The sequence below is a fragment of the Cryptomeria japonica genome, chromosome 4 (genome assembly GCF_030272615.1).
Source record: "Cryptomeria japonica chromosome 4, Sugi_1.0, whole genome shotgun sequence".
Classification (NCBI taxonomy): domain Eukaryota; kingdom Viridiplantae; phylum Streptophyta; class Pinopsida; order Cupressales; family Cupressaceae; genus Cryptomeria; species Cryptomeria japonica.
Window position 1 is genome coordinate 307,475,485 of NC_081408.1, and position 72,089 is coordinate 307,547,573.

Genomic DNA, 72,089 nt, shown 5'->3' on the forward strand with positions numbered 1-72,089 from the left:
ATTGTCATCGAGCCAATTTACACCTCATGTTTGTGCCCCTACTTTAGCGTGTCCCTTTCTCTTATCCTATTGATAGGGAGATTGAGTGAGAAGTTGCTCAATAGTTCTAAATTGGTTTAATCTATCAAGTGGACCCAAAGGATATGCTTTTTCTTTGTTTTCAATTAGTGGTTTCAATAACAAACTTCAACACCCACACCTCTTCTCAAACAACCACCCCATTGTGTGTTATACAACTTTGTTCAAATTTGCTTCCTCAATGTTACTCAAATCCTCCACCATAGGTCCACACCCCAAAATTATGTCTTAACTCTCAAAATTGATTGAAATAGGTCCATCGTGTGTATTTCAACTATTTTTCACAAGTTTGGAAGGTTCTAACATCATTTGGGCAATCAGGTTCACTTTTAGTGAAAACGGGGCTAAAAGGCTACTAGCCCGTAGAGGCCTAATTTGAGTGAAATTTTCTTATATGGTGCAACGATGGCCAAGAAAACATAGGAACCTAACTTGGATGGTGTCAACAAGGTCCAAGCTCTAGGATTTTTATGGTTTTGGCTCCTGAGAGGGTGGTTTAATGACTGTCCACATTTTTAGGCAAGAAAAGAGGGTTTTAAGAGGGTTTTGCACATGAAACAAACGAAGTCTCTTCTAAACCAAAAACCAAGATTCTAAATTCTTGGATAACCTCTAACCCATCATCTAGAACAAGTCTCCAAATCTGCCCTGCATGACATTACATCAAACACTTGCCATACAACAACAAAATGACTGTTAAAATGCATTGTCATTGCTAATTCACCATTTTTTGCTACACTTTGAAGGGTTAGAACTTAATAAATAACTTCACCAAAGCATGTAACAATCTCCAAACACTTTTTCAACACTTGTCACAATATTCCAAGCATGAATATGTTCATTTTTCAACCTTGGATGGAAAAGGCATTAAATTTCCCAAAACTGAGTACTTGCTGCCAGGCACAACTTCACACATTTGCAAGATAAAATACTCACTATTTGGAGTTCTAAATACATTTATAACTCCAAGAAGACTAAGGCAGACCTCTTCCTTAAGTTTTTTCACTCAATTGACCTCTGAGCACAAACTTATTTGAGTCTTTTTCAAATTTACTAGCCAAGTCCATCTCCAACTTGCCTAGCATGAACTCAAAAACACTTCCTTTGCACAACCCTGGCCGAAAGATGAATTATTTACACTATAAATGGGCAATAAAACATGTCTAATCCCATCCATGGGAGCCCGAACCTGGAATTAGACAAGTTGATGCATTTTGGAGGCCAAAACCCTTGACATGGCAGCCAAAGAGCAAAAATGAAATAATTTTACAAAACCAACTTCCCAATGCACAACCTGCAAAGAAATTACATAAAGTGCATTGAATATACACCAAGATCAGTGTCCAAAAGGTACAGTACGGAAATGATAAGCTACAAATGAAGCTCAAAACATGAGAAAATTGTTGCCCTTTTGATTAATTATGATAGAAAGTACAAAAGCCAACCCTATACCAAGAAGAGGGAGGAATATATATAGAATTTGAAAGTGGTTATCAATTCTTGTATGGACATAAGGCATTTTTTTGTCTTTGTTTTACAAAAAGTGTCCAAAATGACAACTTTTACAAGCAAAAATGACAATTTTTGTTGCTCCAAGTGACAATTTGAGCAACCTAACTCAACCAACCTTCCAAAATCACCTAGGAATGACTAAAAATACTTTCTAAATATGTTTCAATGCTTTCCAAAGCATGGCTAAGCCTATAAGGTGATTTTTGACTTTTTAGCCTTATTTGGCCTAGAAGCACAAAATTGACAATTCAAGCCCTAAGAAGCAAAACTTGATCTCTCAAGCACAAAATGAGATCAAACACTTATGAAATGACTAAAAAAAACCTATGAAAATGTTTCAAAACTAACAAGACACTTAAGCATGAAAAATAACAAAAAATGGAGAGTGAAGCATGACTAGGTGCTCCTACACCATACTCCCCTAAAGACAAAGAAGTCATGTGACTCCTTGAGGTAGAAAAGAAGAAGGAATTCCAGACTTAGAGAAATCAGATTCATGTACCCAAGTGGCTTCTGAAAGTGGTTTATCTTTCCACTTGATGAGATGCTCCATGTACACTTGATGGCAAGTCCTCTTGTAAACTCTTGAGTCCAACACCTTTTCAACTTGAGGAATGGATGGAGGAGGCAAAGATAGGTCTGAAAAAGACTTGTGAACATCTGAAACTCTATCATCCTCCTTAGGAAGCTGACCTTTGAATGCCACCAAATCTGAAACATTGAAAATAGGAGACAAAGAAAGATCAGTAGGCAAATCAATTTTATATGCATTAGAACCATACTTAGCCAATATCTTGCAAGGACCTATCCACCTCATTTGGAGCTTACTAGGAACTCCCTTTTGCAATCTAGACTTGTTCAAATTCACCATCACAAAGTCCCCAACTGAAAATTGAACATCCCTCTTTGATGCATCCACTCTAGCTTTCACTTTTTGCGAGGTATCTTGAAGAGTCTTTCTCACTTGCTCATGAACTTCCTTCATTGATTGAGCCATGTCATCTATTGTACCACTCTTTTGTTGCATGTTACCAAGATCCCTTAACTCCATGACACCTCTTGGGTGCATCCCATAAACAATCTCAAAGGGACTCTTACTAGTTGACTTGTTAACACTATCATTGTATGCAAATTCTGCCTGATGGATGAGTTGATCCCAACTTTGGCCATATTCCTTTGTCAAACACCTTAAGAGGTTGCCAAGAGTCCTATTGACCACCTCAGTTTGGCCATTAGTATATGGGTGATAAGCTGAACCAAAAGAAAGATTAGTACCCAATTTTTTCCACAATGTCTTCCAAAAATGGCCAATAAACTTAACATCTCTATCAGAAACAATGCTAGAAGGTAATCCATGGATTCTAATCACTTCCTTGAAAAACAAATAGGCTATATGACTAGCATCATGTGTAGTCTTGCAAGGAATAAAGTGTGCCATTTTACTAAATCTATCCACAATCAGAAAGATGCTATCAAAACCAACTTGAGTCTTAGGTAAGCCTACCACAAAATCCATGCTAACACATTCCCAAGGCCTTGTAGGAATTGGAAGATGTTGATAAAGACCAACATTAGAAGTATTACCTTTTACTTTCTGACAAACCATACATTGCTCCACATACCTTTTGACATCGTGCTGCATTTTAGGCCAATAATGGAAACATTGCACCAACTCCAATGTTTTGTTGAAACCAAAATGTCCACTCAAACACCCATTATGCTTTTCTTGAATCAGATTCTCCCTCATTGAGCTTTTAGGAACACATAGCTATCCACCTTTAAATAACAAACCATTTTGGGAAGTATAATCAACATATTCACTATGAAAAGAATTATCAAATGCTTGGCAAACCTTATAGATGGCTGCAAAATCTTCATCATTGGGATACATTTCTTTGAAGCACTCTATGTCAATACTTTGAACCTGTACTTCCTGCACTGTTAGAAGCCTTCTACTCAAAGCATCTGCTACTTTATTGCATTGTCCTTTCTTGTGCTTAAGAGTAAAAGTGTATGATTATAAGTACTCAACCCATTTAACATGCCTATGATTTAACTTCTTGTGAATTCAAGAAACTCAAAACCTGATTATCTGTGTAAACAACAAACTCCTTTGGAAGCAAATAATGTCTCCACTTTCTAAGTGCTTGAAGTAAAGCATAGAGTTCCAAATCATAGGAAGAGTACTTATTTTTAGCATCATTAAACTTTTCACTAAAGAAAGCTATAGGTCTATTATCCCGACTTAACACTGTACCTACTACAATATTACTAGCATCACATTCAATAGTAAATAACTTGTCTAAACTAGGAAGTATAAGCATTGGTTGAGAAGCAACCTTGGTTTTAAAAATTTCAAACCCCTTATTTTCTACATATGTCCACTGAAACTTTACCTTAGCTCCGCCTTTTATAGTATCAAGCATTGGTGCACAAATTTCACTAAACCCTCTGATGAACTTCCTGTAGAACTATGCTAAACCATGAAAACTTCGAACATCACTTGCTGATTTGGGTGTAGGCCAATTTGTGATGGCTTCCACCTTGGTTTTATCCATTTTCAAATCTCCACCTGAGATCACAAAGCCAAGATAAACCAGTTCCCATTTCATAAAATCACACTTTTCCAAATTGATTGTCAGTTGTTCATCATATAACTTGTTCAAAACAATTTCAAGATGCTTCAAATGCTCTTCTTTAGCTTTACTAAATATTAGTATGTCATCTAAGTACACCACTACAAATTTAATAATGGAATCATGCAACACTTCATTCATGAGTCTCATGAATGTACTTGGGGAATTAGAAAGACCAAATGGCATAACTAACCACTCATAAAGACCCTCATTTATTTTGAAAGTTGTTTTCCATTCATCACCTTCTTTTATCTTGATTTGGTGATAACCACTCTTGAAGTCAATTTTTGTGAAATACTTTGCACCTCCCAAACAATCCATCAAATCCTCAATCCTTGGAATAGGAAATATATACCTGATAATGATTCTATTAATGGCTCTTGAATTTGTGCATAATCTCCATGTACCTCCTTTCTTAGGTGCTAAAACGATAGGTATTGCACAAGGACTTATACTTGTTCTTATCAGATTTTGATCTAGGAGTTCTTGCACTTGTCTTGCCACTTCTTTGTTCTATTCAGGAGTCATCTTATAGGCTGCTTTGTTTGGTAAAGAGGCTCCTAGTATGAAGTCTATCTGATGGCTAATGGCTCTAGGAGGTGGTAAGGTTGCAGGTGTTCCATCCCTTATGATTTCCTTAAAGTTATCGAGTATTTGTTGCACTTCTTGTGGTATTTCAACCTTCTTCTCCTTCTTTTCTTCCTTGGGTGTCACTATGAGTGCAAATCCCACTCCTTTACCCTCTTCAAGTGTGTTAATAAACTCTTTCTCATTCACTATTAAAGCATTTGATTCTTTAACCTTTTGTCCTCTTTCTCTCCATTTAAAGACTGAATTTTGTATGTAACACCATCCTTCTGAAATGAGTAGGATTTCTTTTCACCATTGTGTATGGCTTTCTTGTCAAATTGCCAAGGTCTACCAAGAAGTAGATGGCAAGCATCCATTGGAAGAATATCACATAAGATCTTATCTTGATACCCTCCTATAGTGAATTCTACCCATGTTTGTTCATTGACAAGAACATGATGCTCCCTATTAAACCATGTGACTTTATAGGGATGTGTGTGAGGGATTGTTTCTAGTTTGAGTTTCCTCACTGCTTCTTCTAAAAGTATGTTATCTATCGATCCTAAATCAATGACCACCTTGCATACCTTTCCCATGATCTTGCACTTAATTATAAAAAATGACCTTCTTTGAATAGGTTCCTCATTGATTGGCTCCTTTATCAAGACTCTTCTCATCATCAAACTCTCACCATCTTCTGATGTTAAGCTCACTTCATGAGACTTGCTGCTTGCTACATTTTCTTGCACATAATTCACTTTTCTTTCCCCTCCTTGTGATGAAGTGGGTTTCTTTGGACATCTGTAGGCAGGGTGCCCCAACTTCTGACAATTGTAGCATCTCATGGTGGAGAAGTAGGACCCTCTTCCTGGTCCACTAGATCTACCTCTACCTAGGTTGCTAGATCCCCTTCCTCTATATCTACTCTTGCTATATGAATCCCCACTTTGCTCAATAAGTTTGGATTCTCCTTGGGACCTTTGATCTCCTCTTCCACCAAAACTTCCTCTATGGCCTCTACCATCTCTACCCCTACCTCTACCTATATTTCTTTGTTCTTTCTTTTTCTTATTCTTCACTTCCACTTTTAGTGCTAGTTGATAGCACTTGTGAACTGTTTGTGGACATAACAAACTCATCTCTTCATGTATGTTCCATCTCAATCCATTCAAATACCTTGCTACTTTTATAATCTCATCCTCTACTACCTTGGATCTCATGCATAGTTTTTGAAACTCCTCAGTGTAGCTACAAACATCTAAGTCTTTTTGTCTCAAGTTTTGTCTTTTCCTATGTAGTTGGATCTCATAGTCTTCAGGAAGATAAGTTTCTCTAATTTTGGTTACCATTGCTTTCCAGGTGGCTATTGGTTGCTTACCTTCTTTCACCCTTTCCTCTTGGATTAACTTCCACCAAGTTAAGGTTGCCCCTCTCAACCTTGATTTTGATACTTTAACCTTTTGTGCTTCAGTTATTCCATCACATTCAATATGGTTTTCTAGGCCTTCAATCCATTCTATAAGAGCATTTGGATCCATCTTTCCACTAAAAAGAGCCACTCCCTCTAAGGTTTTACCACTCATGTCTCTCAAAGCTTTCAAGAATGGTTCTTTCTCAAGAACTGGGTCAGGTATGGGGACCTCATCTTCTATTGCCATCATTTTTCCCTTATCTCCAACCTTATCATGGACTTCTTCAGTCTTAACTTCAACTTCAACTAGTTTTGTTGCTAGTCGCTCCAACCTCACTCCGAGTGCTCTATTTTCTTCTTCTTGGTCTTTGACCTTCTTGGCTAACTCAACATTAGCCGCCATGTTTTCTTCTAAGGATTCTATTGATCCTAAGTCAATTTGTTTTGTCTTTTCACTTGAATCTTACTCAAGCTCTGATACCACTATGATAGGGAGATTGAGTGAGAAGTTGCTCAATAGTTCTAAATTGGTTTAATCTATCAAGTGGACCTAAAGGATATGATTTTTCTTTGTTTTCAATTAGTGTTTGCAATAAAGAAACTTCAACACCCACGCCTCTTCTCAAACAACCACCCCATTGTGTGTTATACAACTTTGTTCAAGCTTGCTTCCTCAATGTTACTCAAATCCTCCACCACAGGTCCACACCCAAAAATTATGTCTTAATTATCAAAATTGATTTAAATAGGTCCATCATGTGTCTTTAAACTATTTTTCACAAGTTTGGAAGGTTCTAACATCATTTGGGCAATCAGGTTCACTTTTAGTGAAAACGGGGCTAAAAGGCTACTAGCCTGTGGATGCCTAGCTTAAGTGAAATTTTCTTATATGGTGCAACGATGGCCAAGAAAACCTAGGAACCTAACTTGGATGGTGTAAAAAAGGTCCAAGCTCAAGTATTTTTATGGTTTTGGCTCCTGAGAGGGTGGTTTAATGACTGTCCAAATTTTCAGGCAAGAAAAGAGGGTTTTAAGAGGGTTTTGCACATGAAACAAACGAAGTCTCTTCTAAACCACAAACCAAGCTTCTAAATTATTGTAGAACCTCTTCCCCATAATTTATAACAATTATCCAACTCTTCCCTGCATGACATTACATCAAACACTTGTCATACAACAACAAAATGACTGTTAAAATGCATTGTCACTGCTAATTCATTATTTTTTGCTGCACTTTGAAGGGTTAGAACTTAATAAATAACTTCACCAAAGAATGTAACAATCTCCAAACACTTTTTCAACACTTTTCACAAGATTCCAAGTATGAATATGTTCATTTATCAACCTTGGATGCAAAAGACATTAAATTTCCCAAAACTGAGTACTTGCTACCAGCCACAACTCCACACATTTGCAAGATGAAATACTCACTGTTTGGAGCTCTAAATACATCTAAAACTCCAAGAATACTATGGAAGACCTCTTCCTTAAGTTTTTTCACTCAATTGACCTTTGAGCACAAACTTATTTGAGTCTTTTTCAAATTTACTAGCCAAGTCCATCTCCAACTTGCCTAGTATGAACTCAAAAACACTTCCTTTGCACAACCCTGGCCAAAAGATGAATTATTTACATTGTACATGGAAAATAAAATTTTTCTAATTCCATCCATGGGTTCCCAAACCTGGAATTAGACAAGTTGATGCATTTTGGAGGCCAAAACCTTTGACAGGGCAGCCAAAGAGAAAAAATGAAACAATTTTACAAAACCAACTTCCCAATGCACAACCTACAAAGAAATTACATAAAGTGAATTGAATGTATACCAAGATCACTATCCAAAAGGTACAGTACAAAAATGATAAGCTACAGTACGGATTGCTATACAAATGAAGCTCAAAACATGAGAAAAATCAGAAAATTGCTGCCCTTTTGATTAATTATGATAGAAAGTACAAAATCCAACCCTATACCAAGAAGAGGGAGGCATATATAACATTTTAAAGTGGTTATCAATTCTTGTACAGACATAAGGCATTTTTTTGTCTTCTTTTTATAAAAAGTGTCCAAAATGACAACTTTTACAAGCAAAAATGACAACTTTTGTTGCTCCAAGTGACAATTTGAGAAACCTAACTCAACCAACCTTCCAAAATCACCTAGGAATGACTAAAAAAACTTTCTAAATATGTTTCAACTCTTTCCAAAGCATGGCTAATCTTATAAGGCGATTTTCCACTTTTTAGCCTTATTTGGCCTAGAAGCACAAAATTGACAATTCAAGCCCTAAGAAGAAAAACTTGATCTCTCAAGCACAAAATGAGATCAAAAACTTATTAAATGACTAAAAAAAACCTATGAAAACATTTCAAAACTTACAAGACACTTAAGAATGAAAAATACCAAAAAATGGAGATTAAAGCATGACTAAGTGCTCCTGCACCACCTATCTAGGTTTGTTCAATGCCTTAACTCCAATTTTTATGTAATGTACACTTGCCAACTCATTTCCTAGAGGTAAATACTTCTCCTAGGGCTAAACCATGGTCCATAACATTGTTGTCCCCCTTAGTTAGGCCCTATCTCTCTAATAGAAAATGAAATGTGTGGTTGTATATGATTGTTGGAAGTCATCCTAATCAGTAAATGACCTAGATACCCCTATATAAAGACATTTGATCAACCTAGTTTCAGAAATCCATAATAATTATTCAACTAAGGCATCCATGAAGTGTTCATCAATCATTTTCAAAGATCTTTAGGGTGATATATTTTTTATTCAACCATTGTGGAGCAACATTACATCATTCTTATGCAAGCATGTGTGTGTGATTAGGGTTTTATCACGTTCATGCCATTTCATAAAACATATGTGATTACATTCAAGAAGAAAAACATCATTATCAATAACTGCAAATATGAGGCATCCCTTTTCATTATTTATTTTATTATTTGCAATATTTCATTCAACATCAATTCCTCAACCACGGTTTGACTTAGGCAAACCCCTAATCCCAATAATTTCTCCCTTCTTTCTGTGTATAGGAAATAGGTACCAATCTATGATTTTTGGGATTGACATTATTCATAGAGACAAACAATTCCCCTTTTGACAACGAAAAGTGTAGAGGACAAAAGCGATGGGTATACATTACTCATATATTACTCAGATCCAGGTTTGTGGCTCCGTTTGAGGATCGTAGCTCACTGTTCATGCATATTTACTCCAATTTAGGGATAACTTTAAGAAAGAAACCCCCGAGAAAAATTGTAAAACCCTAGCAAATCAAGCATTATTTTGGGGGGGGAATTTTTATATTGGCGGTGAAATTTTTTTCAAAGTAGGAAAAAAAAAAAATTTGTATTGGTGATTTTTTTCTAGGGTACAAAAATTTCATAAAATTTTGGCAAATAATACCTTGTTCTGTGGGGAAAATATATATTGTAGGAGGAAAATATTTTTCGTTTAAAGGAACAAATATATAAGTGTATGGGCAAAAAAAATTTACTCTGAAGGAAAAATTATTTAGGTGTATTGGCAATTTCATGAATTCATTGTCATTAATAGACAAGGCACATCACATTAGATTAGTACATCACATTGAGTCCAGACTCTACATGATGTATCGATAAGCGCGGCCTCTTTGACACGTGAAATGTACATAAAATCCATCAGTGATTTTAAATCATTTGATGATCGTAGATCGATGGCTGGAGTTTTATTTTGGCCCAAATTTTTGAAGAGAATGTAGTTCTCCAAAAAGTGCCCGGAATGGAATTGGATTCAATAGACACGTATCAAATGCCACAGTCGATAATGTTGGTCATTTAATATATATCTAGTCACTAACTATAGTCCACTCTATCCACACGACTTCCAATATGGTATTTGGTACTGGTTTATAGCTATTTCCAATTTCATAGACTGGTGCAATTATGGGAAAGATTTGCAGAGATATACGAAATATTTAAAAAAATATAAAGGAATTAATATGGTTAGAGAAGGAATTATTACAATCAAGAGCTTCAGCTATTTATAGACGATCTCTGCTTCTTTCATCTTCAATTAGCCTTTGGTATATTAATCATCAGAGCTCACGGTATTTAAATTTTTCCTCTGGTTTAGGTCTATAGGCTTAGGCTGTATAATTTGGTATTCTGATTTCTCAAGATGGACACTCTTATCCACTTGAGAAGCATTTTTGTGGAGGACCAGAGGGCCTTTTTGGGCTCCGTTAGAGACCCAACCCTCTTATCAGTCTGTAAGGAGGTTGGGATGTTCACTAATGAGGTTGTGAGGATGGTGTTGGGTAGAGAGTTTCTGCATAATGAAAATAGATACTGTGTTAACATGGACATTGCATCCTAGTTCTTGGCATCTCTTCTGGACCTCAAAGGAGACAAGGTAGATATGTTGATGCTGTTAAGGAAGGTGTTGAAACAATACTTCCTTGGAGACGACATTATTGTTGTCATCTTTGCAAAAGTAGGGGTGGGGATCCATTGGGCGAATGAATTAACCAAGCTTATCCTCCCTGACCAAATAGTGGCCAGGCAACCGTTTCTTTTGAACTTGAATGCAGAGTAGTTGACGCATCATAGGAAACGGGCACGGATTGGTAGGGAATTTCTCTGAAAATGGTTCCTCCTGGATGACTTTCCAAACTACAGTTGGCTTGAAGAATTCTCACAACTTATAATATCCAAAGAATTCTACATAGAGGGAGGGCAAGATTCTTAGGGTAAACCATGAATGTGTCCACTGCATGTGCCCTAGCCCCGACCCCCTAGTATTTTTATTTTTCTAGCTATTTCCTCGTAACCTCACTCATTTTGGCTTTAAAGTTTTTGAGGGACTCCGACATGTAAAAATTGTAAATTTGTGAAACATATATATTAATGATAATTTTGCAAATTATAGTTCGTTTAAGTTTGCCTCTTATGGATATAAAAATGCTTTCTATTTATTTTATAATTTGATACTGCCATCATGCCATAGCAGGATACTTAGCATAATTATTATGTTTTGAAATAACTTAAATAGTTATTAATTTGTATGGATATAAGATTTAATTTTCACCATAAAAAAATAGCATGTCTATTCTAATTTCTTCTCTAAAGTTAAAGAACAAACTTAGTGTCACTTCTGAGATGACCTTTTCTAAAAGATATTTGAAGTGCTTGACAAAGAAGTATTTGAAAAAACATAATGTCTGGGATTGGTTGCAAGTGATAGCATCCATTAAGGATCACAATGTCTATGAGCTACGTTATTTCAATATTTTGTTAAACAATAGAAATAAATTTAATACTATGATCTTTTTTATGTAATGTTTCTTCCTCTATATTCAATATAAAAAAAAAATCTAGTTCGTTCCATCAATTATTTGTACATGATTATCATTGATTATAAATATTAAAAAAAAGATGTTTATCTCACAAAAAACAATTGAATTAAAAGTCCAACTTACTTCTTGTAATTATTTTTGCATAATTTCAATATAAAAAAAGTCCAATTAACTAGATACATGTACATTGAACATCGAAAATATGTGTCATTGAACACCGAAATGAAATAAATGCTATGGCTCATGGGATGATGAAGTGTCAGGTGATGTGGCATTTGGGTGGCATAAATACCATGTATAATGGGACTCACAGGAACTAACAACGGATATGTAGTGATATTGCCTTATAGACCTATGGTACGCACATCACTGAAAGTGAATGTTTGACATTTAGCCTTTATGTGGCTTTAATGTCAGCTTGTGCAGACAAATTATGCAATTGAACTAGTGCATGCAGAGGAATGATGGTAGAGTTTGTAATTAATGTCGATGACCACTGCCATTGGATGTCAAAAATTAGAATTGAGTAAGAGGTGTTTAAATCTTGGGTAGATTGGAAGTCCTGATATCATACTATCTGCACTTGCAATATTGTCTTGGATTTCTTAAGCAGCATGGAAGCCAATTTCTCCTTTCATACTAATAGATAATTAGTACAATTTCTCAAAATGATTTACAGACAAGAGGCTAAAAGGTTTGTTCTTGTTTAAGGATGAGCGGTTGTACGAGAGTGTGAAAATGTTGTTGGGAGAGGAAATTGTCCATGTAGGTCATCGCTACAAGACAAACATGGAGGCATATTCATTGATTATCGCTTGGGGTTTCCAATTTGAGGATGAGGTGGACAAGGTGAAAAATGCCCTTAGAGTTGTAATCGATGGGCACTACCTATTAAATCTAGATAGTGTGTGTGCTCGTGTGGTCCCGAAGGCAGGGGTGGTTGGCCCAGTGGCGCTGCTACCACTCATTCGATGGGTTGATGATGATTTGAAGGCAAGATGCAGAGCTCTTGCTTGGCATGGGTAGAAGACCTTCAAAATATTTGCAAGGTTGATGCAGTGTTATGAGGTTTTAATGGTCCTTCATGAAGTGGCATGTGCATAGGTGGATCGAGAGTTGCGGTTGAGACCCAAGACTACCCAAGAAATGAAGCGGCTCTTTCTATGATGACCTTGAGTACAGGTTGTTTTTGGGTTAATCCTGTTATGGCCAGTGGTGTTTGGTATTGTCCGTTTGTATCTTTTTGTTCCATGTCCATTTTCTCCCAAACTTTGTATGTATGAGGGGATGTCTGCTTCAAATTTTGGTACGCCGAATTGGAATTTTAGGGTTTTTGCATGTAGTAGGGTTTTATTTTTTGTTTGGAATAGTGGTTTTGGCCCTTGGGGGTGTTTTTTTATGGTAGCAGAACTCTGGTGGTTTTACTATACCACCTATAATTGCATATTTGTAATATTTTATTTCCAAGTAATACAATACAAAAATTATCGATAAAAAAATTGAATTATCATGCAATTTTTGAAATTACATATTTAAATTATGTATTTAATTCACTATAAATTTATATATTTAATTCACTATAAATTTATATATTTAATTCATATTCAAATCCTATTGATAATGGGATGGATGACAACTGACAACGGATACTGTCATCCATTGGATGAGCACAGATCAACGTCTTAAGGTGTATTTCAAGCCGAATGTGGGATCTCTAAAAAATTTTGCAAACTTTCACCAGAAACACGTGTCATTGAACATCGACGGGAAAGAAAGGTTATGGCCCATGGGATGATGAAGTGTCAGGTGACATGGCATTTGAGTGGCATAAATCCTATATATGATAGGACCCACGACAACTGACAAAGGATACTATCATATGTTGGATGGGAACAGTTCAATGACGTGAGGTGTATTTCGGACCGAATGTGGGAAATAATTTTTTTTTTGCAAACTTCTAACAGAAGATTTCCATAAACGATAAACATTTAATTAAGTATAGTTAAATTCTAAATTTGTAATTGTGTACTTAATTTATAACTAACTGTAATAAGCTCTATTTCGGGCAAAAGTTGAAAAGGATTAAAAAGTCTTCAAAACCTTTCCCGAAAAGTGACACGAATCTAGTGACATGGCTGAAAAATGGAAAAAGTCCTGGGACCCACAACAACTAACAACAGATACTATCGTCCATTGGATGAGCATAGATCAACGATAGGGTGGATTTTGGCCCAAATGTGGGAAGTAAACACATTTTTGAGAAGTTGACCCGGAATTGAATGTTTTACATTTAATTAATTATAATTAAGTTGTATTTCACGCAGAAGTTGTAAAGTATTTAAAAGACTTCAAAAAAAGTCTAGAAAGTGACTTGTCACTCGAGTCTAATGACGTGTCCACTATCCTCAGAATTTAGATTGAAAGAGTGAATGTTTTGTCCTTCTGCGACGAATAGATATTAATAATAATTTAAAAAATTACAACAAGATTCTAGAAATTTTGCCCTTTAGGTATTACTTTTGAACTTTTCAGTGTTTTCAAAATAAGTGACTCATAATCGTATTTCATTTCATGGACAAACTAGTAAATCCATGGAGATTTAGAAATGACTAGTAGATTGAGGAATGCAACAGAGTGTCTGCGCCAATCTAGTGAAATAGAAATTTTAACTATAATATAGAACACCTACATCCCGTATTTTTTTATATTTTTGAATCTTGTGTTTCAATTTGAGGGTTAGCATTTTTAGGATTTTACCTAGCATTATCTTTAATTATTAACAGTAACAGCAATGGGGATATCAGGAAGCAGTAGTTCAACAGGAAGCCAAGTGAATAAAAAAATATATCTAACCAAATTGGTTAAAACACCAAGTTTCACTTATGAATACCATGATATTTATGACCCTTCTATCCATAGTGAAAAGTGTATCAAAGAAATTAGATATGCATTGTCTAATAAGGCAGTAGATCCAAGCAGGGAAAAATTTATTATTTTTTACACAATGTTAAAAGAAAGAACAATTAAAATTGCATCATGGGATGCTGGATTGGGAAGCATGGTGTTACCTAAAGTATTCCCTTGCCCTGAATTTGTCATGGTTTTTTCTGAAAATTATGATGGAGATAAAAAATAAATTGTCAATAAAAATACAAAAGAGGAAATTCTATCCATAAATGAGGGAGAATTTGCTCATTTGTTGAACCTAGGGTTTAAAGCACAAAACTCAAATGTCAACATTAACCTAGAAAAGCTAGTAGAGAATTATGAGAGTCTCGATCCAAGTCAAAGAGATCCATTTATCAGAGGTCTAATAATGTGTGGTACTCCATTGGATCTGAATCATAATCCTCCTTATGATTGTAACATTTTTGTTTCATGGGTTTGGGATACTATTTCCTTGCTGACATACTGCCTGGGATTGGAAAATGATAGGTAAGTGGGTGCTAGCCTTCTTGAAATAATTTTTAATATCCATTATGTAAGTCAACCAGTACGATATAATTTTATTGAGCATGTTGTTCAATCCATGCAAAAACAATGTCCAATTAATAAATAGTTGTATTATGTTACTAAAATTACTAATGATCAAAAAAGGTTCCTGTAAGACATTTAGGTTCTCATCCTACTTGTTCTATCTTCTTCTATCCAAGTATTGTGCAATATTTGAGACCAACAATATTCACATTGTGAACTATAAGATTGATGAGAAGACTCGGAATAGAACAAAGTGTCCAATATATGAATGGACACCTAAGATAAGGATGCATGATATCAGAAAGAACTACAACCATTTTGTAGACTTCTTTTTGGCACCAATGTATAATAAAAGTAGAAGCACTCTAATTCCTAGATTGCCTCTATCTTGTAGAGATTGCATTCAACTTGGGATTCAAATACAATTGGTTGACTAGTTCTTCATGGAAGAATACATTGTGTTAAGGTTTTACAGATCAGTAGTAAAACCCTACAGACTTCCAATACATGTGACAAATAGGGTATTGGCATTGGGATATGTATGACAATTGGAGATCATAGATAGGCACTTTCATGGTCAGCAAAAGAAGAGCTTATTTTCTTCCTTGCCTTTCTCATATGGAGGGTTCACATTTGAGAAAAAAACATTCAATGTGGCACATGATTTTTTGATAGTTTTTATCTTTGGTGATGAGGGTCTTTGGCAGTATGATCCAATCGGTGTAGTTCAAGAAAGGCTTAAGAAAAATGGGAATTCTTCAACGTTATGTCAACATCAAAGTAAACCATTGCTAGAAAAGATTAGAAACATGGACTTCTAGGATGAGGTAAAAAAAGAGATGGATAAAATTGTCATTGACAATAATATTTCAATAAAAGAATTGTCATCACAAATTATGGCATTGCACACACAGAGGAAAACAGAGGAGGGCATCCAAAATAGGACGTCCTACAATTTCTACCAAAAAACTGCTAATCCATCTAACAAATCTATTCCCAAAACAATTCTACAAGATTGTGCAGACGTATATTAGACTCAAACCAAAATAAATGATTTTTGGAATATAAGGAAGAATGTGGATTTCGGCCCGAATGTGGGAAGTAAACACATTTTTGAGAACTCTACCTGGAATTGAACATTTTACATTTAATTATCTATAATTAGGCTCTATTTCGGGCAAAAGTTGAAAATGATTAAAAAACTTCAAAAATGGTCTGGAAAAGTGACTCGTCACTTGAGTTTGGTGATGTGTTCATTGTCCTCATAATTTAGACTAAAGAAATGAATGTTTTGTCCTTCGACGGCTAATAGATATTAATAATTATTACTTAAATTACAATAGGATTCTAGATATTTTGCCCTTTAGGTATTACTTTTGTACTTTTCAGTGTTTTTAAAATAAGTTACTCATATATTATAATCATATTTCATTTCATGGACAAACCAGTAAATTGAGGAAGATTCAGAAATGGCTACTGGATTGAGGAATGCAAGTTGTAATAGAGTCTGTCTATGCCAATATAGTGAAATAGAAATTTCGGGTAAAATCTAGAACGCCTACATCCCGCGTTTTTTATTTTTTTTAATCTCGTGGTTCAATTTGAGGGTTAGCATTTTCAGGCTTGTATCTAACGTTATTTTAAATCATTAACAATAACAATGATGGGGAAACCAAGAAGCAACAATTCAACAAGAAGCCAAGTGAAAAAAATAGACCTAACCGAACTAGTTAAAACACCAGGTTTCACTGATGAATATCATGATATTTATGACCCTACTATCCATAGTGAAAAGTGTATCATAGATATTAGATATGTATTGTCTAATAAGGCGGTAGATCCAAGCAAGGCAAAATTTATTGTTTTCAACACAATGTTAAAGAAAAGAACAAATAAAATTGCATCGTGGGATGTTGGATTGGGAAGCATGGTGTTACCTGAAGTACTCCCTTGCCTTGAATTTGTCATGGTCTGTGCCAAAAATTATGATGAAGATAAAAAAGAAATTGTCAATAAAAATACAAAAGAGGAAATTATATCCATAAACATGGGAGAATTTGCTCGTTTGTTGAACCTAGGGTTTGAAGCACAAAACTCAAATGTCCACATTGACCTAGGAAAGCTGGAAGAGAATTATGAGTCTCGATCCAAGTTGTAGAGAGTCATTTATCAGAGCTCTAATAATGTGTGGTACTCCATTGGATCGGAATCATAAGCCTCCTTATGATTCTAACATTTTCGTTCCATGGGTTCGGGATACTATTTCCTTGTTGACATTTTTCCTAGGATTGGAAAATGATAGGGAAGTGGGTGCTAGCCTTCTTGAAATGATTTTTAATATCCATTGTGTAAGTCAACCAGCAAGATATAATTTTGTTGAGAACGTTGTTCAATCCATGCAAAAACAATTACTAATGATAAAAAAAGGTTCATGTAAGACATTTAGGTTCTCATCCTACTTGTGCTATCTTTTTTTATCCAAGTATTGTGCAATATTCGAGACCAACGATATTCACATTATGAACTATAAGATTCATGAGAAGACTCATAACAGAATAGAGTGTCTAATATATGAATGGACACCAAAGATAAGGATGCATGATAAAAGAAAGAACTACAACCATTTTGTAGACTTCATTTTGGCACCAATGTATAATGAAATTACAAGAACTCCAATGCCTAGATTGCCTCTATCTTGTAGAGATTGCATTCAACTCAGAAGTCAAATACAATTGGCTGACTGGTTCTTAATAGAAGAATACACTGTGAAGGTTTTACAGATTAGCAGTAAAACCCTACAAACTTCCAATACATGTGACAGAGAGGGTATTTGCATTAGAATATGTACGATAGTTGGAGAGCACATATAGGCACTTCCATGGTCAGCAAAAGAAGAGCATATTTCCTTCCTTGCCTTTCTCATGTGGAGGGTTCACATTTGAGAGAAAAGTATTCCATGTGGCACATGATTTTTTGATAGTTTTTAGCTTTGGTGATGAGGGTCTCTAGCCGTATGATCCAATCAGTGTAGTTCAAACAAGGCTTAAGAAAAATGGGAACTCTTCAGCGTTATGTCAACATGAAATTAAACCATTGCTAGAAAAGATTAGAAATATGGGCGACTGGGATGAGGTTAAAAAAGAGATGGAGAAAATTATCGCTGACAATAATATTTCAATAGAAGAATTTCCATCACACAGTATGGCATTGCACACATAGAGGACAACATAGGAGGGCATCCAAAATAGGAGGACCTACAATTTCTACCAGAAATCTGCTAATCCATCTAACAAATCTATTCCCAAATCAATTCTGCAAGAATGTAAAGACAATTATTGGACTCAAACCAAAATAAATGATTTTTGGACTATGAAGAAGAATCTCGGTGAACCAAAGACTAGTGCAGAATTTGAGTCCATCGACGAGGATGAAGAGTTTACCAAATTGTGGAATATGGAGCATCCCACAACAACATATGATAGGAGTGAAGATGAAAATGAGTATGAGGTTGATCCCACTCCAACAACTACTACAGTCCATGAAAGAAAAATATAGCAAAGGGGAAAACATTGTCGAAAAATTGGGTTTTGAAGGTGGTGGTCTAGGTCCCAAAGGAGAAGGCATTTGGTATCCACTTGAGGTAAAACTTCCATCAGATTCAAAAATCAAAAGCTCTTGTTAAACCAATCATTGGACTTGATTCTTCAGATTTATCACGGAAAGGTACTACTCATTACCCTCAGGATCCACCTGCATTTGTTTCATATTCAAATCCACAACCACAACCACATCATGGTATTCCCATTGGTGGTGAATCAAGTGCCACTACCACTAGTGGGGAATCTACATATAGTATTCCTATTAGTGTTTAGTCAAGTGTCACTGCCATTGGTGGGGTTGGCATGGGTACTACTACTGATACTAGTTGTCTTGGTGTTGGTAAAGTGCAACAACAAAATTTCTCTCCCAAGAGGCCACTAGTGGTAGATACTCATACTATTCAGAATCCTATATCAAGTGCCACTGACACTACAAATCTATCATTTGCACCTTCAGATTAGATTCAAAAGAGCCCTCAAAATACTATAAAAACTACACATGAAAGTGATAGTGGGATAGGATCAGGAATGGTTGTTGGTACTCTTCGTAATGCATTAGTTAAAACCACAGGCATAGGTGGAACTGTAGCCTCTGCAATTTCACCTTTCAAACATTCAATTCTTTAGCAAGCCCAGATTTTCAATATCATGATTACTTTGAAAAATTTAAACACACAATAAATGCAAATAAAGAAAAAAAAAGAGAGCATTGCATAGGGTTTCCCTGACTGAAGTTTTAGACAAACAGCCTGCAAGGAACAAGGTATTTCCAACATATGACCCATACAAAGATATGATGGATTTCATGGTTGTTATGCCCCCAACTAAAGATGAAAATCAACCACACGGTCAGATAGATCCCTCTGAATTACAACTTAACACCCTCCAAATGGATTTTTCTAAAGTACAAAATGTGGACAAAATTAGTGTGTCAAAAAGGACCAACAAAGTGGTCTACACTTCACTGCTAAAGGTGGAGAGAGAAAAAAAATAAACTGGAGAAACAAATAAAAAATTTACAAGCGGACCTGGAAAACAAAAAATCAAAGAGGAAAGTAGTAGATAACAAGTGCAATGATTTATAGAAAAGGATAAAAAATTTGGACTCTGCAGTAGAAATTGCAGAGCGGGAAAAGATGGATGTAAAATTGAAGGACCTGAGTGAAAAACTGGCTAAAAGCACTAAAAAAATTGATGAGGGAAGAACTAGTTTTCAAAAATTATACAAAAGTTATGATCTGTTGCTTCTGAAACAAGAAAAATACAAGACCTATTGGATCATGAGAAGGAAAAAGAAAACATTTGGAAGAGGAAGTAGAGGAAGAAAGAAAAAAATGTACACAAATGAAAGAAGACCTACACAATGCAAATGATAAAATTAAAACTTCAAAGGATAGATTGAAAGATAATATGAAAATACAACAAAGTATATACAAGAAAACATTTGGGGGAAAATAATGCAGAGTGACAAGTTGTGTGAATGGTTTGAATTGAATGAAAGTCTGAGATTAATTTTTATGAAAATCAAAGGGCACATTAAGAAGAGCATACATGTTTATTCAAAAGAGGATATGGCAAAACAGATTTTGCAAGTAGTCTACACTACCAGTGACAACTATTTAGCATCCAAGGGAATTAACAACCGCATTTATGCCACAGTTAAGACATCATCTATCCTTCAAAAAAGCCAAAAACTAATGGAAACATCAGAAGTTATGGATAAATGTGGCAAAAAGATAATGAAGCTACAAGAAAAGACACCTACTTTGATTAAACTTGGTCTGCCTAAGACCATTGACCCATCAAATAAATTCATGGGAAAAGAAGCTTACAAAAAAACATGGAGATAAAAATGAAGTATGATTTAGACTTGCTTCCTAAGAACACAACTCCCCAAAGCTTTCTAGAATTCATCCAACCATTTACAACTCTAAATATGGTATTGGGTGAAACAATGATATCAAGTCACGCTTCTAAATATGAATTGTTGAGGAAGTTGCAGTTGAATTTTCATAGTTTAAAGAATATTGACCTTCCATCAGATGAAGAGTGGAGCACCCTACAAAAACTGGCACAAAAATCTTAAGAATCATAGTATGTATTGCACGGTTTTATGCTTTTACTCTTAATTTTAAGGTTTTATGTTTTTTCTGTTTGGAATTTGGCATCGCTTGAAATAACTCTATTTTATTAACAAGAAAAAACTAGAACTCGCTATTGCTAATCCAACCTATGAATCTATGATGCACAGTGCAAACCTTCAGCATGTAAATTTGTATTCTTAAATTCTCCCAAGTTTTAACATTTTTGCATTTCTCTATTTTTTATTACTAGGTTTTGGGCACTGCTATTATCTATTTTTATTTTGTCATGGCTTGAATTAATATTTAATTTTGAATTTTGAATTTTTAACATGAGACATCAGACATGTAGCAGTTGTTAAATTGCTAATCCGGCCTGTGATGAGCATGTAAATTTGTGTTGAGTTTGTGATTTTGATGTTGAGTCTTCATATGTTGCAAATCGACCTGAAGCTATTGTTGCTCCCTTGTTTCTATAAAACGCAATTCAAGGTCATTTGGGAGAATCACACAGAGTGGTGTATTGAATGAATTGTATCATATGGCTATATTTTGAAAGAATTAATGAAACTCCAAGTTCTCAACATATCTAAATAAACATCTATTTATCAATAAATATATTATGGTCTTTTATTATTCTATTTTAAATCTAGAAATAGAAACTTGAAAAATACATTTACAAATCAGTATTAAATTCTAATTGCAAAAAGTTGACAGACTCATAAAATATCTAATGGACTTGAAAAGCACTGAGGGGGGGGGGAGGGTGAATCAGTGACACCAAAAATAAAACTACTTCAAACACTAACCGATAGATGAACTTAACAAAGCTTTTAAACATAATGCATGCAATCCAAAATGATATAACAACATCCACAAAAAGTAAAGCATCCACCATAACACAAGTGTTTGTACGTGGAAAACCCAAGTAGGTAAAAACCACTGTGAGATGGAACTCACAAGTTAACTATCTACAGTAATAGATAACTGACCGGTTAAGGTCTACAAAGTGCTCTGCTCGGAGCGAATCTTGTTAGAGATCCCAAAGCTTGATTAGAAGCTTATACCCTGTTAAAGGTAGTACCCTGTTAGGAGTAACCTCGGTGGAGGATTTTTGAATCCAAACTAATGGATCATCCTGTTAAAGGATTTATACATTGAAGCTTGTTAGAGCTTACCCAGTTAGGGGATTTGATTCTGCTGTAATGGTTAGAAAACAACAAGAATGGTTTGATTAGTTCTGAGTAGTACAATACTTGCTTAATCAAATCCTTCTAAACATATTCAACACCGCTCTCCTTCATACTCTGCAACTTAACTCTTTTTCCATTCGCACATAACATAACACTTTTCACTATATCAAATAATTCATTGCGATGTCAATATATAGACCTGATGATTTCATGTCGGCCTTAAGAAATCATAACACAATTTCCTAGGTGTAGTGTATTTGGACAAGTGATCATAACTCATCACAAAAATTACCGTTGAGCAGTCGGTGCAAGTAACTCATCACGAAATATGGTAACTCATCACAAAATTACCAAATACTGGTTGGAACAATCAAATACCAGTTTGAATAAAACATATGATACGTTGTCCTTAAATCTCTGCTTGATCTCCATCTTGATCTTCGTCTTGATGCCGACTTAGTATAATCACAGGCTGTCTCATATGCACATAACGGTTGACACAAAGTACCGGTTAGAGATAAACCTCTTGGTATGACCTCTAACATACCGGTTAGCAGAGTAAACAATTGAAGTTACACCGGTAGTCAATATAATCATATGTGTGTGAGAGAGTGATTCATCAATGACAACAAATGATGAGTACATTACAATCATCATCAAGCCAACAATATCATCAACTTATCAACCATAATAATATGCTTTTGTAATATGAATGATGAGATATAGTAATAATATTAATAAATACCAATCTCTTACAGTTTCCGTTCATCCTCATCAAATTCAAATCTTTCTTGATTTTTGTCTATGTTTTCTTCACTCTGAGTCTGCATACCTTCATTGAACTGCATATCAATGCTACCAGTAGGTCTGATACATGAGTCAATAGTCCCACTTGCACTTTGGTTTGAAGTGTTGCCCAAACCTCTTCTTTCACATTTGGACCTCCAAATTTGTAGTGCCCTATCGTAAGGAAAAGTGTGGATATCATACCTAGATGTATAGAGCCTCAATCAATTTTCCAAATTTTTGTCTTGTTTGTTTCTTAGCTTTGATTTTAGGAACCCCAAAGCACTGAAAAATCTCGCATCTTCCACCTAACCCAATATCATGGTAATACATAAATAAGCAAGCTTCAAATATTCTAGCATTAAATCACGCAACATTGCGTTCTCAGCTATATATTTCCAAAGCCTTGTTACTGATCCCTCTTTGCGGGGGTTCTCCATTCTGCCATATTGTTCCCTCATAGTGTATGCAAAATGAGATGATTTCTCTCTAAGACGAGTTTCATCTAATATTTTGTTCATAATTATTCAATTCAATTCTCTAGATATGCAAAATTATTTTATCAAAGTCAGTAGCTTACTTTGAAAATCAGTTGCACTGTTGTGGCTCCAATATTGAGGAAACGCAATAGACATGGCTTTGAGTAGGTTCTTAGGAGGGAATACACTTCTAATTAGTGAGGAAAGATCATAGGCAATTTTCTTCATAGAAGTAGTTACAGACTCAACAATCTTGTTGAAATCTTCCCTTGTAACTCTTGCTAGTTGCTTCCTGGGGCACTTTCTTGGTTCCTCGGGGTCGACCGTGGCATAGAAGTGCATTGATATCTCAACTCCCCGTACATTGGCACATACCTCCCCATTTACATTGATTTGTAAAAAGTTATCAGGATTGTTCAAATTTGTGAGTGTCTACCACTTAACAAATTTTTCATCAAATAGTGTTGGTTGATTTTGATAGAGATTGTCAAGGGTCATGCATGTCATCTTACACATAGTAGCATATTCTGCAATATACAGAGCTCTTTTTTGGGAAGCCTTCATAATATTTCTCCTTTCCTCTAGTATGGGCAGAAGAGTTGGTAAAGTTAAGAGTGTCTCTAGATTACTTAACCTCCGAAGAAGGTTATGAAATTTTGGTTGCTCTTATTCGTTGCGAGTTGTGTGAAATAGTCCAATCAAGGATGGATATTTTGAAAAAACTTGATGTGCTAGACCATCCAGAGAGATCCATTTGGTATCATTATCCTTGAGAAGCTTGTTCCCATTAGTTATTCCATCAGTAAAGTGTTGAAATTCCATAAATCACTTGGGACTTCAACAAAAGTGTGAGTAGAGCTCTCTGATTAAAATTTTAATTTTTTTTACCAAAACATACTTGCTCACAATTCTAAAAGCTAGATTCATTATGTGAGCCATGCACTGATTTGCAGTAATGTACGGTGTAAATGAAGTTTCAATCTTTGTACAAAGATCGTTCTTGTGACCTTGTATTACTGAAGCTTCATTTGCTCCAATACACACCATTTTTTTGGAAACCATCATGTCATCCATACATCCATATTCAATTAAACTTCTCTTTACTAGTTGAAATAAATTTTCCATTGTCACACTCTCCTTCATTTTAGCAACAGATAGTAGATGAGGTTGTCAAGCATGATTTTGTGTAGTATAAACATGCATGCATACCCATGAAGTATTGTCTACTATCGTAACTTCATCTAAATAAAATGCAATAAAGTTTGACTCTCTTATTTTTTCCTTTACTTCTTCTTTTTCAACCTCAGCAAGACAACTTACCCATTCCCATCCATTGTTTACTAACCAGTGACTATTAGGATAGTTAGGAACTTTCAAAAAGTGTAATAAACCATTAATTGATGGGAAATTTGTCATAGCATGCCCTCTGCTCAAAATATACAACACTAACTGAATAGCTTTTCCCAGTTGTTCTATTTTTATTTCTTTTCCAAAACTAGCTTCAATAGAACCTTTAACTTTCGTAGGCTTTGTCTATATTTTCTCAGGAAAATAATACTCTTCGGCATTCCTCACATGCTTACATTCCTCCTTTGTTTTCCATCTTATCACTGATTTTTCAACTTCGTCTATCATTTGTTTTTCATAAACTTTACCCATATGCTTTTCTATGGTGTCAAATTTTAGCTGCAAACTAATTTCCTTGTTATGTTTCCAATTGCAAATCTTACACCTGTATTCTATTGGAGGCTCGTCTTCAATTGGATTCTCCACTGGTTCAATGAATGGATACTTTGATGCCCAATTAATTTGAAAATTCCTCACTGACATATCCCACTCTCAATCCTTTTTTGATCTGGCTTTTCTTTTCTTATCATTAATAGAATTATCACTCAAGTCGATTATATCATTCCGGCTAACTTGGGCATCTACCAGATAATATTCTTCAAGATCATCCTGATCTGAGATATCAAGTTCATCGCCGTCTTCAACATACGTTGTAGTTGTGAATTTTGTACTTGTACTTGTGATGATTTACCTTCCCGATTTTCACCACAATCTTTTCCAAAGCCAAAGTACGAAGACACCGTTATGAATTTTGTTGGCCTCTCATGGCCTTCCCCACATTCAGGTTTCCTACCCTTCTTCGTGTTGGACATCTCCAACAAAATAAAGGCTACCAAAAAAATATCAATTTGTTGAAGAAGCAATAATAGACTATAAAGTATAATATATGTTTCATTGGCCCTACGACCTACAATCTAGATGTTTGAGGTCTAAATCTCCTAGCTGACCACTTGGCACTGATGGGTCCCCACTAAATAAGAATGAACTCAATAGTGCAAACCGATATAGATAAATTCAAAATAATATTATAATACTTCAAAAATATGATCTCTCACCTTTAGGTCACTAGCAGTTGCCAATGCAATCAACAACAATGATTTTCATTGGTCTGAAACTTTGCTATTGATCTGAATTAAGAGCCTAAAACCCACCAGATTGTGTAGAGGTAGATCTGATCTTTGAATGTATTATGTATTTATACCAATCCTCATATGGCTAATCCCATGGTAATTTTATATGGTATACAAATATTTGGTGAATCTTGCATAACTATAACACGAATTATGTAATTTTCGGGGCGATTATAGGTCATCCAAATAATTGGCAAATACAATATAGTTGGCAAAAGTTGGGGTGAATGGAGACACGCGTCGAAAAATTATTGGGCAAATTGGGTCCTCCTGGTTAACAAATCTTCATATGCCTATAGGTAAATTATGGTCGTCTATTAAGGCAACCTCGAAGAGTGTAGGAGAAAAAATTAAATTTACCATGTGTCCATCGTATATTGTATTATTACATAAAACATATGGCGATTGGGTCGTGAATTTGATGGAAATTAATAATGTTCTGGTGACATGGCCACCCCCATTTGGTACAAAATATTCTCATTTTCCAGGTCGCCGACGTGAAAAAATCGCCACTAAAGTAATCTCTGCCTAATTCCTTGTCCTTTAAACCTTGTTTTGTAATTATATGAAAGCCACGACTATAAGAATGTTGCAATTGACTAGATGAAGGAACAGGCTCATGAATTTCTTTGAAATCTGATGTGTAAGGAGGAAGAAAAGGATTTGTAGATGAAGAAGGAGTATCATGTGAAATGACAAACTCCTTTCCTTTATCAAGCTTGTCCTTTTTGGAAGATTGGAAAGAAAAATCTTCATCATCTAAAATCTCATTTTAACTTATCTCTATGTGAGGGGAAAGTTCATGAATAAAATGGATGACATCATCCTCCCTACATATACTTTATGTTGAAGATAGGTCTTAGGAGAATAAGAAGGATCTAAAGATGTAATAATGTTGATGTTTTGAATTTTCCCCCTTGCTCAAGGGTATGTGTAGAAGAAGATGGATCCATGTTACTTTCCAATGCTTTCTCTTTTTAAGAGAGATCATTGGTTAAAGCATTAGGTCTTATCTCATACACACAAGATACCCTAGGAGAGGTACAAAGGTTAGGATATCCCGGTTTAGTATCTACAAAATATTTAAGGTGACTAGCATAAGAAATACACTTTGTTAACAACATCACCATAGTGCAACATAAATGATACGTGAAAGCTTTGAGATCTAATTGAAAAGAAAATAATTTGGAAATTCTAACAACACAATATGACCAAGTGCTATGAATAAAGAAAAGTAATAGAAAATGAAAGAAACTCTTATCCGACACATGATTATAGTAAATATATGCAAAAAGCAATGTAATAATATGCGAAAGAGCAAGTAAATCCAATTTATTAATTGCCATTGAAAGTATCCTAATTAAAATTTGAATTTGTTGGAAAAGTAGATCTAAAATTAGGACCTTTTATGAAAATCAATGTAAGATTTGAATGTGATGAATTTTGAATTTGTGTTTGACCTTAGAGAGTGTTAAAATTGATAAAGTATGCTGATTTTCTAGATTTGAGCAGAAAAATACAGTCAATTTTGTCTCCCGAAATTTTGGAAAAAAAGTCGAGGACCATGGCGAAAGTGCACATGGTCTGACCAACTTGTTTAAAAAAATTTCAAGGGTGATAGAATTATGATTTTAATGCGAAATCCAAAAAACGGCCAATTTGGAGATGTCTAGATTGGTCAAACGTGCATTCAAAGGTCGAAAATAGAAGAATCTTAAAATTAGGGTTTTATGATTTAACCACTAAATTTTCAGAATAAAGAGACATATTTGAATTGCAATTTTTAAATAGAAATCAAATATGAAACAGGTAATTAAAATTTTACACTTCACAAGGGTAATTTTCTCAAAATGAAAAATTAGGGTTTTTAGGCAATTAACCTCTAAAAATTGGAAATAGATCAAACTTGGAAGTGAAAATTTAAAATTGAAATAGAAATTAATCAAGTCTAATAATGAGAAATCAAAATTAATGTGTAAGATCTTGGGTTCACCAAAATATAAAGTGGAAAATTGGACCCTAGTGACTCCCCACCTAGGAGAGAGAAAGGAAGTCACTAGGATGATTTTCATTTGGAGGAAATTTGCCTTCAAAAGAGGGGCATGACTCCACTAGATCCAGATCCAAGGGAAACAAGGATGTGAATTCCAAGTGGATTGCAAGGGTTGAAGTGTGATTTACCCTCTTTTGTAAATGAGAAAGTTGACTTGTTGACTATGTGGAATAAGGGGAGAAAATGAGTGAAATGAGGAGCTACAGGTTCTGGATCGCGTTGTAACTTTGGATCTGAGCTAATTAGACTGATGCGGATCTGCCCTACAAATTTGGAGAAAATTCATCGGGACCGTGGTGACAATGTACATGGTCCTCCACAAAATCCACTAAACAAAAAGGGTTCTTTTGTCTCTGCAAATGAACCCCAAACCTGCAATTACAGCAGCGCACCTACAACCTACACACAAAAAGAGAGAGAGAAGGGTTGTGGATAGGGGTTTGCCTCAATCAAACCCCGGTTGAGGAATCAACCTTCAAAGAAAGTAATTGCAAATGCTTGAATGTGTACAATGGAAATGTATACCTTGTAGATTTGCAACTTGTTGATGATGATTGCTTTGCTTCTTGGATGTAATCACAAGTGTTGCATGAAATGGCATGTAACATGACAAAACCCTAACATGCACACATGCTTGCAAATGAATGTTGTAATATTGCTCCTATGGATGAATGAAGAAGACTTGAATGCTTGAATGCTTGATCATGTATATTTTTGCCTATGCTTGCTTATCATCCCTTCTCTTGAATTTCGTCTCTCCCACAAATGATAAAACCAACTCCCTTTTATACATGCCTCAGAAGATTAATTCATCTCACCAAAGATCGACATTGGGGAGATTTGGGATCTTGAAGTGCAGATAGGGCCAAGGGGACCTATCTTGGGGCGCTACACCCCTATCCTGCCCTATCTTTGGGCCCGAATAGGGTCTTGAGGCTATCTCAGAGCTCAAAAAGGAAGGGATCAATGAGGTGAATATGCAAAAAGAGGTCTAGGTTAGAAAGGAGGGTATCATCGCCAAAGTGAGGACTTCAAATGTGGTTAAAATTGCAGGAGGCGCAATTTGATGACACTACAGTTGGGTAGAAGAGGGGCTTCAAAAATATGGATTGTTCTCTTGGCTTGTTTTGAAAGGTAAAATTTTGACAAGTGGATGGCTTGCTACTTTAGGCATTGCCCAACCTTTTAATTATGTTCTATGTAGGGAAGATTTGGAATCTACTAATAATTTACTTGTCAATTTCTTTTTTGCAACCCAATGTTGGAATTGGCTCCAGTCTAAATTAAAATGGGCTTCACCTCTTCCCCATGATCTAAAAGTCATTTTTGAATCTTTGATCAATCCTTTTTGAGGATTATTTCTTTGCCTGTATTTGAAGCATTGCCCATGTTATACTTATATGGAATATCTAGCTGGAGAGAAACAAAATAATTTTCAGAAACGAATTTAACGACCTCAAAATAATCCTCACAAAAATTGAGTCTTGTATATCGGATATAGTGAAGGCTCATGTCACAAAAAAAAAGTTAACCTCTTAATTCTCATCATGGGACAACGGTATTTTGTCCAAATGGAATAACATGTCTCTCCCCTTCAAAGGAAGCCTTATGGTCAACACAACTAAGCCCATAAACATAAAAGAAGTCAAATGGAAAGCCCCCCTCAAAATTTCCTAAAGCTCAATTTTGATGGGGCTTCAAAAGGAAATATGAGGATATCGGGAGTCAATTACATCATCAGAAATTATCGAGTAACCATCAAGGGTGGTTTTACAAGAATTCCTAGTGGCTCTAACAACATTGCAGAAGCACAAGCTCTCCTCTATGATGTTTGATTGGCAAAGTCACTTAAGGTGAAAAAACTTATTATAGAAGGGGATTCTATGAATACAATAGTAGCATGCAGAGATTCAGAGGATGGGAATTGGAAAGTGCAATATATTTTGCAATCCTAACTAGAAGAATATTCAATCAATCATGTATATAGAGAAGAAAATCAGGTTGCAGATTTTCTAGCAAACCAAGGATGCACTCTTCCAAATGGAGAAAAAACATTATCTCTATCTGACATGTCTCTATACCAGGAGTTAAATTCCTTACTTAAAAATTATTGTTCCTTTCCTTCTACTAATCTCTGATGTGTCTGTTAGACCTTCAGGGGTGGCTTTGTTCACACATGTTTAATCCAAGTCTAGTTCTAGCGAGGTCGAGTAACAGAGATGCTAAAATTTTGATTAGGGCATATGGAATAACTCATCGATTCTGATCTCTAAAGAAGGGAGACCTTCAGTGAGCTCAATAGCTCATATGACAGCTATCCATCTAGAAACTGGGTTTTTTTCATAGTTGCAAACTTTACGAAATCAACATTGGGCTCATGGACAGAGGAAGCCTTTTTTTTATTCTAATTTTATGGTTGTCTTGTGCAGATATTTACTGGTGAATATCCTCTTTCTCAAATGATTTCATGGTAACTTTCATGATGCCAATAGGTACCTTTGTGACTACCTCCTTTTCATTTAGTATCTGAGATCTCCCCTACTTTGTCATCCTCAGTCATTTCCGCTCACTCCAGTGGCTCGACCTGGTACTATCTGCAAGGTTTCACAAGATTTAGCATGTGTTTATGGGACTTCCCTCCCACGGTTTGGGATACTTGGTGTTTCTTCGTACTCTTCTCTAGTGATCCAATTCATGTGGAATTAAATCCTTATCCTTCGCATGTGCCAAGATGCAATTAAATTTCTTGCAAGTCAAGCTTATCCACTATGCCTTCTTTTGCCTTGTTCTAGTAGAGCTAGTTGGGATTATTCCCTTCTTCATTCCCTGGTCAGATGGCAAACTGAATTGTGTTGCTTGGAAAATTCATCAATTCGGTGCCCTTTGGTCTCAACCCCTGCTTCTCTCTTCACATTATCTTTGTTGTTCCTTGCTTGGAGGTGGAGAGAGCATTGATTATCATCTTAGGGGAACAGTGGCTCATGGAAAATCAATTAGCCTCTCCATCCGCAGTGGTTTCTAGATTTGCATCAATGGTCATGGACCTCTCTCGGTCGGTAGACTTCTCTAAATTTCTCATTGGATATTTTGTTCATCCCGTCCACTATTCCTAGGAGGAAGTTAACGCCAAATTTGCTGAATATAATCTCTTTGTAGGAGATATGTGGGTGGGAGGTTTCCTTCATAAGTTGGATTTACTTCAGAAATCCTTCGCACGCTCATTTTGGCTATCCATCATCAATGGTCTCGGGTACCAATCTTCTTTGCTTTTCTTCGAATGGATATAAGCTCATCGAAACTCCATACCAAAACCTCTATTTTCAATGGCGTGGTACAAGTCTGAAGCTTTGTGGGAGCTCTTCTCTCACACGGTTCTGGATCCTCATGACTTTCCATCATCTTTTCCTTCCCCAGCAGACATTACCTCCTCAGTGGAATCCACAAATGGTGTTTTGGGATGTCAACAACTGCTGAATAGAATGTAGCGACAAGATGGAAGCCCCTAGGTCCTTAAATTTTGACAGCTTTTTGTCATAAAAAGGGAATTTGAACAATTTGATATGTTCTAGAATGTGTCTATCATGTGAATTTCCTCCTTTCTTTGTGGCAACAATTTATCTACCTAATATCTTAAGGAACATACTAGACTTGGATAGGTACGCCTTGAGTAGTTTTGTTTTTTCCGGGTGGGGGGGGTAGAGGGCTACCACATTTTGGTGGCATGTTCTTAACCCTCCATTGCAAATATCTATGTTTATCATTAATATATTATTATGGGCTTCGGCCTTTTACTCCTAAAAAAAAATTCCAACCTTAAAATTAATCAAATAATTATTTTGAATATTCTAAGTGAGAAGGTTGTGACACGCCTTTATACACAATTGATATAACTCCTTAGAGTAGTCATTGACACTTGCTTTACTTTGCTTCAATTTTTTGAGTAGATGAATATGATTGTCTATTGGCAATAATTTTAGCTTCAAATTTATTGTCATCTGATCCCAAAACTTTATCTTTTCTTTTCATCTTCTTTGTATGTCTATTTGCAAATGATCTCACCATAGGGACGCATGACCCTTAAACTTGGTGCAAGCAAACTTAACCTTTTTTTGATCTTTAGTATATTCAAAATCAAATTTTCAAGCATTGGCATTATTATGGATCTTATAAATCTCTCCTCTCCTTGGTTGAGTCCCTCTTAGTTGGCTTCATCCCTACCTCTAATAACTTGTTCATCTTCCTCATCACTAACATCTTCTATGTGAATTCATCTTCTTTGTAATTTTAATAGCCAAAATACTTCTTGTTATGCATCTCAACATCTCCATAGCTTTTGGATGTACACTTCTTGGTGCACCATCTCTACAACCATGTCCTCTATGTTTCATATCATGCAAGTTTTATATAGTTGTAGGTCTACAATTTTATTATTCTTCACTCTCAACAATAGATCTTAGAAATTTTCTTATTAACACTTCTAATCTCTTAGTACCCACTTTGGTACCACTTGGTGTAGTCAAGTTTGGGAACAAGCCTAGAAAAATAACAAAAATAAAAAGAAACACTCTACTTCAAAACATAAAACTAGATTTCACATCCAAACAATTTAAGTTACATTCCATTTTATTATTCAACTATGGTTTTGTTGCAGTTTAAGGAAATATTACCTTACATAGCACTAGAGATCTCTTTGTTTTCAATCTTCTTCACATCTTTGTATGAGCTTTTGATTCTCTCTTTTTTCCTCTATTCTCTTCTCATGGTTTCTATTCTTATCTACCCCTCTTTGATCACATTCTACAACTTATATCTCTCAAGAGGAATTTTAACTACCATGTGTTTTACTTCAACAAAAATCATCCATTTGTGATAGTATTTGATTTCAAGTCTGGTAGTCTTCAATGGGCATCAATTGCCTTTTGATGAAATTGAGCTTTGACGAACTTTTGAATTTGCATACTTAAATATTGGCTAAAATAGAAGCCTTCAAAATAATTTCATTTCCCTTCTTTTCTCTTCCTCTTGATGATGTTCTTTCTTTGATAGAATGGAGATTCAAATGAACTTATGAGTTCATGAACTCAATAATGAGTCAAACCATTAGCAATATTGATCTTCAATAAACAAAATGGTTTATGAACTACATCATTTGGCAAAAAAAGTCTTCTAGTAGAAATTAAAGTTGGTGAACCAAGCCATTTTGGTGATTCGATATTCAACAAACCAAATGGTTTGTGAACTATACCATTGAGTGAAAATATGACTTTTGAAGGAAATTGAAGTTGGTGAGCTAAGAAGTTTATAGATAGAAACCTTTTGAATGAAATTTAAAGTTTTAAAACTAAGAAATTTGCCAACACGTAAAGTTTTTAGCCATCAAATATTAATCAAACTTTAGAACTAATCATCAAACCTAGAAGATGGTTGAAATAAAGAGCTTATTTAAGCTTGAACACTCACGAAACAAAATGTTCCCAAAATCAAACTATCAACAACCAACAAAAAGAAATGAAACAAAAGGAAAGAAAAACCATATAAAACCCAGATAAATGTTTTCAATTGACGAAGACCACATGTGCACTCAAATGCTCCCGCATCAAAATTTGGGAGATTATTTCAAGCATGTTGGTGGGAATGAGTTTCAAACTCAATATTTGAGGAAATGATTGCACTAGACACTCTGTAAAAAAGTAGTAAACATTGTTATAGCTATTACTCAAAAAGAAAAAAGAAAAAAGAGTGTATGTCTAAAAAGAATAAATTGATATGTAATTTGTGTACTCAAGTTTATTTTAAATTAGAATCATATGTTAAGAAATGGTAGGATTTTTTTAATGTATTCTAAAATAGTTTGTTGTAGCCATAGGTGACAATCAATGATATGAATAAGGATATGGTTTTCCTACTATTTTTTAATATTAAAGATATCTCAAACCCAAATGCTATTTTTTATTGAAATTTACAAAGAGATGCAAACTATAAATGCAAACCAGAGTTTGAATGTTAAATGGGTTTGAGTTCTAGTCTACTGATGAAGATATGTCAAAATAAAATTATGACAATCTAAAACAAACTATGCCATGGGTAGTGATTTCATAGCCATGGTTGTTGGATTAATCAACTAGATCTTAGCTTTTTTTTTAGGTGAATGAGATTCTATGAAATTCCTATATAATTGTGTAATTGGCTCCATGGGGTCTTATTTACACCATATTTGATGCCCATGGTAGCAATATTGGAGTTCCAAGCATTGACATTTCTTCATAATATATATTTCTCACCTAAGAATTTAAATGAGCAAAATCTATTGTAGAGTCTAACTCACCTATTATTTATCTTTATAGATTTAATAGAGAAATTAGTTTAGCATAGTAAGTAAATAATTGTAATATTATAGGTTGTTTAATATTAAAAAGAAAATCACTAACATTTTAACATGCTATAAAAAAAATAGCAAGAGAAACCAATATTAGGTGTATTTGTACATAGTATAAAATATAACAAGAAGACATATTTTGACAAGCCTAACTCAACAGAGGAAGTATAAAAACCATTACATTCTCTTAAAAAGTATTCTAGTTTAAAATATAATGATCTACAAATCTAGTGCATTGCAAAGTCTTCAATTGTTAAGTTGAAAAAGTAGAAGTAAAGCACAAGATATTATTTAGATTTCAATTTAGAACATAAATAACCTAGCAAAAATTATTATGTAATTGCAAAGTCCATTGAGGTATTCATTTTTAGAGTGAAATACCCCAGTCAATCAACATGTCTCACAAATAACAACTTTCCCCTTACCTAACTTTCAAAATATGAGATAAAAGGGAGAAAGAGATAAGATTAAAAATAGAAAATTATTCACGTATCTTAAAAGGTCACTTCAAAAATAAAACTACACATTTTTGCTAGAACCCATTACAAATGATTAAAATCATTGAATCATAAACACTTGAAAGCTACATGAAAATTGGTTTGCTCCCATAGTGTGTTGGTTAATAAGTAGTGTTGTTGTTGTACCCATCAAGATTCAAACCCCTTGGGCCATTGCGATTGCAGGCATATGCCTTCGTTGATCCAATGTGCTCACGGGTTTGAGCCTTAGCATTGATAAATGGGGATGAGTTCCCCTGTTTATGACCTCACCAATTCATATCTCTAATTCCAAATTGTTCCACGTGGTATTAGAGGGCATGTCATGCTAGGATCACTAATCAAGTTAAAAAGTTTACCTGACATTTTAAAATTTAGCTACATGAAACCAATTTGAAACAAGGTATACAAATTATTTTGGAGTGACTAACATATCTAGTGGTAACAAAAACAATAATTCAACCACCTAACAATAATTTAAAAAAAAATCCATCCCTTGTAGGGTGCAACATGACCCTAAAAATAAATAATAAATATAGAAGGAAACAACCCATACAAAAGGTCAATAACCCATTATTAGTATTTTCCAACATGTTGTAAGAGTAGGCACCCCTGATCATGGGGAAAATAAATGCAAGATTACCCAATAAAAAAGAGATCTCATAAAATGGTAACAAATATATAAATAATGTATGATTTGATGTAATTATGGTTTTCCCGCTTTGCAAGTTTCAAATTTCAAACCCCTGTCATTCATGGTGGACTCTACTGGTGGGGCTCTTCCCCCACGGCCTACAGACCTCGCTTTGGATTGTGCAATGCTGACACTGTCTATCACATCCTCTCCTAGTCCCATGGTGGATTCTCCTTCCAGTCCGACTGTGATTCAACTTGACGGTTCTACTTCAGAGAGCTCTCTAGTCACGCCCATGGTTTCTGATCCTATACCCGATGTGTCGGTTGTTCATGATAAGAAAAATATCATTGAAATGCCTACTGATAACACAAATATCAAAGGCTGGAAAATCATTTTGGTCGAAAACACTGAGACTATGGACACCAACATCATCCATGTCTACTCACAAACTGAGGAGGGAACATCTTTAGAGCTCCCTGACGTTGTTCTTGACCGCATTTTGCAAACCATGGCTAATACTCTAGTGGGAAAATTCTTCTCCCTGCACCCCACAGTGGAGATGGTTAGAAAATGGGTCAAGGAAAAATGGAAACTGAAAGGGAATTTTTTTGTTAGCGTCATGCCTGGAGCCCTCTTCCTATTCAAATTCACTGCTGAGGAGGATGTCACTCTTGTCCTTTCTAGTTGCTGGTCCTATGGTTGAAATAATCTTTCCCTTTGTCGATGGAAGGTTGGTTTTGACCCAGCGGCTGACTTGCAGAAAACTTCTCCGATTTGGGTTCGGCTCCTAGGAATCCCCCTTGAATACTAGGATGAGTCCATCTTTAAATGGATTGGGAATTTCATTGGTCATTTTTTTGGTGTTGATGAAACTACCAAAACCAAATCGCGCCTGGTCTATGCTCATTTCTGTGTTCAATCTACTATGAGCATGAATCTCCCTAACTTTATAACCCTCAAATTCAAGCTTGGTAGCTAGACTCAAGCCCTTGTTTATGAAAATGCCACCCTTTTCTGCCAAAAATGCTGCAAAACTGGGTATATTATTTCTCAATGTAAAGCTTCGGCTCTCATGCCTCTTAAGATCAAGGGCTCGGCCCTGGTTGAAAGCCATGTGCCACATGTTCCTCCTATTCATCAAGGTCCGATTGTGGGGCATGTTGTGGCTTTTACTCCTGACCCGGACCTACCTCTCCCTGCATTCGAGGACCCGATTATTGAAGAATACCCCTTTTTTGATAGTATTATCAACCTTCTCAAATCTCCTACAAAGTATGTGGACGAGGACTCTAAATCGACCCTAAAGAAGCAATGCATCTCCCCGATGGCCAGCTTAGTTTCACCGGTTGATCAACTGGAAGATGGCGATATTGCGAGGGACCCCATTCTCGCCTCAGAGATGGCTCGCTTCTCGATGGTGTTATCTCATCCACTCTGAACCAGGGTATCCCCTCCCCTGGTGCTCTTGGTGCATCATCCAATGGTTGCATGACTCCTATTCATGAGGGCTGGATTACTCAAAGACACAAAACCATGAATGCAAAGCCTAATGTGGGGATGGACCTTAAAGCAGGTCGGCCATCATAGAGGCTATCGAGACAGAAGGAAGCAACAAGGGGTATTGTCAATGGCAAGAAGAGGACCTTGGAGACATTAATAAAAGGTAAGAAATGAAGGTCCTCTCATGGAATATGAGGGGCCTCAACAACCCCCAAAACACAATATGCTCTTAAGAAGTGTATTTTTGAAAATAATATTATGGTCCTTCTCCTCCAAGAACTTAAGATGTCTATGTCTTCCTTTTTCCTTGTTGCTGGAAAAATTTGGCCTGGTGCTAAGGTTGTTATCGGTGATGCTACTGGATCTTTTGGTGGCTCAGTTACCATGTGGGACCCCTCCCATTTCTCTGGGAGTCTTCTCTCATCCTCGGCCAGCCTTTTGGTCTCTAAAATATCTTCCCCGATGGACTCCTCCCTTCTCATTAATGTTTATGCCCCCAATGTCAGATCGGGTAGATTGAATCTCTGTAATGACATAACTGCTCTAATACAAAATAATTCCAGTACCCACTGGTTGATCACAGGTGATTTCAACTCTCCTCTGATCCCCTCTAAGAAGTTGGGGGCCCTCCCAGAGTACTCTAACAGTATGACTGATCTTGTTGACTTCATTGGAAGGAATCAGTTAATGGATGCGGAACTAATGAGGTAAAAAATCACTTGGTCCAATATTAGGAAGGGAAAGGATCTTATTCAGGTCAAACTTGATAGATTTCTCATCTCAGACAATTGGGGAATTGGCCCCTCCTTGATGCTCACTGCCCTCCCCAGAAAGGTCTCTGACCACAACTCCCTACTCCTTTGGAATACCACAAATGTTGTAAGGAAAAATCATCCTTTTAGGTATAAAATTACATGGAACTCTCATCCAGAGTTCAAGGAATGCATTAAAAGATGGTGGAGCACCTACATCCTCGGCACACCTATGTTCCAGATTTCCTAGAAGCTTGATTTGGTCAAAAGGAACGTCTGGGGTTGGAATAAATATACCTTTGCAGACATCTTCAGGCAAAAAAAGGATCTCAATAGTAAACTAACTACTATCCAAGAGTGCATTGATTAGGGTGACTCCCTTGAAGCTACCCATATGGAGGAGGCTTCTCTCCATAGAAAATGGAAATAAAACTCCCACAAAGAAGAACTCTATTGGAAACAGAAATTACGGGTTCAATGTCTCAAAGAGGGTGATAAGAATATGAATTTCTTTCAGAGATCTGTTATTATCCACAGGCGTAGAAACCACATCTCCTCCCTCTTGGATGATAACAATCAAGAGGTCAATGATGAGGATAGTCTGAGCAGACTGACTACTAACTATTTTTCCACTTTGTTTAGGGAAGATGGTGACTTTGGGGCCCCTATTGGGGAGGATCTTCTCAACTACCTCCCACCACCCCTCTCGGTGGAAGATAACAACCTCATTTTGGCACATCTTTCTTAGGATGAAGTCAAGTTCACTCTTTTTTCTATGGGTTCCTTCAAAGCCCCGGGTCCTGATGGTTTCCCCTCGGCTTTTTTCCAAGATTTCTCAGATGTGGTGGGCCCCATTGTTGTTCTGGCCACTAGGGATTTTTTCAGATCTGGAAGGCTTCTCAACAAGCTCAATTATACCTTCATTCCCCTTGTCCCTAAAATTCACAAGGCGTCCAGCCTCAAGGAATTTCGCCCTATTAGTCTCTGCAACACTATTTATAAATTCTTTAGCAAAGTTCTTGTTAATAGGCTCAAACTTTTCTTGGATTCTCTAATTAGCCCTTCCTTGAAAGGTTTTTTCCTAGGTAGATAGATTCTTGATGCAGTCATCTCTACTCATGAGATTATTCATTCCATGGACAAGTGCCATCAGTTGGGGATGGTGCCCAAGCTTGACATCTCCAAGGCTTATGATAGAGTCAACTGGAACTTCCTTTTCAAATTTCTCAAACCTATGGGTTTTGGAGATAAACTCATCAAACTTATTGGAGAATTCTTATCTACGGTCACCTACTCTATGCTTCTCAATGGAAGCCCCCTTGAAAAGTTCAAGGCCTCTAGAGGTCTGCAACAAGGGGATCCTCTCTTCCCTTACCTTTTCATCATCCTTGCTAAAGTTTTGGCTTCTAATTTAAACTCCATGGTTCACAGGGGAGCTCTCCTAGGCATCAAACTCTCCTCTACAGTGCCTTCTAATGTTCTGCAGTAGTTCATCGATGATACTATTCTCTTTGGTATCTCCTCTATGTGGGAAGCTAAGGCTTAGAAATCCTTTCTCAACTCTTATGCTTTGGCCTCTGCCCAACACATTAACTATGAAAAGAGCAGCATTTACTTCTTTCACACTCATGTCCAACTCCAAGATAAAGTTTATAGAATCCTTGGTTGTCGAAGGGCCTCCCTCCTTGGCACCTATCTTGGTCTCCCTTTGACTATCAAAGATGTCTCTAATTCCTTCTAGATCTCTATCCTCAAAAGAATGCAAAAGAAGTTGGATGGTTGGAAAGGTAGATTCCTTAGTAGTGCTGGAGCTGCTCTCCTCCTCCCTCCAGGGGATCCCTATGTACTTCCTCTCCCTTTTTAAGATTTATGTGGCTATGGCTGCTAAGTTGGAGAATATCCAAAAGACTTTCCTTTGGATGGGAATGGAAGAAAAGAAGAGGATCGCCTTGGTGGGCTGGGACAGATTTTTTCTTAAGAAGGCCATGGGTGGGTTGGGAACCCGCAAGATCTCCAGGTTCAATAAGGCCCTTATAATCAAAATTACTTGGAAGCTTTTGAATAAGGATGCGGATTGGAGCCGGATCATCAAAGCCAAATACCTAGGTAATGGGGACTTTTCCTTTATTCTGAAAGAGGAGGGCCTTCCCAGGGGTTCCAATATTTGGAACAACATCTTGAGCTATAGGGACCCTTTATCCCATGGTATGAGGTGGCTTATTAGAAATGAAAGGAATGTTCTCTTTTGGGAGGATTGTTGGTTGGGAGAGAAACCCCTTGCTTCTTCCCCCTCCCTTAGAAGGCTCTAGGATGCTGCCAAAAGCTTCTTTGGAGAAAGGGTCAGTGATTATTTCAGCAACTGCACTTGGAGGGCTTTGGAGGACTACTGCATTATTCATCCCTTCCTCCTCCCTACTTCTAGAGAGCTCCAGGAGATTTTGGTTGGTTCATTCCTCCCCCTTTTTCCTAGGGAAGATAGATTCATTTGGAAGTGGGACCCTTCTAGATAATTCTCTGTCAGAACTCCCTACAACAACTTGCTAAGAGAACCTGATTACACCTCTATCTGGAAAGAGGTCTGGAATCCCCAACTCATTCCCAGGGTTAATTTATTTTGGTGGACTACTTCCTCAACAAAATTTTGACCCAAGACAATTTGGTCAAGTGGGGATTCCAATTCCCTAATAGATGCATCCTCTACAAAAATGATGAGGAAAGTCCTGCTCATCTCTTCCTCCATTGTGCCTTTACTCGGGAGCTCTAGGGGATGGTCTACAACAAGCTCAATATCTGTTGGATTATGAATGACAATTTGTTAAGTTTGTCCTAGGAGTTTTGGGGCCCCTCTTCGAACCCCCTTATCCAACAACTGTGGAAGCAGATCCCCCCTCATTCAAGCTGGAGTATCTGGAAGGAAATGAATGACAGGATATTCAGAGACAAAGAGGCCTTTGTGGAAATAGTGTTTCCTTGATTCCTTAAGTTGATTCTTGAGAACATATGTGTTTCTAAAACCTGACTAGCCTCAAAGCCCCCCTCTACCTGGGACTAGTAAATTGCTCGATGTTGGAACATCCCCCCCCCTCATTTTCTCTTGTTGACTGCTCTGAGAGACTCCTAAGGAAAAGCACAATCTGGTCCCCTTCGCCTTTACATTTTAAACTCAATTTTGATGAGGCTGCCAGGGGGTCTGGCTGCTAGTGGAGGGGTTATCAAAACCCATTTGGGGGCCCTTGTTGTTGCTTATGTGGGTAACCTGAATGGGAATTCCTCTACTCAGGTTGAATCTATGGCCTTAGCCTAGGGAATTCGTCTCGCCCTCATGATGGGAATCAGGATTATGGACATTGAGGGTGACTCCAAGCTCATCATTGATGTTGTCAAAGGGCGGAATAGGATTAATTGGGCCATTGAGGGAGCCATCAGGGACACCTTGAGGCTCATCTTCGGGCTTGATTCTTTTAAAATTATGCATGTCTATAGGGAAGGCAACAAAGTGGCAGATGCCTTGATGGCCATTGGCCTAAATCTTTTAGGCTTGAGATGTTGGAGGAGCCACAATTCCCTCCTAGACCATGTTAACTTCCTTCTTCACGAAGAGAAATCCAAAATTCTTACCAATGATTGAGTTTTTGCCAAGTGTTTTCCTTATGCTCCTCTCTTCCCTTGGGGTCATCTAGAGGTTTTGGTTTCATAACTCAAATCACGAGAATATCCCTTTGATCTATGTTGATGTGGTGTTGACTCATTCGGCCAGGCTGGTGGTGATGGACATGTTGTTTGTTGGCAATTCATTTGGGCTTGCAGCGTCATGATGAGGTACGATTAGATTGGTAACGTGTTGGTTGCCACTGGTATTTGCTAGCTCTTCATGCCTCATAACCAGAAAATCATTTCTAAAAGTGATTTCAATTTTTCCCATGTGCCCAACCTCATATCTCATTTAATGACATCGGGCTCACACACTTCCCATTATCGTTTCTCAGCTTGCTTCTCAAAGGGTCTCTGCTACTTACTCTATGAAATTTTTCTCATGACTAAAGAAGCTTTGTTGGCAGAGGATATGGGGGGTGATAGAGTTAGATACGAACTGGACAATCTGGATGATTTCAAAAATGACCCCCTGGTCTGGAAATTTTGCATTAAAGGAGGGGTTGTCAATTTTTTGGAATGTCTACAGGGCCACGATGAGTAGCTCTCAGCTGCTTTTGCCTCCTGGTCTAGGAGGCGTATCTCAATGGGTGGTATTTGTTTTTATGTCTCTGAGGAGACTATTTCCTAGGCTACAAAGCTGGCCCTCGATGATCGACGCTAGAAGCACACCAACCACGTTGCCAATAGCGAAGGTTTGAAACGCTTCTTCCGCAACCACGAGGAACTTGTCAAACTCTAGGGTGTGTTTTCTTGGGAGGAGATCAAACACCTATGGAACATAATCTGTCTTATGATCATAAATTACTTCACTCTCGAGGGCACGCACAAGGTACTTTACTACTATCATTTGCCCCTTTTGAATCATTTACGTAATAATGATTTTATTTGTTTGCCCTTTTATTTATTGCATTCCATTGAAATATCTATTAAAGACACCATGGATCCCAAGCATGGGGATAAGCCGCCCTACCTCCTTTACCAAGGCCTCATTTATAGGCTGTATAAATTTCATGAGGCCCTTTTCCCCCTCTCCCAGAACCTCTTTCTCTCTCAGACCCCCATGCCTACTCCTCAGCAACTTGTCGCCCTGTTTATGGCCTTCCCCAGATTTTTCCAGTATCCTCATGAAGGATTTTCTATGGCCAACTTCTCCATGTCTCTGCCTACTTATGCCTTTGTTGTTTCCTTATTTGCAGTCTCCCCTAGTTTGACTATGTCTGCCTCTCCTAGTGCTTCCTGCTCCACTATCTAACACAAAAGGCAAAACCCCTGTTAAACACAAACATATTGTGATTGATAAAAATTCATCCTCTAAGAATGCTGAGAATGATAATCCTTCCCCTAATTCTAAGGTTAAAAGGAGATCCCCCAGATTGGCTTCCAAAGGCTTGTGCAAAAAGAGGACCCCTATGATAAAAAATATTGACTCGGAGGAGGACCCCATTAGGGACAAGGAGTGAGAGGACCCTAATACCACTATGGGGGGACCTGATGGGGATGTTGTGGATGTGGATATGACTAGGGACCCCAGATTTCTGATCACTGTTGGTGCCGTTGACACGGTTAATTCTGAGATGTAAACCCAAGACTCTGTTGATGTTAAGGATACGACCCCTATGAACATGGGCACTGAGGGTGTCATTGGTGAGGAAATTTTTGATAACAAATCTCCAAACTCTGGTAACTTGGACTTTCATTTAAAGATGGTGGAACAGGTGATGAAATCTCTCCCCCTAATGGGCCTGGATAATGATATTGATTGTCCCCCTACTAAAGATGTGGCCAAGGAGATGGATAAGAGTATGGATGACATGGCTATTGTGAACCCCCAAGGTGTCCCTACTCTGGAGCAAATAGAAAATCTGCACACATATATGTTGGACATCACACAGAGGATTGAGAACTTAGGCCTTGTTCTTGAATTGCAGGCTATCATGGACGATGTCAATCATCTCAAGAGTAAGATGGAGGCCTGGGATGCCCAAATTGTGGGCCTTAACAAATTTCATATGCAGGTTTTACATAGCTTGGCGCTCACCCTCTCTCTGCTGAGGGAACGTACTACGGACATGAAGGAGGATAAGCAGGAGGCTAGGGACCTATACAAGTTCCTATCCAATTAATGGAATAGTGCTATTGATGCCACTAGAGTGCTTTGTTTTTGTATTTTCTGCTGCTATTTTTTATTTCTAAGACTTGGTCTCTTTTTGTTGTTAGTTGTTGTTAATGTTGTTATAGTGTTGTTTTTGCATCGTGAACGTGTTAATAGTTCTTCTATGTAAAGGGTCAGTGCCCTAGTTCTCACTTTTTTTAAATCAAAAACAAATATATAAATATTACATTAATTTTTTTTTTTTTTAATCTCAAAATATATTGAAAAATGCTCCTACATATATGATGGAAATAAGGTAGACAACTAAGAGGGGGGGGGAGTGAATCAGTTGTCACAAAAACTTACATAATTAAACTTATTCTTAGATCTAATGATTAACCATGAAAGCATAAATCAACAACACAACATAACACACATAACACCAAGATTTTTGACGTGGAAAACACGGTCAAGGGAAAAACCATGGTGGGAACCTATCCACAATATGATTATACTATGTTAGAAGTATAGATAAATTACAATGGGGAATGCACATACATTCAGGCACACTACCTGGAGCTCACTTCTCAAAAACAACAAGGGCTACAACCTAGGGAAGACTCATTATCTTACAAATAGATCTAGATCACATCCAGAAGATCATGAATTGGAAAATAGCATCTCCTTAATGCCTGGTTACAATTTCAGTTAAGCACATAACAACTTTCTTCTCACACTTGTTTTTTGCTTTTAAAAGATTAATACATTATTCGCTCGCACACATCACTCTCTCATCCATGACACCACATAATTAAAAAGACATTACATTTATTTATATATGACATCGGCCTTGTGAAGATTCAAGAAGGTCGGCTCAACACTCACCACCTAATTACAAAATTATAATCACATGCACTACAATATCACATGTGGACCAAGCAATGTCAGCCAAGACATAGCATAGACCCATATCACATGCCTCAAACATGAAACACCTCCAAGAATCAAGCATTGAACATCTGCAACACACTACAAGCATATGGTTGACCAATAACATGAAGAACACTAACACACTAGAGAAAGTCATCAATTACAATCTCAACGATCAATGTAGACCACCAACACAAAAGGCACATGATCCAGAAACATCCACAAGCATCATGAATTACCACTGCAACATCTGTATCAACACAAATTACTAGAATCACATCATCAGTATACTAAACCTCAAGAACATTAACTGCAATGACTGCCAACCTGGAAAAATAACTTATGGAGCTCCAAACCATGAACCACATGAATTGAGGATACACATCAACCTCCCAAACATATCTCCAAATTTGCAAATCAAGCTATTACAATACGAAGCAATGTAGATCAAAATACTAATACTTTGCCACCACTGAACAACTAAAAAACCAATCTCAACACATATATTCATACCTCACTCAAATATTCATGCAGACATCAGAAATCTAAACTGAAACATCTATGAACAATCCTCTACAAACCCTTTAATCCACAATCTCTGATCATCATCATGCTAAACAAACCAACTCACTAAACTTCACTACAATACTATCATAGAAAGAGAAATATATTGACATCAATGACAAAACATATCTCATATATCTCTCAAGTGCATATTTGCAACATACTTACAACAATCTCCCCCTTTGGCATTGATGGCAACATATGATGCGGAAAAAAATCAATGACAAAGAATTCAACAGCTCTCTCTTAGACTTTTCATATTACTCTCACCTTGAATCTCTTCATAATTTTTCACATGAATCTCTCCCCCTTTGACATCAATTGCAAAGACACATATTTGCAATCAAAACTCAAAACTAACTCACAAAATTGACTTATGACTACTCCCCCTGAGTAGAACCCTCTACTCATCAATCTGAATTACAATATATGACTGTGAAATGCATCAGATGGATGCATACCAATGCCTCTTAGTTATGATCAAGAGGGGAAATCACCCCTAGCTTCCCTCTAAGATACTCAAAAGTATCTTTAGGAAAAGGCTTCATGAAGATGTCTACAATATGTTCCTTTGTAGGCACATACTCCAATCTTACTTCTTTTTCATTTACCTTGTCTCTCAAAAAGTGAAACTTGATTGATATATGCTTAGTCTTTGAATGCAACGCCAGATTCTTAGAAATGTTAGTTTCACTTGAATTGTCACAATAGATAGCAATAGGCTCATCATACACAAATCCGATATCCTTCAACATCTTCTTCATCCATACCGCCTGACTACAATTTTTAGCAGTAACAATATACTCTACCTCTGTAGTATATAGATAAATAGAGTTCTACTTTTTTCTCAACCAAGAACCGATCTTTTTCCCAAGAAAAATGTACCACCACTAGTACTCTTTATGTCATTAGTATCTCCTACACAATCAACGTCATTAAAAGAACTCAAAGTAAAATCATCATCTTTAGGATACCATAAACCAAAATTAATAGTTCCTTTCAAATATATAAAACTTTTTTAATAGCTACAACATGAGATTCCTTAGGATCAACTTGAAATCTAGCAACAAGACAAACAACATTCATGATATCAGGTCAAGTTTGACTCAAATTATCAATCCACCAATCATAGATCTGTATATGGTTTGATTTCTTTAGGGGAATCATCATCCTTAGTCAACTTACATCTAGTCACCATAGGAGTTCCAACTAGCTTTGTGTCTTCTAAACCAAACTTTTTCAATAACTCTTTCACAAATTTGGATTGAGATAAAAAGCCTTTTTCTAACTATGTGATTTACAATCCCAAAAAGAATTTCATCTCTCTAATCATAGACATCTCAAACTCATTCCGCATTTCATTAGAAAACTCTTTGCACAAACTATCATTCCCTCCAAAATTAATATCATCAACAAAATCTTCAACAATTAGAATGTTATCATGATCAATTTTGAAGTAAAGTTTTCTATCAATAGTACCTTTATTAAATCCTAGCTTAAATGGATACTTATCCAATCTAGTATACCATGCTCTTGGCACTTGCTTCAATCCATACAATGATTTCTTCAATGGCACACCATATCTCCTAGATCGGTCAATTAAAATCCATCTGGCTGCTCTATGTACACCTCTCCTTCCAATTCACCATTTAGGAATGCTAACTTGACATCCATTTGGTAGACTTTGAAACTCATGTAAGCAGCATAATCAAGAAATAATCTACAAATTCAATCCTTACCACCAAAGCAAAAGTCTCTCCAAAATCAATTTCTTCCATTTGAGAATATCCTTTGCAAACAAGTGTAGCGTTGTTCCTAACAACTTCACCTTTATCATTCAATTTGTTCTAGGAGAGCCATTTGGTTCCAATTACATTTTTGTCTTTCAGTCTCGAAACAAAAATCCATGTATCATTCTTCTCAATCTACAATAATTCTTCATCCATTGCTTTTACCCAATGTTCATCTTTGCATGCTTCATTCACATCTTTAGGTTCAATCTTAGAAATCAAACAATACTCAACCTGATCTTCAACAATTCTTCTTCTTGCCTGAACACCTTTATTTTCTATCTTCTATAATCTGATTTTCAAAATGATTCAATTTTACATTTTTGGGAGTCTTAGGATTTTCTTGAATTTCAGACTCTTGAGTTCTTTCTTCTACACTTGCACTAGTTCCTTCTTCTTGAGTTATAGGATTCACCAAAATAATCTGAGCTTGATTCTAGATCTGAGGTTGCTTCCCTTTATTTCCAATGTCATTCTGATCATCTGAATTATATTTGCAAGATCTGTACTCTCTCTCATTGATTTCATCAACTCTGACATTTGCACTCTCAACTATATTTATTAGTCTCTTATTATAACACTGGTAGGCCTTTCTTTTAGTACAATAACTAAGAAATATTCCTTCATCACATCTAGGATAAAAATTTCCTAGATCTTCATCCCTTTTGATATAGAATTTACTTCCAAAAATTTTGAAATATTTAATAGTATGATCATGACCAAACCATAATTCACAAGGAGTCTTACTGATATCACCTTTGATATGTACCTGATTAAGAGTGTAAATAGAAATACTCACAACTTCTCTCCAATAAACATGCAGAAGATTTCCTTGCAACATCATTTTCCTAGAAACTTCTTGAACGGTTTTGTTCTTTCTTTCTACAACTCCATTTTGTTGAGGGGTTCTTAGAGTACAAAATTGTCTTCTTATCCCATTCTCTTCACAAATGCATTAAACTCACCAGAAATGAATTCACCACCTATATCGGATCTCAAACACTTCAGCTTCAAACCTACCACAGTCTCAACCACAGCCTTCAAAATCTTGAACTTCTCTAAAGCTTTAGACTATAGGCAATTTGGCACTAAGTTGTCATTGATGTCAACTGGTTTGACAAGGTCACCGATAAGTTAGAAGTGGTGATCGATATGATAGTAATACAAATGAGAGTGAGAAGATAGAAGGAAGGCTGCTGGTACACATGACTCGGGTCATCTATAGGTAAAGAAGGCTTACCATGGAGGCATAAACCAAAATGAAGCCTATTTGTGTGTTATCAAGGCACAACAAACGGTGGACAACCGGTGAACAGAACTGAAAGGATGGTTGATGGTCATACCGGTGAGATAAGCTAAATTGTTAGTCAACTTGGATCAACAAAGTATGTCAAACCGACATACGAATCCAAGAAAAGGAGGATGTTGACTAGCATGACAGCTAGATGCCACGTGGAGGTATTGCACAGGTCGATGGAGTGTGCATCGATGTAACAAATCTGCATGCAAGTCGGCTTTTATGAGGAACCCATAAATCATGGAGGATGCCAAAAGATTGTGGCTCAAGGAAGGCTAGTTGGAAAAGAAATCGCACTGATCTTGTAAGAAGATTTGATCTTCATACCTGATAGGTGAAGGAAACAACAAATCTATTAATGGTGAGTGACAGAGAAAAGTAGAAAAGCATGGTGCAGACCTCCAGATTTAGAAAATGCACATTGGAATGTGAAGTTTGGCTGGTGATTGATCATTGTCATAAAGGTCATGTGCCTGAAAAAGCAAGTCAAATCAAAGGGGATTCATATTGAGCTAGAAAAGGAAGACCTAACACGACAGTGTTTGAATGCATTCTTGGCAGGAATCCATTATTATAAATATACAAGCTCGAAACAGAAATGATTGATGCTTGAAGAGAAGAAGAAGAGTAAAGAAATCTTAAGTGCAGAGAAGGATCATTTTTCCTTAGAATTCATTCTAAGAAAGTTGCAGAGTGAGTAAGCAAGAAAACAGGTGAGAGGGTTTAACCGACAGTGATTGAGTACTGGTATGACTGTAGCAGGTCCAACAGTTAAGCAAACCAGTGAGGTGTGGTAGAGAAAGATAGCATCCAAGTGTGACATAGTAAGTTGTGAGACTGTGAGTGAGAGAGAGAGAGAAAAGAGAGGACAAGAATCAAAGAGAGTGATCTCACAACCGCTAGTGTGAGATCTTGTGGAGAAGAAAAGATTGTCAACCGATAGTAAGTTATTTGATCAAGAGTTGCAGAATTCATTTGCAACTACAAGACATAACTGTTTTGAAATTGTATTTTCAATATACATCACCAAGTTGGATCTTGGTGCAGGGGTTGGTGCTCTTTGGGTTGGTGCCCTAAATTAGTAGGGGTTGGTGTTTCTTGGGTTGGTGCCTAAATCTTTGTAATTCAGTGTTTCACTTGTGAGGCTGGATTGGAGCAGTAGTCTCCAGTAGTATTTCTCACCAAGGTTTTTCCCATATTGGGTTTTCCTCATACATTTGGTGTTGGGGAGTGCATTTGTGTGATTTCTTCTTTGGTCTCCCCATTTGCTTTACCAGTTTATCTATTTAGTGCTTAAGATAACAACTGGTATTCTAAAATTGCTTTAAAAGAGAAAAGAGTTTTAGGAACCACTGATTCACCCCCTCCCAGTGGTACTCAGTGTTCAACAGTTGGTATCAGAGCCTAGGTTCCTGGTTATTTTTTAAACCTTGGGTAGATTCTAAACTTAGAACACAATGGCAAGAAATGAGTCTGCTTCCTCAAAATCCCCCATGTTTGATGGATCCAGCTATGCCTTCTGGAGCAGAAGAATGGAGACCTATATTTCCTCCTTTGGTTTTGATGTGTGGATGTCTGTCAAGAATGGGCATGTTGTTCCTAGTGTTCCTCCCACTAATCTGAATGACAAAAAGGAGTATGAGAACAATGCAAAGGTCAAACATGCTATCTTGAGCGGGTTGTTGATAATGAGTTTGTCAAAGTCATGCACTGTGCATCAGCCAAGGAGACTTGGAATAAATTGTAGAGGTTATTTGAAGGAGATGCAAAAGTCAAAGAGGCCAAGATACAAGCACTAAGGGGCCAACTTGAAGGCATAAAGATGAAATATGATGAAAAGATTGCAGACTACCTTCAGAGATTTGATGAAATTGTGAATACCATCAAAGGGCTTGGTGAAGAAATTGCAGATGAGATCCTTTTAAAGAAGGTACTTAGGTCCCTTACACCTAAGTATGATACAAAGGTACCTACCATAAAAGAAGGCAAGGACCTAAATATCTTTTCAATCAATGAGCTATTTGGCTCATTAACAGCCTATGAGATGAGAACAGCCAATGATGCTTCCTTAAGGAAAGAAGCAGCGTTCAACACCACCAAAAAGGGCAAAGAAGTAGTTGCTCATAAAGAATCCAATGAAGACTCTGATGCAGAGGTGGCAACCTTTGTCAGAAAACTAAAAAGAGGATCTAACAAGTATAAAGGAAAGCTACCACTCAAATGTTTCAATTGTGGTAAGGTAGGACATTTTTCTGTAAAATGTCCTTACAATGAAACCAATGGAGATGAGTCAAGAGAGTTTAGTAAATCTGCTCACAAAGATAGAGAAAGAAATGTCTATCAACAAGGAAGGAGAGGCTACTGGAAGCAAAATAGCCTCTATACTATTGAAGATGATGCCATAGATGAAGAAAGTGCATCAGAAGATGATTGCCATGAGAATGACAAAAATTTTAACCTCTTTATGGCACTTGATGAACCGGTTGGTGAAGATGAGGGAGAAAAGGATATTGAGGCTGAAGTGGATTTAGAAGGAAATCTTATAAGTTATCTTGAGGAACTGAGTAAAAAAAGAAGGGAACTCAAGAAGGTTAAGTATGCAATAGTAGATGAACAAGGTCTCTTGAAGCAATCCCCGGATGAGTCCAATCAAGTCATATCTAACTTGAAACTGTTGCTGGAAGAAACCAAGAGAATATGTGAAGTTACATCCTCCAATCTGATGAAGAAGGGAAAGGAGTATCAAGATATGGAAGCATAAATAGTGGAGCTCATAAAGGAGCTTGAAGAAAGTAAGGAAGAAATAAAAGTAAGGAGCAAATATGAAGGCAGCACCAAAGCCTAATACAAGATGTTGAGAAAATAAAAGCAATCCAAAGATATCAGTGGCTTAGGCTTTGAAGAAGATCAAAATTCAAATAGCAAAGACACATCCGGTAAAGAGATACAGTTCACATCTTCAAATGAAGGTGAAGAGAAAAAGACATTCACTGTAAGCAAGGGTACCAGTAAAAATACATATGTAGATGCTATTGGAAATTGTCACACAAACTGGTATACACAAGAAATGAATTGAAGGCCACACTCATTTTACCAATATGCATATCCAAGGAGAAATGCAAGGGTTGACCATGAAGGATTTACCAGAGTTAACAACATGAAGGAAAGACCCCTGGTAAGGTAGCGCTTTGCAGGACAAAGGCAACTCAACCGATATGTTTCTAACTTTCATGGTTATTGTTACCGGTGTAACAAATTTGGGCATAAAATAGTTGACTAAAGATTAACTGACAAGCCCTCCATGAATTATGAAAGTAGAAATTCATTCAATGCACTCTGGAATATGAATGTTGTCTGTTATCAGTGAAATGGATATGGTCATAGGAGTTTTGAATGTAGGAAGAATAAATTTGTGCCTTACAATAATTTTAAGGATTTATCTTTAAATGAAAATGTGAAATGATATAACTATCAAGAGTTTGGCCACATAGAAAGGTTGTGTAAAAACAAGAAGATCAAATAGAAGAAAACAAATCCTGATCAAGAACTAGTAGTTGAACCTAAGTGCAATATAGCAACTGACAAGAAGAAGGAAAACAAACCAGTAGGGGTTTAGAAAGAAAAAGAAAAGGCGGAATCAAGTCTGATAGTGCAGACCGCCTTACATGCTGAAAGGGAAAATATATGGGTTGTAGATAGTGGTTGTTCCAATCACATGACCAGTGATAAAAAGAAATTTATCAAACTTGATGACTTGAATGGTGGTTTAGTAAGATTTGGAGATAACTCATCCATCAAAATAAAGGAAAAAGGTACTCTAAGAATCGATGGAAAATAAAAGGCACATGATGTATACTATGTGGAAGGCCTAAAGTACAATCTGTTGAGTGTTAGTCAGATGTGTGACTAAGGTTATAAATTCACCTTTGACTCAACCGATTTCTAGATAAAGAAAGATAGTACTGGTCAGGTTGTGGTAGAAGGAAAGAGAACATATGGCAATGTTTACAATCTGAAGGAATGCTATGAGTCCCAATGCATGTTAGGAAAGGTTGATGAAAGTTGGTTGTGGAACCAAAGATTAGGCCACATAAACTTTGATAACTTAGTTGCAGTGAGCAGAAAATGGTGTGTTAGGAATATTCCACCCATCATCAAACCGAAAAGCACATTTTGTGATGAATGTGTGAAAGGGAAGCAAACTAAAGTAAGTTTTAGGACAAAAGAGCACAACACCTCTAGACCACTTGATATTGTGCATACAGATCTATTTGGTCCAACTAGGACAAGAGCTCTTGCCAATGAAAGATATTTTATTCTCTTTATTGATGATTACTCAAGAATGACTTGGGTCACCTTCTTGCAAGATAAGTCACAAGCATTTGACAAATTCAAGATCTTTAGGAAAATGGTGGAGAAAGAAAGTGGGTGCAAGTTAAAATGTCTAAGATCAGACCGGGGTGGAGAGTTTACATCAAATGAGTTTGAAGATTATTGTGAAAAACATGAAATTAGAAGGCAATGTTTAGCCCCTAGGACACCACAACAAAATGGTGTGGTAGAAAGAAAGAACGTGACCGTTAAGGAGGTGGCCAGAACCATGTTAAATGAGGCTAGTGTGGCAGACACATATTGGAAGGAAGTTGTTCATATTGCTGCATATACTTTGAATTGGGTTCAATTAAGAACAAATAGCAGCATGACACCTTATGAGTTGTGGTATGACCAGAAGCCATCAGTCAAATACTTCAAAGTATTTGGAAGCAAGTGCTTTATCAAGAGAGATATGGATGGTCTAGGAAGTTCTGACTCTAGGAGTGATGAAGGAATCTTCCTTGGTTTCTCATCTAACAGCAAGGCCTACAAATGCTACAACAAAAGACTAAGAAGAGTCATTGAGAGTGTGCAAGTAAAAGTTGATGAGGATATGCACAAAGGAAGTTAACCACAGATTAACCGGTATGATGATTTCGATGATTAAGGTGATGAAGTTCAGACATACATTGAACCAGAAGAAGCATCCAAGAAGACTCCCAAACTGTATGTACAGTTGAATCATCTGGAAGAGCAAATTCTGGGAAATAAGAGTGATGGTGTGCAAACTAGAAGAAGACTTGCTCGGAATGATGAATAAGTCAATTTTTGCCTCATGACTAAAGTTGAACCTAAAACATTCAATGAGGCTAGCAAAAGACAAGAATGGATGGATGCCATGGAAGAAGAACTACAATAGATTGAGAAGAACAAGACTTGGGAATTAGTCCCTAGACCGGAAGACAAGAACACCACTGGCACAAAATGGGTCTACCAAAATAAGATGAATGAAGAAGGTAAAATTGTTAGGCATAAAGCTAGACTAGTGTGCAAATGATACTCTCGAGTAGAGGGAATTGACTTTGAATAAATATTTTCACTGGTAGCTATATTAGAAGCAATTCGAATGTTTCTAGCCTTCTCTGCCTATAAGGGTTATAAATTATATCAAATGGATGTAAAATCTTCCTTCCTAAATGGAAATTTGGAAGAAGTGTACATGGAGCAACCAGAAGGGTTTATGTTGCATGATGATGAAACATTTGTGTGTCGGTTGAACAAGGCCTTGTATGGTCTAAAGAAAGCTCCTAGAGCATGGTATTCAAGACTAGATCAGTACCTAAAGGAGCGGGGATTCAAAAAGGGGATTGTTGACAACAATTTGTATATAAAGAAAGATGGGAACCACATGATCATTATGGTTGTGTATGTAGATGACATTATCTTTGGAGCCAACAAGGACACCCTCTACAAAGAATTTGCTTATCAGATGCAGTCAAAATTTGAGATGTCAATGCTTGGTAAATTGACATACTTCCTTGGTTTGAAAATATTACAACAAGATAAGGGAATCTTTATCTTACAAATCAAGTATGCAAAGGAAATGTTGAAGAAATTCCAACTAGAGGATTGTAAACTGGTAAGTACCCTCATGGTGACTAGAAGTAAGTTGAGAAAGAATGATGAATCACTGGAGGTGGATCAGACTTTGTATAGATCCATGATAGGCAGTCTATTGTATCGAACTGCTTCTAGACTGGATATAGTACAGGCAGTACACATGGTGGCCAGATTCCAAGCTGCACCTAAGCAGTCACATATGAATGTTGTAAGAAGAATCTTTAGGAACCTACAAGGGACACTCAGTTATGGATTGTGGTACCCTAAACAAGGGGAATTCATCTTGGAAGTATACATTGATGCTAGTTGGGCAGGTTGTATTGATGATTGGAAGAGCACAAGTGGTGGTGCATTCTTCCTAGGTGACCAGTTGGTCTCATGGCATAGCAAGAAACAAGACTCAGTCTCTCTATCAACTGCTGAAGTAGAATACATTGCTACTACTACATGTTGCTATCAAGGGCTTTGGATGAAGTAGACCCTTAAGGATATCCAAGTGGACATCACTGATCCTATTCTCATCGGGTGTGATAATTAGAGTGCAATCAACATTGCAAAGAATCATGTGATGTATTCTAGAACAAAGTACATTGCCATTTTCTCATAGAGAAGGTTGAAGGATAGGAGGTAAGGATGGATTATGTCCCTACTGACAAACAAGTAGAAGACATTTTCACCAAACCATTACCGGTGAGGACCTTTGAGTACCTCCAACACAAGTTGGGAGTTGTGTCATCTACCTAGGAAGGATTTATGTGGTTCAGGAGGAGTTCATAGTAGTCAAAGGGGGAGCTCGGTATGGATCAAAAGGGGAGTGTACAGTACCCTTTGTCATTGAGTCAAAGGGGGATAAATATAACAATATGAAGTGTCTTGTGGTAAGTTGACATCAATGCCAAAGGGAAAGAGTGTTGGCAATTTGGCACTAAGTTGTCATTGATGTTAACCAATTTGGCAAGGTCATTGGTAAGTTAGAAGTGGTGATCGATATGATGGTGATACACATGAGAGTGAGCAGACAGAAGGAAGGCTATCGATACACATGACTCGACTCATCTACCGGTAAAGAAGGATTACCAACAAGGCATAAACTGAAATGAAGGCTATTTGTGTATTATGAAGGCACAACAACCAGTGGACAACCAGTGAATAGAACTGAAAGGATGGTTGATGGTCATACTAGTGAGATAAGCTAAACTGGTAGTCAACCTGGGTCAAAAAAGTATGTCAAACTGACACAGGAATCCAAGAAAAGGAGGATGTTGACAAGCATGACAGTTGGGTGCCAGGTGGAGGTATTGCATAGGTCCATGGAGTGTGCATCGATGTAACAAATCTGCATGCAAGTTGGCTTTTATGAGGAACCCGCAAGTTACAGAGGACGCTAGAAGATTGCGGCTTGAGGAAGGCTAGCTGGAAAATGAATCACACTAATCTTGCAAGAATATTTGATCTTCGTACCTGATAGGTGAAGGAAACAACAAAGCCATTAATGGCGAGTGATAGAGAAAAGAAGAAAAGTGTGGTGTAGACCTCCAGATTTAGAAAACGCACATTGGAATGCGAAGTTCACCTGGTGATTGATCATTTTCATAAAGATCATATCCCTGAAAAGTAGATCAAATCAAAGGGGATTCGTATTGATCTAGAAAAGAAAGACCTAACACGATAGTGTTTGAATGCATTCTTGACAGGAATCCATGATTATAAATGTAGCGTAGAAATTAGGAATCATCACAAGATAGGTAAATCAATCACAAACACAAGACATGATAACTCAATCAAAAGAACTCTCATTGAAATGAACCTAATTCCAAAGCACATTCAATAGAGGCACAAAAACAAAGCATTTAATAGAAAATGTCATGCAAACCATATAACAATTCGGATGCTTCTTCCATGCGGCTCCATTTTTGTTCTTTCCTCTTCAATGGGTTTGTGGATCTCACCTACAAGTGCTCACACAATTGAAAGCAAAAAGCTCAAGAGTACTAGAAACGAAAGTTTGGTAGTTTGATAGAAATTCGGGATTCATGAAGGATTTGATTGAAGAAAATTATCCAATTTATAGAAGAATTGGATAAATGACAAGATTGGCATGATGCAATTCAAATGGAAATTGCAAATCAATATGACAAATTATGACAAATTATGCACTTTCCATGCACAATTTAATTGATTGATAATTGATGACAAATTATGACACATTCTATGTCAAAATTGATTGATTATCAATTATGACAATTTCATGACAAATTGAAATGTCACTCCCATAGAATTAAGAGATGAAATAGGAGGGAAAAGAATTAGAAATTTGAAAAATAGGAAATTGAAATTGATGACAAATTAGGAATTAGAAATTGATAGAAATTAGAATTTAGGAATTAGTGAATTAATTAATAATTTTTCATTTATTAATCAATTCATGAAGAGGAATAATTAGCCAATTAAATAAAGATCTAATTGTAATAAGAAGACCTAGGATAAATAAATAAATTATTTAATCCTAGAGGAAGAAATGACACATTAGGTTAAATGACTAAATCATAAAACCCTAGAAGACGAATTAGAAATGCGAAAATGACAATTAGGTCTTGATTAAAGATAATTAATGTCATGATTCTGAATTGATAAATGACCAATGCGAAAAAATGATTTGATTGATAGATGCGCCAATTGACGAGGAACAATGACAAATTGATCCAAATTGACATAATTGAGACAGACAATGATTGATAGCGAAATGATCGCAAAATGACAAGATCGACAAGAGGACAAGAATCGATGACAAATAGATTGCAAAATGACAAGATTGAAAATGACCACGATCGATGACAAATTGATCATTAAATAACAAAATTGAACATGACAACGATTGATGACAAATCGATCGCGTGATGACAAGACTGAAAAGAGGACAAAACCCTAATTAGGATTGACGATGTCTAAAATGATGACATTGATGATACGATTGATAAGATTAACAGGATTGATGATAAGATTGATAAGATTGATAGGATTGACAGGAGGACAAAACCCTAATTAGGATTGACGATGTCCAAAATGATGACAAATGAATACGCACATTGATGCGACAGGGTAAAATTTATCAAAATCATGATTGGATAATGTTATCAACAAGACCAAATTCGAAGACGAGACGATTGAAGAATGTAGAAGAATGACTCGATGTTCGCAAATGATAAAGACGAAGTGCGTGACATAGGAGAAATGTTAATGCGACGCAAAAACCTAAAATGAGGCAATGCGCAAATGTTAAAATATGACCTCGCAAGCGTTGACCATTTTTGGGTGTCTACATTTTGCCCCTCTTTGAGACAATGCGATTCTGAGCGTTGTTTCAAAGAACAATAATGAAAATGCCCCAGACAATAACAATGACATATGCATGCCCCCTCGAGGAATTGGCCGGAAACATGCGGAAAAGAGGCCAATTGATCAATAAAAAAAAAATGATAGGATCGAACGGACTGAAAATCGGATATCAGATGCATGAAGGACAAGCAATTTAAGGTGCACAAGACTGTGACCAACATAAGATGGAGAGGACGCACGTCCATCTATGCAATGACAAAGAGCTATAAAGGGGACCAAGAGGGTGAAAATTGCTCATTTGCACTAGCTAAAGAGGAGGATTTGTTGCTCTGGACAAGGACACTTGCAGATAGATGGCGAACATTCCAACGGCGGATTACCTTGGAGAACGTGTATGCACATTCAGACGATCGGAGGACGCAGGAGCAGCGGTATGTATCTCGAAAACCCATGTTTTGAATTTCATGAATTTGACACGCTTACGGGACATTGCGGGGCTGAGGAGGACCGAGGGAGCACCCAGTGACAAAGGCACATACTCCTTATGACAGACAGTGGACATTATGTAGTTTGACATTTTGTAGTCAGCCTGCGGGCCATACTTAGGACAGACAGTCCGATTGTGTACTCCGACATGATTGCGATATGTGATATGCATCAATATGATGGATGCTATATGTTATGACTTATGTTTTATGTATGTATGGATAACTTATGCACTGGTTTATGAACATGTATGGATGTATTTTTATGTATTTTTTTTTTTTTTTGATGCATTTATGAAATGAAATGGATAAAATGCTTGATGTAATGCTTGATACAAATGTACTAACCAAATGGATGCAGGACGCAATATGGTTTTGGATATCGGAGCACTAGACCGAACTGACTATCCGACCGGACGGAAGAAGTGTTAGTAAGAAATGAGACAGAAGACAGTTAGAGATGATGAAAACTTGCTTTCAGTAATGCACTTTGTAGGTGAGAACCTTTATTTTTATTTAGCAAAATGGATGCGTAGCATCATGGCATTGAAGGCCAGAGCTGAAATGCAACCCGATTTGCGAAAGACAGACACAGCATAGACAAACGACAATCACAATCAAAGAAAGAGACCATGAGCCATCCCGGTCACTCTAAATCACTCAGTGACCTCATCGAGCAACATAGGAACATGATCGAAGCCAAAGATAAATCAATAAGAAGATAAGACTCACAAATTCAAGCAAATCAAACAAACATCTTGATCTTTATTGTCAAAAGTTGAACGTGCTGATAGGATGATCATGTTGTCTGGTTTCAGGAAAATGCGGTACCCCGTCTAAGATAGGACACAGTCTGGTTTCGAGTATACCACACCTTGTATAAGACCCATGATAATGTGACAAGGACAAATGATTTTTAATGCGGATATTCGATTGATAAGACAATTTGGATCAGTTTGAATGCTTGGTTTGAGTTGAAAAAGTTCATCTGGTAATGCGTGATTTCATTAAAGCACAGTGTTTGATTGCGAGTCGTTGGATGTATACTCAGTGAGCTGTCGATGCATAAAGGGAATACTTTATTGCAAAAATGCATGTTTTTGGTTTTTGGAGTTTTACAATTTTTTTGTGTTCATTCTTTTTTTTTTCAGGACTTTATTTGATTTTTTGACTTTTTTTCAGGACATTTTTCAATTTTTTGGATTATTTCAGGACATTATTTGATTTTTTTTTTTTTGGATTATTTCAGGAGATTATTTGATTTTTTGGATCTTTTTTTTTTCAGGACTTTTTTCAATTTTTTATGAGATTTTTTTTTTTAAGGACTTTTTTGGATTTTTATGACTTTTTTTAAGGACATTTTTGGATTTTTATGACTTATTTCAGGACTTTTTTCAATTTTTAAGACTTTTTTTAAGGACTTTTTTCAATTTTTATGCTCTAGTGATTGATCATGACGAGGGAAAAGCACCCAATGCCCACTTGAAAGACACATAAACCAGGACCAAAACATATGTACAAGACACTGGAGTAAGCAAGACAGTGATGTTGACCAATAACAGGCCTGGAATAAAACATTGGGTTGAGTGAAAGATAAGCATGATAACTGGCCGAGAGAAAGCATGGCTAGAAGTCATGATAGATGACAGAACAATAATCTCATTACTCATGGCGCCTGATTGCCAGGTTTTCACCATGGTACTTGCCCAAAGCGCCTATTTGCCAGGTTTTCACTAGAGGGTGAATCATTCATTTTTTTCTTTTCTCTTTTTTCTTTTTTGCTTTTTTCAATTTTTTGTATTTTTTTCTTTTTTCATTTTTTTGTATTTTTTTCAGGATCATATTTGAAGAAAAATCTGACAGCAAACTATGCCCAGTACTTGCGAAGATGCATGCTATTAATAGGATCAGACAGAGGTTCACCTTCGGGAGTCGCAAGCTGATATGCCCCCGAGCCATAGGCTGCAGTTACTATGAAAGGCCCAACCCAATTAGGTTCAAACTTGCCCTTGATGACGTCAGTAGACTGTGCATTCTTGGGATTTGCCTTTAAAACCAGGTCTCCCACTTCGAAGTGTCGCCCTTTGACCTTCTTATTATAAGAGCGACGGAGACGGTTTTGGTATGCTTGCAAATGTGTCAGAGTTGTCTGACGTTTTTCATCTAACATCTCAAGCTGATGCAGCCGAGAGACTCTGTGTGTCTCATCATCAATCAGGTGTTGCAAGGAAACTCTCAAGGAAGGAATCTCGACTTCCAAAGGTAAAATGGCTTCCGCACCATACACCAAGAAATAAGGTGTTGCGCCAGTAGGTGTGCGGATAGAAGTGCGATAGGCCCACAGTGCTGGATTTAACTGTACGTGCCAATCTCGACCAGCGTCATTGACAACTTTCTTCAGGATCTTGATAATGGTTTTATTTGATGCTTCAGCTTGACCGTTACCCTGTGGATAGTATGGGCTAGAAAAACGGTGTTGATTATGAAATTTTTCATAAAGCTCTTTAACATCTTTATTCTTGAAGGGTCGACCATTATCTGTGACTATGGCAAGGGGAACCCCATATCTGCATATGATATAATTTAGCAAGAATTTTGAAATTTGGACACCAGTGATATAGGTCATGGGGATGGCTTCAATCCATTTTGTAAAATATTCTGTAGCTGTAATAATGAACTTGTGTCCATTTGCAGATGTTGGCTGAATCTTGCCGATAAGATCCAATCCCCACTGAGAAAAGGGCCATGGAGATATAACAGAATGAAGCTCTTGAGCTGGTGCATGAATATAATCTCCATGAATCTGGCACTTGTAGCACTTTTTAACAAAATCATGAACATCCTTCTCCAAAGTGGGCCAATAATACCCAGCACGAATTAACTTTTTGGCTAAGCTAAGACCATTGAAATGGCCCCCACATATACCATCGTGAACCTCGTGTAAAGCCATTTGTGCTTTGTCAGAATCCAAACACCTGAGGAGGGTATGGTCAAAAGAACGGCGGTAAAGGGTGTCAGCGATGATGACATATTTGGCTGTTTGTCGAATAAAGGCTCGGCGTTGGTTAGCAGAAAGGTTAGGTGGTAAGGTCTGGGATTTCAAATACTGATATATATCATTGTACCATGGGGAGTTGGGACCAACAAGAATGCACATCACGTCAGCTGTCGGAATGTCAAAAGAGGGGACTAGCAATTGTTCAACTAGGAATTCACACTTGTCCATATTATGAGGCATATTTATCATGGAAGCAATCGTAGCCATCGCATCTGTCGACTTATTTTGTATTCTTGGTACTTGACTGAAATGGATAGCTGTGAATTTTGTCTTGAAGAAGTCTACCATGTGCTTATAAGGAATAAGCTTTTCATCCTTTGTCTCGTATTCATCATTGACTTGTCGGATGACTAATTGAGAATCTCCATAGACTTGCAAATGCTTGATGTTCCAGTGAACTGCCACTCAGAGTCCTGTAACCAATGCTTCGTACTCTGTAATGTTATTGGTACATTGGAAAGTTATTCTGTATGACTTTGGAATAGCATCACCTTGAGGGGTGACAAACAAAATGCCTACGCCGGATCCGAACTTGGTGTGGGACCCATCAAAGTATAACTTCCATTCATTGGATGGTGTGAGAGCAAAGACTGATTCATCTGGGAAATCAGTCAACATGGGATGATCGTCTGAAATAGGAGCATCTTCCAGTTGATCTGCTATGACTTGTCCTTTTATCGCCTTTCGCTCCATATACTCAATGTCAAATTCACTGAGAATCATGACCCATTTTGCTAGGCGACCTGTTAAAGCTGCTCGGCTGAGCAAATATTTTAAAGGATCAGTTTTGGCAATCAGCAATGTTTGATGGTTGAGCATATAATGTCGGAGCTTTTGTGTTGCAAATACCACTGCTAAGCATGCCCTTTCAATAGTGGAATAATTTAGCTCATAGCCTACCAGTGTCCGGCTAATATAGTAAATAGCTCTTTCTTTGCCATTCTCATCTTGTTGAGCCAAAAGAACTCCTAATGCTATTTCAGTTGCAGAGATGTACAATAAGAATGGCTTGCCTTCGATAGGAGGTATTAGGATAGGTGGCGACAACAAATAGTCTTTAAGAGCTTGAAAGGCTGATTGGCATTGCCCAGTCCATTTAAAAGTGACACCTTTGTGCAATAGATGTTGGAATGGATGACATTTGTCGGCCAACTGAGCTATGAAGCGATGAATTGACTGGAGCTTTCCTTGCAGACTTCTTAATTGTCGGAGGTTGGAAGGTGGAGGCATATCCATGATTGCTTTGACCTTGGCGGGGTCGACCTCAATGCCTCGGTGGGAAACAATATATCTGAGCAATTTTCCAGCTGTAACACCAAAGACACACTTTTTTGGATTGAGCCTGAGTTTGTAGGTCTCCATTCTGTCAAAGATTGGGCCCAAGATGGCTAGATGACTATCTCTGGTGACAGATTTGCACAACAAGTCATCAACATAATCCTCCATCAAAGTGTGCATGAAATCATGAAAAATTGTCATCATTGCTCTTTGATAGGTTGCACCGGCATTTTTGAGACCGAAGGGCATCACATTCCAGCAATAAGTGCCCCAAGCACAGGTGAATGCTGTCTTATGCTGATCTTCAGGTGCAATACGGATTTGATTGTAGCCAGAGAAACCATCCATTAGTGAAAGCATTTCATAACCAGCCGTCATGTCCACTATGATGTCTATGTTTGGCAATGGAAAATCATCCTTAGGGCATGCTTTATTCAGGTCCCTAAAATCTGTGCAGATGCGGATGCCCCCAGTTACTTTGCTAACCGGTACTAGATTTGAAATCCAATCTACGTAATCAATGGGTCTAATGAAGCCCACATCTAGCAATTTTTTCAATTCCACTTTGACCAAAAGAGCCACCTGAGGATGCATCTTTCTAAGTTTTTGTTTGATGGGTTTAGCACCTGGTTTTAGTGGCAAATGATGAAGGACTAACTCTGGATCGAGGTCAGGCATATCTGCATAAGACCACGCAAAGCTGATCTTCTTCTCTAGAAAGAAATTAATAAAATCAATCTTCTCTTGTTTTGACAAGGAGGCTGCAAAGTGAATGACCTTAGGGTTATCAGGTGTACCCAAATTGATTTCCTCGGTCATCTCTACCAGCAATGTGGATTTGTCCTGAATTGATAGGGGTACATCCACTCTTCCACCTTTGGGCGCCTCAGAAAGGTTTTCACCCGCAGGTACGTCTTTTATTTTTACTTTTGTATGATCAGAGAGCGCCTTACGGTTTTCACTCAAAGATCTATTCTTTTGATTTTTTTCTTTTTCTTTTTCTTTTTCTTTTCCATGACTGGAAGAGGGAGTTGACTCCCCAAAATATGTCGTTGAATCCAGGTCAATAGCAAAGCCTACCTTATGGTCGCCTTGTGGTATACCTTCCCATAGTCCCAGGAACTCTGCAATTGCTTCATCATTCTGAAAACAGTCCAACATGAGCGGTTCTTGTTGGTCATATTGGATAAGTTGGGGATATATGAGGGGCATGTCATCATCGATTGTAAGGATAGAGAGGGCTGATATGGTAAAAATGTGAATGTCTGTGGTGTCACTATCTGAACTGCTTGTGTCGGATTCGGAGCTGGGATCCCAAAATGACTCGATCCAAGCATGAGGATAGGTTTTAGGAAGAGGAGTTATTTCATGTTTATCCTCCATAGGCAAGTTATCAGGGTCAATGAAGATATTGTCAAGGGCATAGGAGCTGGAAGAAAAAGAACTCCACTCCCATTCATTAGAATCAGTCTCGGGTTGGGTACCCTCAGGTGTTATTTCATCGTCAGAATCATGCCCTTTTCGACACGTGGACCTTTTGGTAGATGTGGATCCAATTCGTAATGGTACAAAACCTAACCCTAAAGTTGGGGGTCGCCTCTCCAATATGATGGGTTCTATCCTTCCATTGTTTTTCAAGCCTAAGCCACTGCAGCCATCATATCCTTTCTTCTGCAGCATAGTAAATCCTTTGCCATACAATTCCACTGGCAGCTTGACAGATGGGGTTTTAGTTGGATCTTTATAGAGCCAATCTATGACACCGTCATCTATAGTTTCTTTGTCAAGTTCTCCCCATCTTGCAAATGTAGTGGGAGGCTGATATTGAATAATGACCTTGGGTTCTTTTTGCAATAGATGCGGTTTTCCATATGATTTTGGAGACATCGGCAAATTCCCAATGAGGAATGTTTGGTCCATTGAATATTCTCCACACCCTTGGTCTTGTATCTTCAGTTTTCCTTTGACAGCCTCCAACAATGCATTGGGATCCACATAACTGTCTAATTTGGCTTTTGTATTGACTGGCACTTGTCGTTGAGGAGTATCCTTTAGGGTAGCACAGAACTGGAACGGATTAGGATCTCCTGGAATGGTTATCTCAGCTCCATTGTAAGGATATTTCAGACATTGATGATAAGTGGACGGAACTGCTTTCATGGCATGGATCCACGGACAGCCAAGGATCATATTATAAGGGAGGTCAAGGTCTAGGACTTGTAGGAAAGTATTTTCTGTCACTGGACCAACTCTGATGGGCAATACAATTATCCCTTTGGATGGGCGCTCAGCATCATCATAGGCTTTTATTGTTATCCTTTTGGAAGCATCAATGTCATTTTCTGAATATCCAAGGCCAATGACCACTCTTAAGGTGCAGATATTAAGACCCGCTCCGCCATCTATCAAGACTCGTCGGATTTTGCAATTGTGGACAAAGACTTCTAGGTGCAAAGGGTCATTATGGGGAAGCTTGTCAGGTGAGATATCACTATCGAAAAATGCAACACTTCGGGAAATGGCTAAATGTCCAATCCGCGCTTGAAATTGGTCAACATCAATATCTGTTGGGACAGTGGACTCAGTCAAAGCTTTATCTAGGATTGCACGATGCATGGGAGACATTTTCAACAACTCTAGAATGGATATTTGTGCAGGTGTTTTTCCTAGATGATCCAAAAGATTATACTGACTCGCAGGAACTGGTTTGGGAGGAGCTGCGGGAGCTCCTCTCATGACTATTTTGGATCGACGAGTGGTGACCGCACAAGAAGGATCTTGTCCATTTATTCTCAAGGTTGAAACATACTCATTTGATGCATGAAAACAATTAATGACATTGTGATAACTGGTATTTGCATAATTGGTCGTTTGAACAGAATTGGAAGACGACGCTTTACCCTTGTCATGATCAAGCAAAGGAGTTTTGAAAATAGTATGATCAGTATTAGAGGTCGGATGGGTTGGATCTATCTCAATTACTCCTTGTTCCAATAAATCTTGAATCATATGTTTTAATTGAAAACATGAAGCGGTTTTATGTCCTTTGGACCGATGGTATTCACAGTATGCATTATCATTCCACCAATGCGGTTTTACTGTTGGTTCTGCCTTAATATCTGGTATTTTGATAAACTTCGCTTGTATTAATTGCTTCATGACTGATTCGATAGGCTCTCCCAATGGCGTAAACTGTCGAGGAGGCCCATCCCGCAATCGGAAGGGTTTGCGTTGTTGATTTTGTTGTTGGCCTTGTTGTTGATTACATTGTTGAGCATACTGTTGTTGAGCATGTTGTTGATATTGTAGTTGTTGAGCATGCGGTTGATATTGCGACTGTTGAGCATGCTGTTGATACTACGGCTGTTGAGCATGCTATTGATATTGCGACTGTTGAGTAACATTGTTCCTGGGTGCTTGATTTTGTTCCATAGTCGACATATTAGGAACACTCAACTTCTTGATTGTGAATGGGGGTTGATTTGCATTCACCACTCTCGCATCAACAACACCATCATTAGTGACGTTCTTGTTCTTATACCAAAATCTGTTCCTATCCCCTGAATAATTTGTGTTGTCATTGTCCTTATTGAGCTTGATAATTCCTTTAGCTACAAGAGCTGCTTCAATATTCATTCCTTTCTTAATGAGTTTTTCTATAGTACTAGGACTTTTCAATTTTAGCTCATACATCATTTATGGGACTAGATTTTGGATAAACAGATTCACTTGCTGTTCTTCAGGTATATCGAGAGAAGAATGACTATACAAACTTCGCCATCGTTGCAAAAAGGTCACTAATGGTTCACCTTGCTTTTGTTTGGTATTGCATAAATCCGACATAGTCACATCACTGTCGATGTTGAACGCGAAATGAGATACAAACTTTTGTGCCAGTTTTGACCAAGTCTTTATATTTCCTGGCAGATGAGAATACCAATCCATAGCTTGTCCAGTGAGACTTCGTGCAAATAATCGCATTAAATATGTGTCCTCATAGTTTATTTCTGTGCATGCCGCATAAAATGCTCGAATATGATCTTTTGGATTGCCATTCCCTCTATATTTCTCAAAGTTGGGTGCCTCAAAATGCTTAGGGAATGGAGGCATGTATACACTCTTGTCAAAGGGATTAGGACATAAATCTTGATCTGTATACAACTTCTTTGTTCCTTTAGTTTCTAATGCGTCAACTTTTCGTCGCAACATCTCAAGTTGTTGCGCAATTGTATCAGATTGTAGAGGTTCATCATTAATCCCAGTTGGTATTCTTTGTTGATATATCGCATTTCCGATTGGCTGTTGATACTCCGCAATGGTCATTTTTGGCGTCTCCTGCATATAAAGTTCTTGGTACTTCTCTTGTTGTTGCGGTTGTGCTATGCCTTGATATTGACTTTGTTGTTGTGCTTCTTGGAGCCTAGGTTGATATTGCAATTGAGTAGGTTGTTGATATTGCATAGGCGCCATTTGCAGTTGTGAAGCAGGATAACTTGTTTGCCTTGGCACATATTGTGGCACATGTTGTTGGTGTTGACGAATTGGAATTTGTTGACTTTGTGCCAATTGTCATCGCGGTGTATATCCAATCATTTTTAAAAAAGCTTGTTTAGATGATTTTCGTTGCTTCTCCTTAGGATGGGGTATAGCACTTGCATTAACTTGCTGTGTTGTTTGTCCAATCCCTTGTGATGGTTGCAAGTTTGTGTTAACTTGTAATGGTGCTGAAGGCGCTGCAATTTCTTGTCGAATGCGACATTGTTGTTGTTGCACATCATTTGTTTGCACATTCGATCGTACCTTCTGCGTACTACTCAATTGTTGCAACAATTGCTGATGGTGCAAACCACTATCTATAGCTCTTTGTGTAGCCATTATCAAAGGATCTATCGCAATAGTGTTTGACAAAGATACATAAGAACTTTGTGGAATCATGGAATTGCTTTGGACATTATTGACATTAGGCATTCCAGTTGTGAAACTTTCTTGTATTTTAGATGTTGATCCAATTTTATGCATATGAGGAACCACTTCTTGTTGAGGAACCACTGTCGATATTTGCATGGTCTTCATTTGATCTTGTATTACAGGTGTTGTATTGAATAATGGATTATGTATCGTCTCAAATGATGACTTTTGAGGAATAGTCACTGTCAATTCCTTTGAAGCGCGTTTACTCATCAAGGTAGGTTGAGTTGCTTGTTGCACAATTTCTTCATTGGGATGTGAAGAGAAACTTAATGGCTCACTGCCTTGTTGTGTTTGCACATTAATTGGTTCATTTAAGGAAGCCATATTACCCATCATGTGAAGATACTTTTGAGGACACATTTTAAAGACTTTGCCCAGGAACTTATCCATCCTTTTTATTACCTTGGGATCTTGAAGGAACATGTCGTCCTCATCAGAAGCATCAGAATTAGATGAAGAATCTGGTTGGACATTTGGATTCGTTTCTTGTTGAATACCTTGGTCTGAACCGAATCCTTGTGAAAGAGTTTGGTCTTCATACAATGTTTGAGTTCGAATATCATGTTGCAAATTTGGTTGATCCCAATTAAAAGGTGCACTTCCTCTTGGAGTTGGTGGAACACTCCCATGTCCTGGTTTCATGGGTACAAATACTGGTTCATATAATGGAGGTGGTCCAAGTTGAACCGTTCCATATGGTTGTAGAGATGTGTTTAATGAACCTTCAACTTGCACTGTTTGACTAGTTTGAAACTGCGAATTTACTATGTTATCCATGGATTGATACATTGGTTCACTCATCTTCTTAGATCTTGATCTTGTCTCAACAGGCATGTCACTTATGCAAATGCAATTTTTTTTTTGGAATTTTTCAAGGACAATATATGATATGCAACTAAATGCAAACTAAATATATGAAAATGCAATCTATGTTTTTGGTTGTTTTGAAGATTTTAACAAACTTTTGAAATGCAAATCTAAGAGATGGACCCTTAGGAAATTGAAATGATGTCTAGACCTCAAAGGACAAAAGGACTTAATGGACAAAGGAAAAAATGACAATGTCTCCCCTATATGCTTGGATACTAAGCTAGGTTTGACGGAATGATATTGATGACAAAAGGACAAAAGATTTGATAAGGTCTAGACTTCTTAACAATGACTTAAGGTTTATCAAAGATTTGGATTGCTCAAGTATGACAAGACCTAGGTTTGACACTATATGCAAAAGGACAATTAATATGCAAATGATCTTAATATGATATGACAATGACTTAGGCTTAATGAAGAGACTTAGGGTATGGAAATATGAATGTATGACAATGGTATGACTTTAATGCAAGAGGACATATGCAAGTGGATGACTCTTATTGATATGCAAAAGAGTATGACTTAGGTGAAACAGAACCTTGGTACTTGACAATGAATTTGCAAAATGCAACCTAGGATGAACCTAAATGCAAGTGACATGAATGTTAAGACAAGATTTGGAACAATGTTGGATCATCATGTTTGAAGATGTGCTTTGAACCTTGTCGAATGTTTGTTGGATGAATGTGTTTTGCTTTTGAAATAGGATAACATTCAACTTTTGACAATCAAAGAATACAAGATATTTCAACTTAGACTCAAGACAATCATGCTCATTTCCACATTCCCTAGGGTAGGCAAAGACATTAGGTACTTGAGAGGTAGACTCATTATGGGATTCAAGGAGAATACATAGATGCTTGACCCCACGGGCTCTCCTCCACGGCACTCACTTCTCAGGGCAGCCAAGCATCAGTCCCCATGGAAATCTCCCCATGGTGAACTTAGTATCTCTTCCAAGTATTCGAATTTGTCCTTCTCAAGCAACTAGAAGGGTTTTTGGCCTCTAAAAACAAGGTATGTAGTAAGGATTTCTGTTAAGCATTACTCCTTGATGTCATGCAAGCATGATTGAGACATTAAGCCCATCAAGATACCAAACAAATGTAGTCGCGCAAGCGCGATTTAGACCAAGAGGCCCTACTTAGATGTTGATATGAGAAAGAGTTCAAGGGTCATCACTTCCCAAGTAACTGCAATTCCCACGTAACACTTCCTTCAAAGCTTTCGCTCATCGGGTATTTTTTTATAGTGAGTTAGAATGACAAGGAATTCTAGCCGTACTCACTTTGGGTTGTTCCCTTCACACGATTATCACTTGCTTGCAAAAGCAAAGTGGTCGGGAAGGCAGGCCCTCTAATGGAGACATTCAATCAACAACACAAGCATGGTATCGAAGATCTGGATTTCTGATCACCTTAAGAAGGATGAGAGCATACTCTCCTACTCCAATGTCATACTTAACAATCAAAGCAAACAAAGGTTCATTTCCACCTATTTATAAATCACTAAGTGCCTAATTAAAAATCTCAAACACACAATTTGGTTGTTTCTCCAAGGCAACCTACAAAACACATGTCAGAAGTTTGATTTGTTGTCTTTGACCATCGAATCTGCATAGCACATGTTAGTAGTTTGATTTGTAGTCTTTGTCATGTGTATGCCAAGATCCTGCACAAATAATTAGTACCAAAATCCAAAGCATAGAAAACAGAATGCAAAAACACCAAAGATTTCATGTAAAAACTGCATTTTTTCACCTCTGATCTGGACTTTACACAGGCGCAGAAGTTAGGACACAAGCGCAAGATGTGTAACACAAGCGCAGAATGTTTCAACACAAGTGAAAGATGTTTCAACACAGGCACAAAATGCTTCACACAGGCGCAGGAGTGTCCAGAATGCACTGCATGGCCCTGTCTTTGAGTTTTTGACCTGCAAATCAACTTAGAAGCACTCCAAAACACAGTAAGATGGTTAGAAGGTTAGTATTTACGTCGGGTTCACCAGTTAATGTAGCATCGGAATTAGGAATCATCACAAGATAGGTAAATCAATCACAAACACAAGACATGATAACTCAATCAAAAGAACTCTCATTGAAATGAACCTAATTCCAAAGCACATTCAATAGAGGCACAAAAACAAAGCATTTAAAAGAAAATGTCATGCAAACCATATAACAATTCGGATGCTTCTTCCATGCGGCTCCATTTTTGTTCTTTCCTCTTCAATGGGTTTGTGGATCTCACCTACAAGTGCTCACACAATTGAAAGCAAAAAGCTCAAGAGTACTAGAAATGAAAGTTCGGTAGTTTGATAGAAATTCGGGATTCATGAAGGATTTGATTGAAGAAAATTATCCAATTTATAGAAGAATTGGATAAATGACAAGATTGGCATGATGCAATTCAAATGGAAATTGCAAATCAATATGACAAATTATGACAAATTATGCACTTTCCATGCACAATTTAATTGATTGATAATTGATGACAAATTATGACACATTCTATGTCAAAATTGATTGATTATCAATTATGACAATTTCATGACAAATTGAAATGTCACTCCCATAGAATTAAGAGATGAAATAGGAGGGAAAAGAATTAGAAATTTGAAAAATAGGAAATTGAAATTGATGACAAATTAGGAATTAGAAATTGATAGAAATTAGAATTTAGGAATTAGTGAATTAATTAATAATTTTTCATTTATTAATCAATTCACAAAGAGGAATAATTAGCCAATTAAATAAAGATCTAATTGTAATAAGAAGACCTAGGATAAATAAATAAATTATTTAATCCTAGAGGAAGAAATGACACATTAGGTTAAATGACTAAATCATAAAACCCTAGAAGACGAATTAGAAATGCGAAAATGACAATTAGGTCTTGATTAAAGATAATTAATGTCATGATTCTGAATTGATAAATGACCAATGCGAAAAAATGATTTGATTGATAGATGCGCCAATTGACGAGGAACAATGACAAATTGATCCAAATTGACATAATTGAGACAGACAATGATTGATAGCGAAATGATCGCAAAATGACAAGATCGACAAGAGGACAAGAATCGATGACAAATAGATTGCAAAACGACAAGATTGAAAATGACCACGATCGATGACAAATTGATCGTTAAATAACAAAATTGAACATGACAACGATTGATGACAAATCGATCACGTGATGACAAGACTGAAAAGAGGACAAAACCCTAATTAGGATTGACGATGTCCAAAATGATGACATTGATGATACGATTGATAAGATTAACAGGATTGATGATAAGATTGATAAGATTGATAGGATTGACAGGAGGACAAAACCCTAATTAGGATTGACAATGTCCAAAATGATGAAAAATGAATACACACATTGATGCGACAGGATAAAATTTATCAAAATCATGATTGGATAATGTTATCAACAAGACCAAATTCGAAGACGAGATGATTGAAGAATGTAGAAGAATGACTCAATGTTCGCAAATGATAAAGACCAAGTGCGTGACATAGGAGAAATGTTAATGCGACGCAAAAACCTAAAATGAGGCAATGCGCAAATGTTAAAATATGACCTCGCAAGCGTTGACCATTTTTGGGTGTCTACAATAAATATACAAGCTCGAAACAGAAATGATTGATGCTTGAAGACAAGAAGGAGAGTAAAGAAAGATTAAGTGCAAAGAAGGATCATTTTGTCTTAGAATTTATTCTAAGAAAGTTGCATAGTGAGTAAGCAAGAAAACCAGTGAGAGGGTCTAACCGACAGTGATTGAGTACCGGTATAACTCTAGCAGGTCCAACAGTTAAACAAACCGATGAGGTATGGTAGAAAAAGATAGCATCCAAGTGTGACATAGTAAGTTGTGAGACTATGAGTGAGTGAGAGAGAGAGAGAGAGAGAGGAGAGGCAAAGAATCAGAGAGAGTGATCTCACAACTGGTAGTATGAGATGTTGTGGAGAAGAAAATACTGTCAACCGACAGTAAGTTATTTGATCAAGAGTTGTAGAATTCATTTGCAACTAGAAGCCATCACTATATCGAAATTGTATTTTCAATATAGATCACCAAGTTGGAGCTTGGTGTAGGGGTTGGTGATCCTTGGGTTGGTTCCCTAAATTAGTAGGGGTTGGTGCTCCTTGGGTTGGTGCCCTAAATATTTATAATTCATTATTTTACTTGTGAGGTTGGATTGGAGCAGTAGTCTCCAACATATAAACCAGTAAACAAATAAACATATAACTTGAAGAAAATGAACCATCCACATGAATTAACACCATAACACACATAATTTATATGTGGAAAACCTCAAAGAGGAAAAACCATGGTGGGATTTGTGACCTACAATAT